Raw genomic sequence first — 72089 nt, 5'->3', positions numbered from 1 at the left:
CACTGTGATTTGTTCTGGTGACTGGTTTGTAATGATCTAAGCTAATCATATGACTGTTAGTTCTACTGTGTTAAGCACTTTTTGGTTAAGTATATGTGACCGAGTGAATAAAGATGGTGTACGGGGTGCGGCGTGTATTTAGTTCCCTTTCAAGGGAACTCCCGTTGCGTCGAAGAATGACGCTATGGGAACGCTTTGCGTGATGATGTCTTGAAGCACATGTAAAATCAGCCCAATGGCGTGGCGGAGCGTCAGAGGCGGGGTGACGTCACGTACCAGGAAACTATAAAGCCTGTTCGAAAACAGAGAGCGCCAGCTTCTGTGTCTTCAGTAGCGCTCTATGTGAAATCTGTCTCTGTCTATTTATTGTTGTCTTGTCACTTACCATTATGTCCAGCGAAAATTTCAGAATGTGTGTGCATCCCTGCCCTCGTTTTATTACGGGTAGGGACACTCATGTTCTGTGCATTGTTTGTTTGGGAGAGGAGCATGCCCAGTCAGCACTCGAGGGTGCTGGCTGTGAGCATTGCGAGGCGCTGTCCATGCGCTCGCTCCGATCCCGGCTGAGTTTCTTCCGGGAAGCTCGCGTTCCTCAGGGCTCGGGTCCCGCTGCTGCCGAGGCACAGCGGCGATCTCAGTCCTGGGGTTCGCAAATGGATCTATCAGCGGGGTCTGAGACGGGCTCTGCCCTATCTCAGCCCTTACCTGATAGATCCGGTTTCTGTCATCAGGGTTTGGAAGCACGCGCTGCGGTTTCTTCCGCCCCGATGATGGAACAAACACTGCAATTGTCCAGTTCTGAGGAACTGGATGTTGTTAGTGTTGAGGCTGAGTCTGAGGAAGCCCCACCTCAGTCTCATGCATTTGAAGAATTGCTGGATGTAGTGACAAAAGCTGTTGATAGACTATCTGTTGAGTGGCCATCTGATAAACAGGACGTTCGTTCTAAAAGCAAACTGGACGAACGTTTCCTGCCCTCACGTGCACAACCACAACGCCGAAATCTGCCGTTTTTTCCCGATCTCCACACCGAGGTGTCGAGATCGTGGGAGAAACCAGTGTCATATAGAGTTTTTAATACACAAACCATGAACTATTCTTCTATATCGGGGTATAAAGAATATGGTTATGGGGAGATGCCGAAGGTGGAAGAGACGCTCGCGAGCTATCTCTCTCCAGCGACGGCATCTTCTCTTAAAGCTCCGGCGTTGCCTAATAAGCCCCTCAGAGTTACATCTTCTCTGGTGGGCAAGGCTTATTCAGCTTCTGGTCAGGCTGCAGCGTGTCTTCACACGATGTCACTACTGCAGGCTTATCAGGCTGAATTATTATGTGATTTAGATGAAGGCGGGGGTATTGGTCCCGAGGTTGTTGCTGAACTACGCAGAGCCACAGATCTGTCTCTCAGGGCCACCAAGGAGACCGCTAAATCAACCGGGCGGTCTATGGCAGCCCTGGTGGCCACTGAGAGGCACCTGTGGCTCAACCTCAGTGATATTAAAGACAAAGAGAAGAATGTGCTTTTAGATTCTCCGGTTTCTACATATGGTCTCTTTGGCAACGCTGTTTCTGCTGCTTTAGATAGACTGCAATAAGCTTCTAAGCAGGCAGCTGCGTTGCAAAAGCTTCTCCCCCGCCGATCTTTTCACGAGGCTGCTGAGCGGGAGCAGCCTCACTCATCTAAAAAGAGCACTGAACATCGTGCAACTCAAAAGCAGAGTGTGTCCTCCCGTGCTCCCCCACGTAAATCTCGGGGACACGGAGGGCACGCTCAAACCCAGCAGCCTTCGAGGGGTAGGACGGATCTGTGGACCGTGATTACCGCCAAGAAGGCTGCTGGGAAGAAATCCTGACGTCCGAGGGCTCAGGATATATGAGGGTAGTCCCCCCCGAAGTGCAGCGGTCAACACCTCTCTTTACGGTGCCCGTCTCTCTTCGGTACCCTCAGGGGACCGTTCTGCCAACCCTGCCACCTCCGGTGTTTCAGGGCGCAGCGGTCTCCGGCGAGCACATATCTCAAGGACCACCCGGAAACGTAGTGGCCTCGGGATGCCCGCCCCCTCTGAGGAGGGTGTTAGAGCAGTCTGTTCAGTCGTTCCCTGCCGGTGCGCCGTTACAGGGCGACGAACTGACTACTCAACAACAACAAAATCCAGAAGTCAGTCTCGAGAGACTGATACCCCTAGCAGAATCTTTGGCAGCGTGGAAGCTACTGCCGAATGTTTCTCGTTGGGTCCTGCAGACCGTAGGGAAGGGATACCAAATACAGTTTGGTTCTCGCCCACCTCGGTTTATGGGGGTCCTACCCACAGTGGTGGGCCCCGAGCAGGTTCTGGTTATGGAACAAGAAGTGAACACTCTGTTGGAGAAAGGGGCCATAGAATATGTACCTCCCTCCAGCAGGGAAGCCGGGTTTTACAGCCGGTATTTCATAGTTCCAAAAAAGGACGGGGGATTGCGCCCCATTTTAGATCTTCGAGTGCTCAACGAGTCAGTTATGCAGCTCAAGTTCAAAATGTTAACATTGAGACAGATCGTGCCACAGATCAGGTCCGAGGACTGGTTTGTCACGATAGATCTCAAGGACGCATATTTCCATATTTCCATCCGTCCATGTCACTGGAAGTTCCTGAGGTTTGCTTTCGGGGGCAAAGCATACCAATATCGAGTTCTTCCATTCGGTCTAGCTTTATCACCCCGCACTTTCACGAAATGCGTGGATGCAGCTCTGGCGCCTCTGCGCCTCCAGGGTATTCGCATCATGAACTACATCGACGATTGGTTGATTTTAGCTCAGTCGCATCAGTTGGCGGTTCAACATCGAGATGTTGTTCTCGCCCACATGAAGGAGCTGGGGTTACGGCTGAACGCCAAGAAGAGTGTGCTTTCTCCACTACAGAGGACCACTTATCTAGGCGTGGTATGGGATTCAGTGTCGATGCAGGCGCGCCTGTCACCGTCACGTATAGAGTCCATCCTTGCAGCTGTGGAAAGTGTAAAGCTAGGCCAGCTACTCACTGTCAAACAGCTTCCAACGTGATACCTTTTGGACTGCTACACATGAGGCCCCTGCAGTGGTGGCTCAGGACCAGGGGGTTTTCCCCGAGGGGCAACCCATTTCGCACAATCAAGGTCACGCGGCGATGCCTACGTGCCTTGGTTATGTGGAAGAAACCCTGGTTCCTGTCCCAAGGCCCAGTGCTGGGAGCTCCTTGTCGTCGCAAACTGCTAACGACGGATGCTTCCCTCACGGGCTGGGGAGCGATCCTGGAGGGTCGCTCATCTCAAGGTCTGTGGGAAGACCATCATCATTCCTGGCATATCAATCGCCTAGAGATGTTAGCTGTCTTCCGGGCTCTGAGGAGCTTTATCACAGATCTCAGGGGGCACCATGTGCTAGTACATACGGACAACACTTCGGTAGTCGCCTATATCAACCATCAAGGGGGTTTGCGCTCACGCCCATTATGCAATCTGGCACGCCATATCCTCTTGTGGTCCCAGGGGAAGTTGCTGTCCCTCAGGGCAGCTTACATCCCCGGGGTCCAGAACATTGGAGCAGACACTCTGTCGAGACAGGGGCTGAGGCCCGGGGAATGGAGGCTCCACACCGAGGTGGTGGAGCTGATATGGAGGGAGTTTGGCCAAGCACAAGTGGATCTGTTTGCGTCTCGAGAGACGTCTCACTGTCCACTTTGGTTCTCCCTCACGCATCCAGCTCCTCTGGGACTGGATGCTATGGTGCAGACGTGGCCGAGGCTGCGTCTGTACGCTTTTCCCCCAGTCGCTCTGCTCCCGGGAGTTCTGGAGAGAGTTCGCAGGGACCGGGTTTGCCTGCTTCTTGTAGCCCCGCGCTGGCCGGGCAGAGTATGGTTTCCCGATTTAGTGTCGCTCCTCGACGGGCCTCCTCTGGAGCTACCCGTCAGGAGGGACCTTCTGTCCCAGGCGGAGGGCTTGATATTTCACCCTCGGCCAGAACTGTGGAACCTGTGGGCTTGGCCTCTGAGGGGGCCCAGCTCATAGAGTCAGGTCTCTCAACTGAGGTTGTGGAGACCATTCTACAGTCCAGAGCTCCCTCCACGAGGAAACTTTATGCCCTGAAGTGGAGAGTCTTCACTTCATGGTGTAGTGACCGTCGGCTGGACCCAGTTAACTGCCCAATTGGTACAGTGCTGGAGTTCCTGCAGGATCGGTTCACTGCAGGTCTGACCCCGTCCACTTTAAAGGTTTATGTGGCGGCCATAGGTGCTTACCACATTCCTTTGGGTGGAATGTCTGTGGGGAAAGACCCTCTGGTATCTCGTTTCCTTCGTGGCACCTGGAGGCTGAGGCCTGCAGTTCGCTCTAGGACGCCTCCATGGGATCTGTCCATTGCTCTGCAAGGCCTTTCCCTGGCCCCCTTTGAGCCTATAGAGGAGGTTCCTGAGAAGTTTCTCACTTTAAAAACTATATTCCTTCTAGCTATTTCCTCTCTTAAGAGGATAGGGGACCTCCAAGCGTTGTCGGTAGCCCCGTCATGCTTGGAGTTTGCTCCTGGTATGGTGAAAGCCTTTCTTCACCCTCGTCCAGGTTATATCCCCAAGGTCCCCACTAACGTGGCCAGACCTATCGTACTGCAGGCCTTCTGTCCTCCTCCCTTCCAGAATGCGGACCAGGAGACTAATAATTTGCTCTGCCCAGTCCGGGCATTAGATGCGTATGTCCACAGAGCTGCCCTGTGGCGTAAAAGTGACCAGTTATTTGTGTGCTTTGGGTCCCCTAACAAGGGATCCCCGGTATCTAAGCAAAGGATGAGCAAGTGGGTGGTTGAGGCCATTTCGCTTGCTTATGAGGCAGCCGGTCAGCCTTCTCCTATGGCTGTCCGGTCGCACTCGACTAGGAGTATGGCCCTTATTTCCGGAGTGTCCTTACAGGACGTTTGTGATGCGGCAGGCTGGTCCTCACCGCACACTTTCGTCAGGTTTTACTCTCTGGACCTGGACTCTGCTCCAGGGTCCCATGTTCTGTCTTCCTAGTGCTGCTCTTTTATGATTTCACACAGGACAGACACTTGTAGCTATGGTGGCGTTGGTATAGACGTTCCCATAGCGTCATTCTTCGACGCAACGGGAGTTCCCTTGAAAGGGAACGCCTCGGTTACGACTGTAACCTCGGTTCCCTGAAGAGGGAACGAGCGTTGCGTCACCCTGCCATATCTCCTTCATGCCTGTCAGCTGCTACTTCAGACTCTATTCGAAGCTGGCGCTCTCTGTTTTCGAACAGGCTTTATAGTTTCCTGGTACGTGACGTCACCCCGCCTCTGACGCTCCGCCACGCCATTGGGCTGATTTTACATGTGCTTCAAGACATCATCACGCAAAGCGTTCCCATAGCGTCATTCTTCGACGCAACGCTCGTTCCCTCTTCAGGGAACCGAGGTTACAGTCGTAACCGAGGCGTTTGCTCTATAAATAGCGCAAATGTTAGTAGACCAGCGTTACTTCCTGACGCTTTCTCTTCCGTCTCCTTCCGGTGTTGTGACCCCGAAGCGCCATAGCGAGGTGTGAGTTTGACATTTGCTGTAATGTATAGAGATGTTTAGTTTATTTATATTGTTGATTCTGTGTTGAACGCAGGGAGGAAATCCTCGATACACGAGTGTGAGCGCGTAGGTGATTAATGTGGCTAGTGTCGCGTGATGAATGTCGTGTGTAGCCTATAGCAACAAGCTGTATCACCCAGTCTGTATCATTCCACTCTGTATCATTCCACTCTTGGATTATGGCAGAGGTGTGTGTGTGTGTGTGTGTGTGTCTGTGTGTGTGTCAGATTGTTAGGATTGTTTCATTGATAAATGTTTATGTATAATTATTTGGTTATCTAACAATCGTTTATTTTGAACGTTTATGACGCTGTATGGGATTTGCGTCATAAGTAGTTTATTTGGGTTTGTATTTCAGATTTGAATATGGTTTGTTTATTTATGTTTTGTTTTTATTTGGCAGATCTTTCTTTGTGGAGTTCTATGTGGACCTCTGACGTCTAGGCCCTGCTGTTTTGCTTATGATTTATTTCTGTTATGCAAATCTTAAGTTCCCTTTCGTAAAGGGAACTCCCGCTGCATCGATACTCGATACTTTGGGGAATGCCTTCGGCATGAAGCGTCTGAAGTCAACTATGGAACTATTCCAATCTTGATTGGTGCAACGTCACCCGTGACGTCGCATGTGACGGTGATCCGGAAGCTACAAAAGGGTCACAGGAACCAGGAAATGTTAGCTTCTGGTCTTCAGCAAGCGCTCTATGTCATCTTGTCTGTTCTATTTGGTGTTGTTTGTCCCGTGAAAAGAGTATTATTTATGGCGAATAAAGAGAAGCTATTCAGGCAGTGTGCGTCCCCTTGCCCACGTTATTTAAGCGAGGGTGACACACACTCGCTTTGTGTAGTTTATCTGGGAGTGGAGCATGCACGGGCGGTGCTCGAGGGCGCTGTCTGTGCAAACTGTTTTCAATGAAAAAGCTCCGCTCCCGTTTGAGCTTGTTCGATCAATTAGATCAGGCTCGCGTTTCCAGTGCATTAGGTCCCACGTCTGTTGAGGCAGCGCGCCGCTTGTATGCATGGGATTCGCACGTGGGGCTGGCATATAATACTGAGACGGTTGCGACCCTTTCTCAGCGTTTATCAACCAGCCCCACTTGTCTCGCGCACGGTTCGGAAGCCCGCGCTGCGGCTTCTTCCGACCATGTTAAAGACACAGCGTTTGATTTATCTGGCTCCGAGGAGTTAGATATTATCTATCAACACTGAATCACGTGGATATGGGGATTCGCCACCCCATATTCCCGTTAGTGAGGAGTTGCTGGAGGTTGTAATCAGGGCAGTGGTTAAATTATATGTTAAATGGCCATATAATAAGCAGGAAGTGACTAAGAAAAAAAAAATGAATGAGCGCTTCCTGCAGACCCAGTCACAATCTTCGTGTCAGAGCCTTCCCTTTTTCACTGATCTCCATACTGAGGTATCGAGATCGTGGAAAAATCCATTTTCATCTCAATTATTTTCCCCGCATGTATATATTTACTCATCCATTAGGGAATCTAATGAAAATGGTTATGAGGTGATGGCTCGGGTTGAGGAATATTTTGCGAAATATTTTCTCCCCGACATTGCGTCACCCCTGATAGCTCAGACACTTCCCTCCAAATCTCGTACATCGAATTTGTTAGGGAAAGCATATATGGCGGTGGGTCGAGCCGGTGCATGCCCACACGATGGGGTTATTACAGGCATACCTGGCTGACCTCCTCAAGCAGGTGGATGATAACTGGGAGGTCTCACTCAATGGTATTACTGAATTTCGTAGAGTAAGCTGACTTATCTCTCCGTATTATTAAAGAGACGGCCCGTGCTATTGGCCGTTCTATGGCAGCACTAGTCGTCTCAGAGAGACATTTATGGCTTAATCGCTTGTGGATCGGGGAGAAAGGCAGGGCTTTCCTTCTCGATGCTCCCCTTTCACCTTCTGGCCTCTTTGGCGATGCGGCAAGAACCGTTGTCGAGAGGCTTCAGGAGGCAGAGCGACAATCAGCTATCCCCAGTTGTCAGTCCAGGTCTCATGGGGTTGCTGCCAGGGGGCAGCCTCATGGGACAGCCGCCAGCTCCTCATATTTTGAGAAGGTTTCCTCTCGTGCCCCCCCGTATAAGGTTTGGGGCCAGAAGAAACATACTCGCACAAAGCCCTCCATACCGAAGACAGGTCTGAGGACTGTCTCTCGGGCTAAGATGGCTTCAACTAAGAGGTCTTGTCGTAACACGCAGACCCTTATGGGCGTTCCCCCAGGAGAGCGAGTACAGGAGTCTCGCCCCCTTATGCAGCCCTTAGGAAATCGATGTTCGCTTCCCGCCGCCGATGGCGCTTCGGGACACATCGGCTTCCAGCGAACACAAATCGCAGTATCTGCCCGAAGACGTTGCGGCCCTGTCGAGTTCGCCGCCTCTCAGGAGGTCTGTAGAGAGCATATTTCGGTTAGTTCCTGCCAGTTAGCTGCTTCAGGTCACCGAAGCCATTTGGAAATTTATAGCCGAGGCCAGTCTCGAGGGACTGGTCCCCATAATGGCATATTTAGACACCCCGAGGGGTCTTCAAAATATAGCCTAGGGGGTCCTGCTTACAGTGGAGCACACATCACAGGAAGTTTCCGAGATCGGCTTTTGGGGGGAAAAGCACATCAGTTCTGGACTCTTCCAGTCGGCCTAGCCTTATCCCCTCGCACCTTCACTAAATGTATGGACACGGCCCTTGCTCCATTGAGACTTCAGGGGGTCCGTATCTTATAGATGACTGGCTCATTTTGGCTCAGTCGAAAAGAACTAGCAATTCAACATCGAGATGTGGTTTTGCGTCATCTGAGGTGCGTGGGGTTGAGACTCAATGTGAAGAAAAGTTCCTTAACTCCTCTTCAGAGGATTACGTTCCTGGGAGTAGAGTGGGACTCAGTCACGATGCGGGCACAATTGTCTCCTGCTCGTATAAATACTATCTTAAACACAATGAAGAGTATTAGGTTTGGCCAGGCTATCACTGTCAAACACTTTCAAAGAGCTTTGGGTCTTATGGCTGCAGCTTCCACGGTAGTACCCTTTGGTCTGCTCCATATGAGGGCCTTGCAGTGGTGGCTCAGGAACAAGGGATTTTCTCCTCTGGAAAACCCTTTTCGTACGATCAGAGTTACGCGCAGATGCCTTCGTTCTCTTGTCGTATGGAAGAAACCATGGTTCCTGTCTCAGTGCCCGGTTTTGGGAGCACCATGTGAGAGAAAAACTCTGACCACGGATGCGTCCCTCACGGGCTGGGGTGCGGTTATGGAGGGCCGTTACACCCGAGGTACTTGGAAAGACCATCATCTCACATTGCATATTAATCGCTTGGAGATGTTGGCCGTATTTTTTGCCCTGAGGCACGTCCTTGTAGACCTCAGAGGCCATCATGTTCTTGTTAGGACAGACAATATGTCGGTGGTCTCTTATATCAACCGCCAAGGAGGTTTGAGATCTCGCCCTCTTTGTAGACTGGCGCATCAAATTCTTCTTTGGTCCCAGGACAAATTTCTCTCTGTCAGATCTATTTATATTCCTGGGGTTGAAAATATGGGAGCAGACATCCTGTCGAGGCAGGGGCTGAGACCCGGGGAATGGCGGCTCCACCCTGAAGTGGTTGAGCTTATATGGAGAGAGTTTGGCCGGGCGGAGGTTGACCTGTTCGCTTCTCATGAGAACTCTCATTGCCCGCTCTGGTACTCTCTCTCACATCCAGCTCCTTTGGGCTTGGATGCCATGGTACAGATGTGGCTGAGGTCACATCTGTACGCTTTTCCCCCGATCGCTCTGCTCCCTGGGGTTCTAGAAAGGGTCAGGAGGTACGGAGTGAGACTACTCCTTGTAGCTCCGTACTGGCCGGCCCGAATTTGGTTTTCAGACCTTATTAGTCTCTTGGAGAGTCCTCCATGGAAAATTCCTATTAGGAGAGGTCTTCTGTCTCAGGCTGATGGCACATTATTTCATCCCCGACCAGAGTTATGGAGACTATGGGTCTGGCCCCTGAGGGGGTCCCACCCATAATTAGGTTGCCCTTTCCACCGAGGTGGTCAGGACATCCATACTAGAACCCCACTCTACTAGGAACTAAACAATTAAGTTAGGGAGGGCATTGAACCCAGTTTATTACTGCCCACTGGCTTCAGTACTGGTGTTCCATCCCGCTCTCTAACGGGATCTCCTGTTCATGCTTAGGGCCTCTGTGGCGGCCTCAGTGCCCTCCGCAAGCCTCTAAGGGTGTTCTCGAAAGGACGTTCCCACTGAAACTCCATGTTCCTGTAGATTGGAGGATGAATCCTTTTCATCCAGCCTATTGGCATCAGGCTGATGGGTTATCCCTGGCACCCATCATGTCCTGTGGGTGAGGTATACGAATATATATTTGAGATATATAAGTATATATAGGAGAATCTATTGAGTCTGCTTCCTGCTCGTCTTACTCCCTGGAAGAGTGGTGGTGCTGCCCCCTCTTACTTGCTAGTGTGGGAGCCACTCAACGTTATTTTTGCCCGGTACTGAGGTACCTGTAGGCAATGTTAAGATTCTTCGGGTATTCCATCCTCCATCGCATGTGTCGGATGGTCAAGGTCGTAGCCTTTGAGGTTCCTACATTAGGCCTGAGAGAAGTCAGTCCATCTAGTTATGCATCAAGGGTTAGGAGCTATTCCCTTTATTAAGAGTACAGTTGGTTATCTAAAACCACTCATATCTGAAGTACAAGGTGCGCTTTTGCCTTCACCTCTCATCTAATATTTTCTACTGTCTGGGGCTCCCATCCATGAGGTCAGTCGAGCCTCCGGCTCCAGACCTCCCTTTCTTGCACCAGATCTTATGACAAGCTAGTTTGGATCTGCCCTCTACTCATTCTATCATCCGTGAGTGTACCAGATGCTTTATACCAGGGCGTTTTTTCTCTCAGTGTGGCGGCGTGGGTATTCGTTCCCGAAAGTATCGAGTATCAATGCAGCGGGAGTTCCCTTTACGAAAGGGAACGTCTCGGGTTACGTATGTAACCCTCGTTCCCTGAGTAGGGAACGAGATGCTGCATCCCTCGGCCACACTTTTCGCGCCCCTGAGAACGACTTGCTTTGACCAATTAGAAGCTAACATTTCCTGGTTCCTGTGACCCTTTTGTAGCTTCCGGATCACCATCACATGCGACGTCACGGGTGACGTTGCACCAATCAAGATTGGAATAGTTCCATAGTTGACTTCAGACGCTTCATGCCGAAGGCATTCCCCAAAGTATTGAGTATCGATGCAGCGTCTCGTTCCCTACTCAGGGAACGAGGGTTACATACGTAAGCCGAGACGTTTGTGGTTATACTGAATTTTCTGTTTTGAACTGATTTCTTTCTTATGTTTGTAATTGATTTCACTATTTGAGTTTGGTTTAGACCAACCGCTGGGGTTTATGTGATGTGAAAGGAGAGGTTAATTCATATCTCCTGTGTTTTAGGAGCCAGCTTGTGTGGGAGTACTTTCCTCTGAGGTCATCTGGGCCTTTCCTCTCTTCAATGCATGTGGTGTGAGATTTCCTGCACTGCATGGGTATTGATTTGGGCGTGTAGAGTGGTTTGTATTATTCACTACACTTTTCTTTAGAAGTGGTTGGTTAATGATCTTGAGAACTGTGCATGTGTGGTGTGTGCTCTTAGGGCTGCGGGTCCGTGGCCCAGTGACTCTTTATTTTCTTCCCACAGGTTTGGTTACTCCTGTATTAAGATGGGTGGGTTGTGATTTTAATAATTGACCTAATGTCTATATTTATTAAATTGTGATCCCTCTTTTATAGTATTCAGCATTAAAGTTGATTGTTGATTCAGAGTTTCATGACTCCTGTCCAATAAAAGTTTTGATCTTGAAAGTCACGTCTTCGTTCTTCCATTGAGTACTGTCTATTCGAACTTGTGTTGCTGTTAAGTTATTTCCATGGGTATTCAACCCCGGTGGCATAGTCGGGATCAAGTGTGACCTCACGCCGCGGTTACATCTGGCGTAGTCGGCAGGGTCAATCTTTTGCTTGTGTAAAACGAGACGTGACTTCCAGGTGTAATAGTTTTTTTTTTTTCATTATATACCTAGCGGTTGGTGTTTTTTTTTCTTTTTCTTTTTTTTCTTGTGTGTTTCTGTTTTTTTTTTTGTTTTTTTTTTGCAAAACAGCAGTGGCCTATAAACACTCAACGGGAAGGTGTTTCGCCAGGTGATTGCTTCTAGTGAGGACGACGGAAGGAACTGTGCCTGGTGACCATGGATATGGAGCTGCAGGAGTTGCGGGACTTGGTTCAGCCGCTAAGAACTGATAATCAACTCCTTTTAGAGGCTCCGGCTGCTCCTATAAGAACTGAACCCACTAATGTTGTTCCCGATATTCCCAGGTCTTCATTTCAGTCTAATGGGTTTCATGACCGTTTGGTGTATGTGCCCAGGGAAAGGAAGTGCCCTGTTTTTAGAGGTACTGTGGGAATCGGAGTAGCCGAATGGGTAGATGAGGTCCGCGCAAGTGTGCGGGCTTGGGGTTTAACATCTGTTGATCAAGCTTACTTTATCTATGATCATTTGGAGGGGGAAGCCAAAAATGAAATCAAATATAGGTCTCGAGCAGAGAGGGAGGATCCAGAAAAGATTCTTTCTATCCTCCAAGAAATGTATGGATATCCGCAGTCTTATGTTGCATTGCAAGAGAAATTATTTTCCCGTAAACAACTTGAGGATGAATCATTACAGGAGTATTCTCATGCTCTGTTTAGGCTTATAAATGAAGTGTTGGAAAGTGCCCCCGATGCACTGCCTAACTCTGCTATATTGTTGAGAGATCAGTTTGTTGAACACGTTACTGACCCAGCCCTTCGAAGGGTACCATGCCTTTTGGATACTGGGTCAATGGTGTCCACAGTAGCAGAGAGTTTTTTTAAATCAAAATTTCAGAGTAAGGGGTAGGTACCCTGTCCACTTACCAGGGGGCGCCATTAAATTAGTGGCAGCTACCTGCTCTCAGCACCTTATTAACCAGTCTAAGACTGTTGTTTTTGAGCCATTTTCTAATGTTGTGCTTCCTGCTGGAGTGCTAGAAATCCCTGCTGTAGTACAGCTGTTTAAAGGTACAGCTTATGCTCCTGTGATTAATGTTGGCAGTATTGATGCTCGCGTTTCTTCGCGCTGCGCCTTAGGGACGTTAAAGCCAGCACAAATAGTTAGCTTACCTGCAGGAGTCAAGGAGGTTCCCTTTTCACTGGGGGCGGGGGAAGTTCAGGCAACAGTTAGTATGCAACAAGTGCAAGTTGGTAAAGTACAGCAGTTGATACAGTCAGTTGACTTGTCCGCCCTCTCTGAGTCAGAGCGGAGTAAAGTTATTTGTCTATTGACAAAGTATCAGTCAGTGTTTGCTACCCATGAGGGAGATTTAGGTTGTACTACCCTTATTAGTCATGAGATCCCCTTAGCTGATGAGGTACCTGTACGACAAAGGTATAGGCGCATTCCACCTGCTGAATATGATGCTGTGAAGGCACATATAAATCAACTTTTAGAAAGTCAGGTAATAAGGGAGAGTTGCAGCCCCTATGCATCCCCAATAGCTTTAGTGAAGAAAAAGGATGGTGCTTTGCGTTTATGTGTGGATTATTGCCAGCTTAATCGCAAAACTCGGATTTAATCGTATGCCCTTTGGGCTATGTAATGCACCAAGTACATTTCAGCGACTCATGGAGCGCATGTTTGGGTCTCAGCACTTCCAAACTCTGTTGCTTTACCTCGACGATGTTATTGTCTTTTCCTGCTCTATAGATCAACATTTGGACCGTTTGGACAAGGTTCTGAGTCGGCTTCATCAACAAGGTCTTAAGGTGAAGTTGGAGAAGTGCTGTTTTTTCAAGACTGAGGTGAAGTATCTGGGACATGTGATATCCAATCAAGGAGTTTCTACGGACCCTGAGAAGATCGCTGTTGTAGCCAATTGGCCCCGACCAACAGCACTGAGATCCTTTTTGGGGTTCGCTAGTTATTATAGACGATTTGTTAAAGGTTTCTCAGTGATTGCGGCTCCCTTGTATCATCTGATTGGAGAACTGGGCGGGAGTAAGGACAAAAAGGGTGCGCGGAGACCTGTGAGCAGTGCTTAGACTGAGGTTTGTGAGAGTTTTCAAGATATGAAAGCTTTAGCATAAGTTCTGCCGGGAAGACTCAATTACTACGTCACCTATTGCCTTCACTTCTATCCAATCATATTCTTATGCTCACTGTATAAAGCTCGGTACTTGCACATGTTTGAGTTCGCAGATACTGAAGCGACGATTACCCCCATCCTCCCCACCACCAACAGGATGGTCCTGTCCATACCTCCCGGGGGGGTCGGCTGCGCCCCTGCCTTCGTCATCAGGCAGGAATTGCAGATCCGATACCCTCGGATTATGCACTACGGACGGGGCCTACGCCAAATGACTTTGTATATTATCAGCTTGCTGAGCTGTCAATAAATGTACGATTTGTTGAAATAATTCTCTTGAGTCTTTCTGGTAGAACTGAAGGTGCGTCTGACTACTGCTCCTGTGTTGGCTTATGCTAATTTTTCACTGCCTTTTATTTTGGAAGTAGATGCCTACCAGAACGGGCTGGGAGCAGTGTTGTCGCAAGAGCAAGAAGGGAAAGTGAGGCCTCTGGCTTATGCAAATAGAACCCTGAGTCGGACTGAGAAGAGGATGCCAAACTATAGTTCTATGAAGCTTGAGTTTCTTGCGCTGAAATGGGCAATGGCGGGGAAATTTCGAGAATATTTGTTGGGCCATATGTGCATCGTTTGGACCGATAACAACCCTCTGAGTCATCTGAGCACCGCAAAACTTGGAGCAACAGAGTTACGGTGGACAGCAGAGTTGGAAGCGTTTGACTATACCATCCGGTATCGACCAGGACGGGCCAATGGAAATGCAGACTCCTTGTCAAGACAGCATTCTCCTGATGGGGGATCTCTGGTGGACCAGGTTCTTCCAGGAACATCGGTTCCAGTACGTTGGAGCAGGCTGTAGGTCAGACACCAGTCATTGCTTACCAGTCAGAAATATCTGTTTTACCAGCCTATGCCGTGAGCGATCTCTCTAATCTTCAAAAAGATGACCCTATGATTGGTGCCTTTTTTCAGTTTTGGCAAAACAAACGAAGGCCAGATCACATTGAACGACGAGCATTGAGCAAGTCTGTATTGGAATTGGTATGACAATGGGACAGTTTGGTGGAGAGGGAGGAGGTCTTGTATCATAAGACTTCTCGTCCCGATGGAGGAGAAGAGGTGCTACAATTAGTACTACCAGAATCACTACAGGAGGAGGTGTTACAGCAGTTACACCGTTGCAAGTGGTTTTTGATGGTGCGCAGGAGAGAATTCAAATGGCAGCACGGTTGAGGAAGGAGAGGCATGATCAGAAGGGTTACAGCTGCCACTTGAAAGAAGGACAGTTAGTTTATCGAAGAGACTTCAGTAATCGAGGTAGAAATAAAATACAAGATGTCTGGAGTCCGACAAAGTACACAGTAATTCAAGCACCCACGGAAGGAGGAGTTGTTTATTCTATAGCCCATCCAGATAAACGTACACTGGTAAAAAGGGTACATCGTACTATGTTGAAACCTGTGCCTGATGTTTTGCCTTTGTATCCTTCTCCATGTATGGGCTCTGAGTCTTTGCGATCCGAGAATATTGGAAGTGAAGAAGAAATGGAGGATGGACTATGGATTTGTGTCCCACTGCCAGAAGGGACTCCACCTGTTATCGGGCCAGTTCCAGCTGTGTCTCCCCTTGGCCATGCAGAGTCGGTGGTTGGTCCATTACAATCTGATGACGGGCAAGGGGCATCGGGTAGTGGAGTAAATTCTGTGCCAGTTCCAGCTGTGTCTCCCCCTGGCCGTGCAGAGGCGGTGGTGGGCTATTACATTCTGATGGCTGGCAAGAGGCATCGGGCAGTGGAGTAAATTTCCCACGCAGGTCTTCAAGAGAAACCGCAGGGACACATTCCAATCTTTATCACTTGCCTAGGGCCGTGGGGATTGGTGCAAATGGGGCTGCGACTTCTTCTTTACTTGGCCGTAGTGAGGGAGTGACAATTGTTTTTAGACCCTGGATTTAGGTTAAAGCCCATGTTGCAGGTTTTTAAAAAAAATTTTTTATTAATATAACCTTGTATGAAAATACCATATGAAAAGTAAATGCAGGATTAAAAATTGTTTTGCAAGACATAAGGGCACAAATTTAATAGAAAACGTGACCGTTTCCTTGACCGTGTTGAAAAAGCGCTTTTTTTCACCATCGCGTCATATGACGTCACATGAGGTAGTCGTTTGGCTCTGCGTTCGCGCTCAGTGCAGAGATAGGTTGGTAGTCAGTTGGAGCGGTCATGATTCAGTGTGTTTTCTGTGCTTATTGTATTTCAATTAATCATCGTCGTGGTAAATGATTGTGAATTATGGCCTGTCAGGACATGGAGTCCACAGGTTTCCGAATAAGAAAAAGGACGGTGCAATCTTCCGTGCCAGTGTGCGTTTTGTGCCGGGTAAGAGACGGGACTTCACTTCTGCTTCTGCTTTGAAAAACGCGGTAGTGTGTAGCGTTCACTATAGACCGAATGATTATAATCCCGGCGATATGTGCACACTGTCCCAGCTCCTTCATCGGGTCGCCCGGTGATGACGGTCCGCCATCAGCATGTGGTTCGGCCGCCAGCGGGAAACATGACGCTCACGGATCCGTCAGAGATCACTTATTGTACATCTGTTTTACAAAATGTGCCTTGTCTTAATTTAATTCATTAACATATCCTACATAAACTTGTAATGTAATGCATTTATGTGTTTGTTATTAGTCTGCAGCCGACACTATTATTATTATTATTATTAATATAAATATAATATTATATATTATGTTCTATAATTCATTTTCAATCTGTACAAACCGACTTTAATGTTTGTGTTGGCTGTTTCTACATATAAAGTTTTTATACAGTAAGACAGATGTGATTGTGATCATTTTTTTATTCATCGTCACCAAATGGGTAAATTCAAAGCCTTTATAAAGTCCCTCTTCCTCTGGAAACTGTCTCCTAATGGCTGACACGCACAACACATGCAGGTAAGGGTCTAAGTACTAGCTTTGCTATTGCCTGATACATGATGATAATAATCTGTACAGTATTGTGATCTGAGCATAGTGTTATACATATCATCGGCTAACGTGAATAGGCCTACATCTATAAGCTAACACTTCTCTCGCCCTGTTCTCCTCACACCACAACTCACCGTTGTTCTGTCTAACCCTGGCCTATCCTGCTCACTTATCAGGCTCATAATTATATGATATCATCATATATATCAATTATAAATGAATTATATATATATATCATATGAGTAAACATTTAGGCTACAATTCCCTTTCCGAGCTGTCATTGCGATCCATTGCTTTCCTATTCGCTAGTTGATTTACTTTGACCGCTCTACCTCATGTTACGTCACTTCAGGTTCGGCGGTTTAAGAGATTTTCAAATGCGGAAGTAAAAATTTCTCACAAAAACGACTCCAGAAGCCTAAATAGCGTTTTATAAGTATATGTTTATATTTAAATCTAGTTCCTACATTATTTTTCTATACATTGGCTTACTGGGTACTCTAACCTGCAACATGGGCTTTAAGTTATTTTGTTAGGGTTTTTTTTTTTTTTTTTTTTTTTTTTTTTTGCTTCTCTTCCTGCCTTTAATTTGCCGACGGGGCGTCGACACAGAAGGTGGGGATGGATTGTGACCGAGTGAATAAGGATGGTGTATGGGGTGGGGCGTGTATTTAGTTTGCTCTATAAATAGCGCAAAGGTTAGTAGACCAGCTTAACTTCCTGACATTTTCTCTTCCAGTGTTGTGACCCCGAAGCGCCATAGTGAGGTGTGAGTTTGGCATTTGCTGTAATGTATAGAGATGTTTAGTTTATTTATATTGTTGATTCTGTGTTGAACGCAGGGAGGAAATCCTCGATACACGAGTGTGAGCGCGTGGGTGATTAATGTGGCTAGTGTCGCGTGATGAATGCCGTGTGTAGCCTATAGCAACAAGCTGTATCACCCAGTCTGTATCATTCCACTCTGTATCATTCCACTCTTGGATTACGGCAGAGGTATGTGTGTGTGTGTGTGTGTGTGTGTGTCAGATTGTTAGGATTGTTTCATTGATAAATGTTTATGTGTATGTAACAAGGTATGTTGTTACGGGAAGAAGGAGGCGGGAACCGGCGAACATTCAACATTTTAATGATAAAAATAAACCAAATACAAAATGAAAGTAAAAGCCAGCAGCCCCTCACGGACGACTGCTGGCCACACAAAACAGAAATAAAACATCAACTAAAACACAGGCCTGTTCCTCTCTCGCTCTTCACTATCGTCGCTCCTCCTTTATGCTTCCGCTCCTCCGTGAGAGATGCGAGACTGGTGCGTCGCGCACGTGTCGCTCATTATCAATCACGCCACCAGCCTCGCGCCGTCCTCCCACGGCCCTCGACCTCGTCGTGCTCGCCACACGCAGGCCGGGGGGCACCCACGAGACTGCGCCTACTCCCCCTCCCCCCTCCCCGGGGGGGACCGATCACAGCGGCTGCGGTACCTGGGCTGGGAGTATGGATATACGAGGTGAGAGAAAAGGAAACGGAAGCATGAGGAGCGACAGAGACGAGAGAAGGGAGAGAGAAAAAAAAAAAAAAAAATTATTGGTCCGGTTCCCATAACGCGCTGCCATCTGGCCCTACACCAGCTGGGCGATCTTCTCCGCGGTGCCTGGCGGTGGCGCTGGATAGCCCTCGGTGGACGGCTCGACACTCCTCCGCCGCCTGGTGGACGGCGACGGCTCCTCAGTGTTCGGGCAGTCGGCAAGAGTCCCCCGTTCCCTGCTCCTCCCCGTCATGGCGGATGGCAGCAGGCTCCGGCCCACGGCAAACGGCGGCGACTCCTCCGCTCCATCACGGACAGCAGCCGCCCCTCCAGCACCCAGACGGCCAGCAGCGAGCTCGACCGTCCCCCCGGCAACTCCCTCCCGCGCACCGCCTCGAGCGTCCATGGAGACGGAAACTGCCCGCCACGATGGCACCGCGGATTCACCACAGCGGCGAGGGCTCTTTGACAGTGCGTTCCTCCTTCCTCCAGGGTTTCGGCACCAGTGTAACGAGGTATGTTGTTACGGGAAGAAGGAGGCGGGAACCGGCGAACATTCAACATTTTAATGATAAAAATAAACCAAATACAAAATGAAAGTAAAAGCCAGCAGCCCCTCACGGAGGACTGCTGGCCACACAAAACAGAAATAAAACATCAACTAAAACACAGGCCTGTTCCTCTCTTGCTCTTCACTATCGTCGCTCCTCCTTTATGCTTCCGCTCCTCCGTGTGAGATGCGAGACCGGTGCGTCGCGCACGTGTCGCTCATTATCAATCACGCCACCGGCCTCGCGCCGTCCTCCCACGGCCCTCGACCTCGTCGTGCTCGCCACAGTATAATTATTTGGTTATCTAACAATCGTTTATTTTGAACGTTTATAACGCTGTATGGGATTTGCGTCATAAGTACACTGTAAAAAAAAAAAAACATCCCCAAGTCAAAATTTTCTAGTGACTGGTCACATCTAAATTTTTCAATTAGTCTGACGTATTATTTCTCATTGAGCCAATGTTAACAGACTATTGCAACAAGAATTGCACTTGGGCCAATTAAAAAATTTAGATGTGACCAGTCACTAGAAAATTTTGACTTGGAGAGGTTAGAACTTTTTTACAGTGTAGTTTATTTGGGTTTGTATTTCAGATTTGAATATGGTTTGTTTATTTATGTTTTGTTTTTATTTGGCAGATCTTTCTTTGTGGAGTTCTATGTGGACCTCTGACGTCTAGGCCCTGCTGTTTTGCATATGATTTATTTCTGATATGCAAATCTTAAGTTTATGGTTATACTGATTTTTCTGTTTTGAATTGATTTCTTTCTTATGTTTGTAATTGATTTAACTATTTGAGTTTGGTTTAGACCAACCGCTGGGGTTTATGTGATGTGAAAGGAGAAGTTAATTCATATCCCCTGTGTTTTAGGAGCCAGCTTGTGTGGGAGTACTTTCCTCTGGGGTCATCTGGGCCTTTCCTCTCTTCAATGCATGTGGTGTGAGATTTCCTGCACTGCATGGGTATTGATTTGGGCGTGTAGAGTGGTTTGTATTATTCACTACACTTTTCTTTAGAAGTGGTTGGTTAATGATCTTGACAACCGTGCCCTTGTGGTGTGTGCTCTTAGGGCTGCGGGTCCATGGCCCAGTGACTCTTTCTTTTCTTCCCACAGGTTTGGTTACTCCTGTATTAAGATGGGTGGGTTTTGATTTTAATAATTGACCTAATGTCTATATTTATTAAATTGTGATCCCTCTTTTATAGTATTCAGCATTAAAGTTGATTGTTGATTCAGAGTTTCATGACTACTGTCCAATAAAAGTTTTGATTTTGAAAGTCACGTCTTCGTTCTTCCATTGAGTACTGTCTATTCGAACTTGTGTTGCTGTTAAGTTATTTCCACGGGTATTCAACCCCGGTGGCGTAGTCGGGATCAAGTGTGACCTCACGCCGCGGTTACATATGGCCTTTGACCTGAGCATCCTTAGTCTGCATTTCTCTGTACATTTAATGTTGAAAATACCCATTACATAAAATATTTCTATCACACTATCTATTGGTATTTGCTAGAATCCATGATACCATGTATCTGAACAAGATGTCCAGGACCTTCAGCAAAAAATAGGCCCACAACATTAAAGATCCAGCAGTATATTTAACGGTGGGCATGGGGTATTTTATATCCTGCTAAAAAGCTTTTTTAGTTTCATCTGATCATAGAACCAGGTCCCTTTTAAAGTTCCAGAAGATCATGAGGATTCATCATCACATCACGCACCTGCAGCGCTTCCGTGAACGGCGATAAATAGAATAAAATCACATATATTTCTATTTATGGAAAGTAATGCATTAAGTTACTTTTGCATTACTTTTTTTCTCACCTGGGCTGCTTGCTTGTTTTTTGGGTTTTTTTTATAAATAAAAGTTCTGTCTTTGTCAAATGTGTACATTGTGTTCCAAATTATTATGCAAGTGACATATCAGTAAGGTTTCAGTAAAATAAAACTTTTAGATTTTAGTTTATCGAAGAAAGTGTTTTTGTTTTATTCCTCATCCCTTTTGGAAATCACTATCAATCTCAGACAGGTTTGTTAAGCAGTTTGACAGGTCTTAGGTTAATGTAAAACCTACTGAAAGAGATTAGTCCACCTTATTAAGCAAGTTCCAGTTATTATGCAATACGAGGAAGAAGAAAGATCTTTCTGAAGATAAAAAGCATGAAATGGTGCAATGTCTTGCAAAAGTCATGACGATAATAAATATTTTGATAAAAAAAACCGAATGGAGATTATTGAACTTTCAAAATATTTGTGAGGGATTTAAAGCAGAAGAACTCGGTCAGTTAAAGGCTCATTAAGGGAAGTTTCTGTCAAACAAAATAATTGTGTTAAAGCTGTAGGTATTTGAAGCTGCTGGTGTCTCTGGAGTCTAAATAACCTCACCATGCAGGCTGGCAGTTGTGCATAAAGTTTCATTTCAGCCACTCCCAACCAAAGCTCACAAAGAGAAATGTTAACAGTGGGTTTATAAATCCGTAAAGACTAATTTTTAAATAGTTTTATTCACTGACAAATGGCATACTACAATGGATTGTCTAAATGAATGGATTCACCAAAGGGAAACGTTTACAGTGGTTGTAGAAGTATGTTTTTCAAACAGTTTTATTGCTGTGATGTTTTTTGCAGAATGAATTTTGCAGAGTGCGCTGTCCTGTATGAAAGTTCTTTTATTTCAGAAGACACTATCTTTCTTTTTATACAATAGCAGAAAATGGTCAGTTATAAACTCCACATATCTTGCAGAAGCCATTTTGACACCCTCAGAGACCCTAAAGGGACCTTCCATCTCACTTGCCAATATTCCAGCCCAAAATCATCACCCGCCAGCTCCTTGCTGACATCGCAGTCTTGTTGGAACGGGGTGACAATTCACCAGCCGTCCAGAGATCCATCCATCTAGACCAGAGATGCCCAAACTAGGGCCCGCGGGCCAAAGTTGGCCCGTGGTAACCTTTGATTTGGCTCACCATACCGTCCGAGGAGAGAGGGGGAGGGAGAGAGGTGGAGGGAGGGGGAGGGAGAGAGGAGAGGGGGAGAGGGGTGATACCTTCGACACAGATCGTCATTTCTAATTTGACATAACATTTTTGTTTGTTTTATTGTTGAACTACAACAGAGTAAACTGAAATTAAATGTTTAAATTAAATGTAAATTAATTCGATTTTTTCCTGTAAATGCGCAATTCAAGGTGCAGCACCGCGTGCTTTGCGACACTTGACGTCAATTAACGTCAACAAATTAAACGCAATAATGGAGAAATCAAGGCAGTGGCACACAGACAAGAGACATTTTTAAAAAGTTTGGCAAGAAGAGTTTTTATTCACTGAAGTCAAATCAAAGGCGGTATGTCTAGTTTGCAAACAGTCAGTTGCTGTTTTAAAAGAGTACAATATCCGTCGTCATTACCAAACAAAACATTCTGCAGCTTTCTCAAAGTACAGCAGCGAGTACAATCGTTTATTTTGAACGTTTATAACGCTGTATGGGATTTGCGTCATAAGTACACTGTAAAAAAAAAAAAAACATCCCCAAGTCAAAATTTTCTAGTGACTGGTCACATCTAAATTTTTCAATTAGTCTGACGTATTATTTCTCATTGAGCCAATGTTAACAGACTATTGCAACAAGAATTGCACTTGGGCCAATTAAAAAATTTAGATGTGACCAGTCACTAGAAAATTTTGACTTGGAGAGGTTAGAACTTTTTTACAGTGTAGTTTATTTGGGTTTGTATTTCAGATTTGAATATGGTTTGTTTATTTATGTTTTGTTTTTATTTGGCAGATCTTTCTTTGTGGAGTTCTATGTGGACCTCTGACGTCTAGGCCCTGCTGTTTTGCATATGATTTATTTCTGATATGCAAATCTTAAGTTTATGGTTATACTGATTTTTCTGTTTTGAATTGATTTCTTTCTTATGTTTGTAATTGATTTAACTATTTGAGTTTGGTTTAGACCAACCGCTGGGGTTTATGTGATGTGAAAGGAGAGGTTAATTCATATCTCCTGTGTTTTAGGAGCCAGCTTGTGTGGGAGTACTTTCCTCTGAGGTCATCTGGGCCTTTCCTCTCTTCAATGCATGTGGTGTGAGATTTCCTGCACTGCATGGGTATTGATTTGGGCGTGTAGAGTGGTTTGTATTATTCACTACACTTTTCTTTAGAAGTGGTTGGTTAATGATCTTGACAACCGTGCCCGTGTGGTGTGTGCTCTTAGGGCTGCGGGTCCATGGCCCAGTGACTCTTTCTTTTCTTCCCACAGGTTTGGTTACTCCTGTATTAAGATGGGTGGGTTTTGATTTTAATAATTGACCTAATGTCTATATTTATTAAATTGTGATCCCTCTTTTATAGTATTCAGCATTAAAGTTGATTGTTGATTCAGAGTTTCATGACTACTGTCCAATAAAAGTTTTGATTTTGAAAGTCACGTCTTCGTTCTTCCATTGAGTACTGTCTATTCGAACTTGTGTTGCTGTTAAGTTATTTCCACGGGTATTCAACCCCGGTGGCGTAGTCGGGATCAAGTGTGACCTCACGCCGCGGTTACATATATATGGCCTTTGACCTGAGCATCCTTAGTCTGCATTTCTCTGTACATTTAATGTTGAAAATACCCATTACATAAAATATTTCTATCACACTATCTATTGGTATTTGCTAGAATCCATGATACCATGTATCTGAACAAGATGTCCAGGACCTTCAGCAAAAAATAGGCCCACAACATTAAAGATCCAGCAGTATATTTAACGGTGGGCATGGGGTATTTTATATCCTGCTAAAAAGCTTTTTTAGTTTCATCTGATCATAGAACCAGGTCCCTTTTAAAGTTCCAGAAGATCATGAGGATTCATCATCACATCACGCACCTGCAGCGCTTCCGTGAACGGCGATAAATAGAATAAAATCACATATATTTCTATTTATGGAAAGTAATGCATTAAGTTACTTTTGCATTACTTTTTTTCTCACCTGGGCTGCTTGCTTGTTTTTTGGGTTTTTTTTATAAATAAAAGTTCTGTCTTTGTCAAATGTGTACATTGTGTTCCAAATTATTATGCAAGTGACATATCAGTAAGGTTTCAGTAAAATAAAACTTTTAGATTTTAGTTTATCGAAGAAAGTGTTTTTGTTTTATTCCTCATCCCTTTTGGAAATCACTATCAATCTCAGACAGGTTTGTTAAGCAGTTTGACAGGTCTTAGGTTAATGTAAAACCTACTGAAAGAGATTAGTCCACCTTATTAAGCAAGTTCCAGTTATTATGCAATACGAGGAAGAAGAAAGATCTTTCTGAAGATAAAAAGCATGAAATGGTGCAATGTCTTGCAAAAGTCATGACGATAATAAATATTTTGATAAAAAAAACCGAATGGAGATTATTGAACTTTCAAAATATTTGTGAGGGATTTAAAGCAGAAGAACTCGGTCAGTTAAAGGCTCATTAAGGGAAGTTTCTGTCAAACAAAATAATTGTGTTAAAGCTGTAGGTATTTGAAGCTGCTGGTGTCTCTGGAGTCTAAATAACCTCACCATGCAGGCTGGCAGTTGTGCATAAAGTTTCATTTCAGCCACTCCCAACCAAAGCTCACAAAGAGAAATGTTAACAGTGGGTTTATAAATCCGTAAAGACTAATTTTTAAATAGTTTTATTCACTGACAAATGGCATACTACAATGGATTGTCTAAATGAATGGATTCACCAAAGGGAAACGTTTACAGTGGTTGTAGAAGTATGTTTTTCAAACAGTTTTATTGCTGTGATGTTTTTTGCAGAATGAATTTTGCAGAGTGCGCTGTCCTGTATGAAAGTTCTTTTATTTCAGAAGACACTATCTTTCTTTTTATACAATAGCAGAAAATGGTCAGTTATAAACTCCACATATCTTGCAGAAGCCATTTTGACACCCTCAGAGACCCTAAAGGGACCTTCCATCTCACTTGCCAATATTCCAGCCCAAAATCATCACCCGCCAGCTCCTTGCTGACATCGCAGTCTTGTTGGAACGGGGTGACAATTCACCAGCCGTCCAGAGATCCATCCATCTAGACCAGAGATGCCCAAACTAGGGCCCGCGGGCCAAAGTTGGCCCGTGGTAACCTTTGATTTGGCTCACCATACCGTCCGAGGAGAGAGGGGGAGGGAGAGGGAGGGAGAGAGGAGAGGGGGAGAGGGGTGATACCTTCGACACAGATCGTCATTTCTAATTTGACATAACATTTTTGTTTGTTTTATTGTTGAACTACAACAGAGTAAACTGAAATTAAATGTTTAAATTAAATGTAAATTAATTCGATTTTTTCCTGTAAATGCGCAATTCAAGGTGCAGCACCGCGTGCTTTGCGACACTTGACGTCAATTAACGTCAACAAATTAAACGCAATAATGGAGAAATCAAGGCAGTGGCACACAGACAAGAGACATTTTTAAAAAGTTTGGCAAGAAGAGTTTTTATTCACTGAAGTCAAATCAAAGGCGGTATGTCTAGTTTGCAAACAGTCAGTTGCTGTTTTAAAAGAGTACAATATCCGTCGTCATTACCAAACAAAACATTCTGCAGCTTTCTCAAAGTACAGCAGCGAGGCGCGAAAAAAGAAGGCTAACGAGCTGCTTGCTGAACTTCGATCTGAACAGAGCGCGCTGCTACGTCATTCATCAGCACAAGAAAGCGCCACACGGGCCAGTTATCAGATTTCCGCTCTACCGATTTTTGCGTGGAGTAAATGAAACTTTTGATGTGACACAAGAGCTGGCTGGCATTGAGACCCTTTCTGGTACTACTAGAAGAGAAGATCTCTTTTTTGCTGTTGAGAGAGTGTTGGAAAAAAATGAATTAAAGTGGGAGAAGATGGCCGGCATTAGGCTACAACTGACGGAGCGCCGGCAATGGTAAGGATGAAATCTGGCCTTGCTACATTTGTGTCTCAGAAAGTCAGTGAATGTGGAGGAAAAGTTGTTAATGTTATGGTTTAGAAGGAGAGAACCCAAACGCAGACAGTGTGCAGATATTAACACGGTTTTATTAAGACAAAAATGGGAAAACAAAACCCACGATGGGGTAAAACAAGGCTGGTGGGCAAAAACAAAGACAAACTACACTGGACTGAGACTAGACAGCTGACTAGACAAATAACTAACAGCAACAAGATCAGGACTTTACTAGGCAGAGTTCTTCACAAATACTCACAGGAAGGTTTTCATTCAGGTAAAGTACAGGTATCACGGAATACTCACACAATGAATAACAATGAACCAGCACAGGACAGCAAACACAAGGGGATTAAATAGGGAACTAATGATAGCACAACAGGTGACACAGGTGAAGTAATAATGAAGACTCAACAAGGGTAACAAGGGGGCGGGGTTACGTGACGAGACAACGCAAGCACATGGCCAAACAAATGGCCATGTGCTGCACATGAAACATGGGCCTGTCATGATTCTGCCGCAAGACAAGAGAAAATCAAAGACAAGGCAGAATCATGACAGAACCCCTCCCCTAAGGAGCGGCTTCCAGACGCTCCCTAAGGGAACACTAAACACGTGACATGACAGACTGAGACAAGGACACAAACCAACAAAACATGACAAACAACAACAACGGCAAACATGAATAAACAATGACAGGATTGGGGTGGAAAATCAAAAACAACAAACAAGGCAGGGGAGGTGGAGACAACACAGAGTTCATGGGGGGCAGTCCAGGGTGGATGGGAGGACTGGGGGGAAACACAAAGTCCTTAGGGGGCAGTCCAGGGTGGATGGGCGGACTAGGGGTCTTGGGTGGACAGGACGAGGGCTGACAGCGAGGGGTCCGGGCAGACATGGATGGGGACACACGAGGGGATGACTTGGGGGAAACAGTCCGAGGCTGGGAACTCACAGGGGTGCTATCTGACAGAGGAACAGAAACAGAAAGCAGCGGGACAGGAATCTTGACGGGGGACACAGGAGGCGACACAACAGGAGATACTGCGGGTGACGATGGAACAGAAACGAAAACAGAGCTCCCCGAAGACGGCTCAGAATTAACGCTCCCCATCACAGAATCGGGGAGATTGTCGTCAGCAGCCAACTGGGGTACGGTGCTCACGGCAGCTGACTGGGGTACGGCGCTCACGGCAGCCGACTGGGGTACGGCGCTCACGGCAGCCGACTGGGGTACGGCGCTCACGGCAGCCGACTGGGGTACGGCGCTCACGGCAGCCGACTGGGGTACGGCGCTCACGGCAGCCGACTGGGGTACGGCGCTCACGGTGCACTTAGAATCAGTGGACTCAGGACAAGACTTGACTGACTTGACGGGGACTTCAAGAATCTGGACAAGACGTTTAAGGTATTCAGACATTGTCTCGGCAGCGACGAGGACAGGCATCTTCTGATGAGCAGAAACCGACCGCAAGACAGCTTCAGCAGCTGAATCGGCCGCTGCTCTCTCTGCAGCACTCACGACTGCGGGCTCTGGAACAGCGCTTGCAGGAGCGGGCTCTGGAACAGCGCTTGCAGGAGCGGGCTCTGGAACAGCGCTTGCAGGAGCGGGCTCTGGAACAGCGCTTGCAGGAGCGGGCTCTGGAACAGCGCTTGCAGGAGCGGGCTCTGGAACAGCGCTTGCAGGAGCGGGCTCTGGAACAGCGCTTGCAGGAGCGGGCTCTGGAACAGCGCTTGCAGGAGCGGGCTCTGGAACAGCGCTTGCAGGAGCGGGCTCTGGAACAGCGCTTGCAGGAGCGGGCTCTGGAACAGCGCTTGCAGGAGCGGGCTCTGGAACAGCGCTTGCAGGAGCGGGCTCTGGAACAGCGCTTGCAGGAGCGGGCTCTGGAACAGCGCTTGCAGGAGCGGGCTCTGGAACAGCGCTTGCAGGAGCGGGCTCTGGAACAGCGCTTGCAGGAGCGGGCTCTGGAACAGCGCTTGCAGGAGCGGGCTCTGGAACAGCGCTTGCAGGAGCGGGCTCTGGAACAGCGCTTGCAGGAGCGGGCTCTGGAACAGCGCTTGCAGGAGCGGGCTCTGGAACAGCGCTTGCAGGAGCGGGCTCTGGAACAGCGCTTGCAGGAGCGGGCTCTGGAACAGCGCTTGCAGGAGCGGGCTCTGGAACAGCGCTTGCAGGAGCGGGCTCTGGAACAGCGCTTGCAGGAGCGGGCTCTGGAACAGCGCTTGCAGGAGCGGGCTCTGGAACAGCGCTTGCAGGAGCGGGCTCTGGAACAGCGCTTGCAGGAGCGGCCTCTGGAACAGCGCTTGCAGGAGCGGCCTCTGGAACAGCGCTTGCAGGAGCGGGCTCTGGAACAGCGCTTGCAGGAGCGGGCTCTGGAACAGCGCTTGCAGGAGCGGGCTCTGGAACAGCGCTTGCAGGAGCGGGCTCTGGAACAGCGCCTGGGACAGCTAGAGATGAAGAGCGAGAGGCTCCCTTTCTCCTCTTCTTTCTCCTTGAACGCGAAGCCGAATCTGTAGCTGGGCTAGCGACCAGTTGGAGATGTTCAGCTGGAACCGTAACAGGAGCAGGGATGGCGTTCTCTGGCATCGCTGACTCGGTCGAGGAAGACTCAGACGGGGAATCCCAGGAAACTCGTCTCCCTCGTTTACCATGGAGAACAATGGGAACAGAAGAGGCCTCAGGAGAAGTGGAACCAGCCTTATCACCAAGGGCAACAACGGCCAGGACGCGACCCTCTGGGATCACAGGAAGCTTGGCAGAAGGTGGAGAGGACAACCACCATTGTTCCCGGAGCTCCGACTGCCACTTGAGAAGAGACACACTGTCTGCTGGGTTCAATGTGGTCTGGTTCATTCTGTTATGGTTTAGAAGGAGAGAACCCAAACGCAGACAGTGTGCAGATATTAACACGGTTTTATTAAGACAAAAATGGGAAAACAAAACCCACGATGGGGTAAAACAAGGCTGGTGGGCAAAAACAAAGACAAACTACACTGGACTGAGACTAGACAGCTGACTAGACAAATAACTAACAGCAACAAGATCAGGACTTTACTAGGCAGAGTTCTTCACAAATACTCACAGGAAGGTTTTCATTCAGGTAAAGTACAGGTATCACGGAATACTCACACAATGAATAACAATGAACCAGCACAGGACAGCAAACACAAGGGGATTAAATAGGGAACTAATGATAGCACAACAGGTGACACAGGTGAAGTAATAATGAAGACTCAACAAGGGTAACAAGGGGGCGGGGTTACGTGACGAGACAACGCAAGCACATGGCCAAACAAATGACCATGTGCTGCACATGAAACATGGGCCTGTCATGATTCTGCCGCAAGACAAGAGAAAATCAAAGACAAGAAGGCAGAATCATGACAGTTAAGTACCACTGCATTTTACATCAAGAACAACTATGTGCTAAATCTGTCGGGCTTGTGGATGTGATGCGTGACGTCGTCAAAATTGTCAACAATATACGCTCCAAGGCGCTTTCTCACCGACAGTTCAAGACACTGATGGATGAGATGGATGCGCAATATGGTGATGTGTTGTACTACCAGGAGGTCAGATGGCTCAGCCGTGGAAAAGTTCTCAGGAGATTTTTTGATCTGCGTGATGAGATCAGAGTTTTTCAGGAAAGCAAGGATGGTAATATTCAAGTGCCCACTGATAAGAAATGGCTCTCTGACCTGGCTTTCCTTGTGGATGTAACAGAGATGCTCAATATTTTGAATGTTCAGCTCCAGGGAAAGGACCAGATTATCATCCAGCTTTTTGATCACGTCAGAGCTTTCAAACAAAAACTACTGCTGCTCAGAAGACATCTCTCAGCAGGTAACAGTAACATTTACAGTTATAATATTCAGGATATTTTGTGCAATTATAATTATATTATTAATTATATTTAGAATTATATGTGGAGTTTACATTTATATTCAGTCATGTCAGCATTTGTATTTTTGTTGTACATCAAACTGATAAAATTTGCTTACAATTTGCTAGTTTCTTAAATTGTCATGAAATAATAATTTCCTTCTTTTTTCAGTTTTTTATTCTATTTTTTCTCCCTCTGTTTTACATGCCTGTCCCAGTCTCACACATAGACTGTAAAAAAAGATGGACGACGCCCCGACGCCCCAGAGTCCTGATATGGCGCTGACATATTGGAACTTGAGTCTGCGCAGTAGCGATCTCGGGACCAGACCTGCGCAGTAGTGAGCAGGAAGTAAAGCCGCGAAATCAGCGCTCCGCCCTCACTCTCGCAGAATGCACTCAGGGAGAGTGGATTCTGCACACTTTTTTAAAAATTGATTGCAGTACGACAAGAGACTTGTTAAAATAAAGTAAATACAATCTCCTCAGTCCTCCGAAGATCCCGAAAAAATGTCCGTTGGTGCTTCAGTGACTACTTCGCTCGAGAACCTGTCAATCACAGCTGTCAATCATGACGTTACACCACCGCATCACGTAACTAACTAAAAACCAACTTATTTTTGAAACAGACACTTGAACTTACACCAGCGTGATAAAAACGACAGCAAATGAAAGAAACCACCTTTGGAAAAAAGATATTTGAAGTGTTATTTAATTGTTTAATTGGTCTCACGTCCCGTTGAATAACACGGGGAGGCGGGGCTTATGACCTATACTAGGACCAGTCACCGGGGGGCGATCGAGACGTTTTGGCTTCACTTTTCAGGGCTTGTGCGGCTTGGTCTCACACTGTTTTTTCTGTTTCTCATCCCACATGCAGGAAATTTTGCCCATTTTCCCTGTCTTGGAGAGGTAGGCATGGTGAAAGAGAAGGTCCATGAGTATGATGCTGTTCTCAGCAAACTTATCCAGGAGTTTGACAGTCGCTTTGAGGACTTCAGACACAACACTGCTGACTTTGAGTTGTTTGCTCAACCCTTCACCATCAGTGTGGATGCAGTCAGAGATGATCTTCAGATGGAACTAATTGAGCTTCAGTGTGATTCAGAACTGAAACACAAGTTCACATCCCTTCCCTTGACAGACTTTTACAAATGTGTCCCAGCAAACAGGTACCCAAAGATGTGTAAGCAGGCACAAGTGATGCTGTCTCTGTTTGGCAGTACCTACCTCTGCGAGCAGACCTTCAGTCTGATGAACTTGAACAAGAGTAAACTCAGAAGCAAAATAACTGACTCTCACCTACATAATATCTTGTCTTTGTCTGTAAGTCAGCTACAGCCCAATCTTGAAAAACTTCTGAAAAATAAGGACCAGCTTCATATCTCTCATTAGGTCACTGACATTGCAACCACATGGTTTTATTATTGCTTGTGTATTTGGCATTGAACTGTATTGTACATTGAACACTTGGGGATTGTTGGTTTTATTGTAATAAGTTCATTAAAATGCAAAACTTTACAAATAAAACTGCATTAGTTAATCAGATTAAAGTTGTTTTATATTTATTTTAAATATTATGAAATAAATAAACCCATAGCAACTTTAATGTAATACAGTTTGATTTATGATGCAAAATTTACTTTTGGCCCACGGCCCTCAATCAAGTTTGATTTTTGGCCCTTCATAGGAAAAAGTTTGGGCACCCCTGATCTAGACCATGAGGTGCCCAAAATGTTTACAATGAAGGGCCAAAAATCAAACTTGATTGAGGTCTGTGGGCCAAAAGTACAGTTACATTATATTAAACTGTTATTTAATTTAAAGTCTTTAAACTTGTGTCACAGTTTAGTCCAAGTAATGATGAAGATGAGTCCAAAAAAGTTCCAATGAACACAAGATTTATTAATAAAACAAACTCAGGTAATCCAAATGCAAGAAGGCAACATAACAGCACAACAGTATCACACAACAATAACAGACCATGAACTGAAGAAACTGAAGGGATTAAAAACACAGGGTGATGAACTCAGTGACGGACAGGTGAGAACTAATTAATCAATAACCATAGCAACATCTAAAGAACAGGAAAATGGGACAAAGGAAAACAGCTAACCAAGGAAATACAAACAAATAGTTAACAAGAACGAAAACAAACAGGCAGATCATGACAGACCCCAGGAAGGTGCGACCTTGTGCCATAACAGTTCAACTTCGGATGCTGGCTGGATAGACCAGGGTGGAGAAGATGGTTGGAGGAGCCAAGGAGGAGCTCAGTGGAAGAACCCCTGGAAGACTGGATAGTGGAAGGATTCATGGAGGGACGGATGGGGGAAGGGCCCATGGAGGAGTGGATGGTGGAAGAATTCATGGATGAGCGAATGGCCGATGAGAGTTTAGAGCGACCCAGGAGATGGCCAGGAAGGAGGTAACCTATGGCGTAAGTGATAGAGGGAGGAGCCAAGGTGGACACTTGAGCCCAACCGACAGCAGTGACACTGAGAGATGTGGAGACCCAGGCGAATTCCGAAGGACCGAGAAACTGAGAGAGAAGGATAGATGGACTAGGACAGTGGATCTCAACCTTTCTGACTTCAAGCCTGAAAGTCCATGGCAAGGGTGGAGTGACAACAGACTGGGGCAGATCTGGTGGGATGAGGGAGCCTGGTGGAGCTAGAAGGATGATGATTCCTGGTGAAGCTGAGCGGGCGAGGAGCCAGGGCGGAGCCCGACTGGTTGACGGGCTGAGGTGGAACCAAGGGCTCTGAGGGACAAGGTGGAGCCAGGGACTCTTCATGCCAGGGTAGAGCTGGGGACCGCCAGCCCCAGGGCGCATCAGGGCTACATGGTGGGGCTGATAGTGGAGAGGAAGGGCTGCAGGGATGGATCCACCGGAGGCGGAGCCGACAGTATGGCTTGCTTCGGTAGAGCATGTAGGAGATGAAGGACAGGAATGGTGGTGACAAAGACCATTGCACAAACATTGTGCTGTATGGAACCAGAGGCGATGAAGAAAACACTGTGCAGGACAGAACTTCCAGCGATGACGAGGAAAACACTGTGATGAACGGGAATTCTAATGGGAGAAGAGGTTCATGGGTGTGAAGCGTGACCTCTGTCTTACAGTCGATCAGCCATTCCTCCTCTTCCAGCTCCACTAAAACTTTAACTGGCACAGATGTGACAGCCGGCTCACACACCTGGTTAGATGTCTTGCATAGGTTGCAGCTGTCGTGGCAGATTCAAAGTCTTTGGTTCGGGTCTCAAAGAAATCTCTCAGAGTTGAAGTTTCAGGTCTCAGAAGAATTAACTTTATTGGACAAGCAACAAAGTGAGATGCCAGCTGTTCATCTGACTTACAATGGCCAGCCTTCAGGTCTTATGCCTTTTTCTTATCGCTAGGTACCCAATGGGAATCCGCATAGTTGTCTTTTTCTTTTTGCTCCTCCTTGAGATATCGCCACCATTAAAAATATCTTCCCCGAGGCCTTCTTTCTATTGGTGGAGAATCTAACCATACCATTTAAAAAAACAAAAACATCTTATATAACATGTTTTTCAGTACAATTTCACGCCACAGCGGCTGTCTTCCAGTGCCCTGCACAAGTCTGAGCTCCCTGTCGTGAACTAGCACGGACGAAGGGCTAGGCTTAACGCAAGGAATACCAAGGTACACTGGGGAGCATATCACACATGGAAATATGCAACACAATGCCTGCCCGCAGGGAGGTCTTACAGAATAAACATATGATCCTCAAACGGGATACATATGGAACACTGAGGTATCCAGCCCGCAGGGTGGAATGTTTCAACCCCAGGGGTGGCAAGGTGGTCTTGCCAAGGGAAGACCCCCGAAGATGTCCGATCAGAGTCGTGCTTTCTTTCCTGCAAGATGTGTTGGAGCGAAGGCTGTCTCCCACCACCCTCAAAGTGTGTGTTGCCGCTATCGCTGCACATGACGATGCAGTTGAAGGTAAGTCGTTGGGAAAGCATGACCTGATCGTCAGGTTCCAGAGGGGAGCGAGGAGACTGAATCTGCCTCCCCCACCCCTCTATACCCTCTTGGGACCTGTCTCTGGTGCTCAGCGCACTGCAGAGACCTCCCTTTGAACCACTGCAGTCAGCTGTGTTAACCCCCTGGGGTCGGCGATCACGCCGGCCTGACCAGTTTGCTTTTTTTCTTATTAGTGCAAAAGAGACTCAAAATACTCTGTTGATTTTGATCTTACATTTAAGTGTTAAAATGCGAAAATGAACTGTAACTCAGCGAATACTTGTTACACAGACACGAGAGATATGTCTTTATATAGCTTGAATTATCTTCTGTTAGATGAAGTAATTTATGTAAAAAACAAATATTCTCAGTTTATGTAATCCGTTTGAAACCAAGGAGAGGTACAGTTCTACCAAAAAGACTCAGGAGAGAATTATTGAATGCAATAGATTTATTTGTGAAAGATTACAGACGGAATAAAATTGATGCTCGACAAGCTCCGTCTCGGTTCTTTGGCGTGGGCTCTGTCCTCCGTCTGGGTCGGTGAGTTAGCCGGTAGGTCCTGCCTGATGGTCTGGACAGGGGCGGAGCCTAAACCCCCTGACGGTTGGACAGGAGCCTATACCTGGTGGTGGTGGGGAGGATGGGGGAAAACTTTTCTACGACACCTACAGCAACGAAAGGGGGAGGTAAGGTCAGTCTTTTATATCTGATGTTGAACTGTGATTGGTGGTGCGAAATTACATATTAGTGACGTGGCAATAGAGTCTTTCTGGTAGAACTTACGCTGACGCTTCCATTTTTTCAATATCTCTAATGAGCTGAGGGTGCTTTTCACATGGTAAATAGTTTAGCTGATCTATATGCATCACACACGCCCCCGATCAATGCCACAAAAACACGAAGTTCCTTCATCACTGATATTTCATCACGTTTTGAGGATGGCATGCTACTCCGGTAAAGAGGCCCTTCAGATGATTCTGGATAGTGAGGAAGAATTCACCTTTTCCTCAGAGGAAGATTGCAACTCAGACGACGAACGGCTGTATTTTGAAGAGCGAATTGATACTGCCGAGGATACACGTTCGGAGTAAGTTGTAAGTTGTTATATAATTCTTTTTCTGATAATATAGAACTCATATGAATTTTCAGACTATATTTTGCTTAGTTTTGGCTAGCTTTTGACATCTTACAGGAAAGGTTGCCTTACAGTATCATTCGTGTATATGCTCAAGTGTAAACTTTTTCAATATGATATTGCTCTCTAAACATTTGTCATAAAATACTGCCTTATACACAGATGTTTGTGAATACAGGCTTAAATGTTTGAAATGCTCTAAATGCGTGCGGTCTCTATGGCCCATCAACAGATACTCGCGGTGATGCGGTCTATGGCCCATCAATATATATTTCTCCGTCCTATGGCCCATCAACAGATACTGTATATGCATACATTGTGCATCCATACCCATTAATTGCCCATCAGTTTACTTTGGATAATGTATGCTAACAGGTTTTTTTTTTTTTTTTTTTTTTTTTGAATGTGGCTGCATCAAGCTCGCCTTCATCAGCACCTCGCAGAGGGGCACGCAGGTGTCGTTCAGTTCTCATTGCGATCGAGAATCATACTGAGTAAGTGCACAGACGTAAAATTTTACAGATGAAATGTAGCCTAATTGAATTTACATCGTCATAATATACAAGTACCTATTCTTGTGTGAAATTACAAAAATCGTTGTCTTTTTTTTATCCATGGCCATTAGTGATTGATAATGATAATACAGTTTCTTTAATTGTGTTATCAGCATGCTCACGTTTTTTTTTTTTTTTGTTTTTTTTTAAACAGATGTGACAATGAACATGTCCAAGCATCTGTCCCGAAGAGAGCCAAGGCGCACAAGCAGGCAGGCAACAGGCAGTCCACTCTGTCATGGAAAACAGAGACTGATGTTGACATGGTTCCACAGACTGTGCGATTCCTGCCTGCACTGGAAACTGGACCGCAACTGAGCTCTGTAGACTCACATTCGCCCATGAGTCTTTTCAAACAATTTTTTTCATAAAATGCTGTGTCAACTCTGTGCCACAACACCAATGCTCAGGCTGCCAAGGCAACTGCAAAGGGCTGCAAATATAAATGGACAGATGTCAGCATCAGTGAGATGTACCGCTACATTGGGCTGCTGTTTTACATGGCCAAGGTGAAGCTCCATCAGGGACTACTGGCGGCAAAGCAGTGTTTTCTCCGTACCTTTTCCAGCTACAGTTATGTCTACGGACAGATACTGCACCATTTCATGGAATGTGCACATGAGTCACACAGAAACAGATAAGGATAATGTAAGAAAGAGGGGCACAGCTGAACATGACTGTCTTTTCAGGGTCAAACCTCTCATGGACACTATTCATCATGCTTGTAAAGCCATTTATCATCCTAAAAAAAATTTATATCTTTTGTAACAGTATACACTACCTTTCTTTCTTTTTTTTAAATGATGACTTGTATTGTTATGAAAGATTTCTAATTTGAATAAATGCTGTTCTTTTTAACTTTTTAATTATCAGTGAATCCTGAAAAAAGTATCACAGGTTATAAAAAAATATTAAGGATCATGTGACACTGAAGACTGGAGTAATGATGCGGAAAATACAGCTTTGATCAAAGAAATTAATTATATTTTAAAGTATATTAAAATAGAAAATCATTATTTTAAATTGTAACAATATTTCACAATATTACTGTTGTTTCTGTATTTTTGATCAAATAAATGCAGGCTTCTTTCAAAATATTAAAAATAGTAATGTGTTCAAACTTTTGACCGGTACTATATGTTTATGTAGCACTGTAGTCTTGTGAGGCACAACATTTAGTTCCTTCACATAGAGGAATTACAATAAAACAGACTGAAAAACAAAACCTTTGAGTCTCCTCTCATTCTTTGTTCAGGCTGCCTCACAGCACCTTGATGGGGCATTAGCCATTGGGGGAGTGTCTTTTGTCTCCCTTGGTGTGAATCACATTAATATTCATGGGCATCAAAACTCCCACACTTACAGCAGTACTGACACAAAAACTGACTTACAAAATTTAAATTGTTATATTGTTGTTTGTGAAAGAGTGGTCAGAAAGATTTTCACATCATTTTAAAAATTCTAGCCTACAAGAATGGTAACTCAAAAGTCTTGTGGACAACTATTCAGTATTATATGGCCTTATTTTGGTGACAATTTCCCCCCCCAAAAAATAATAACCACGCATAATATTTTTTTTCTCTATAAAATGCAAACATGTAGGCCTACATCCATTTTGCTCACATATTATTGTAGCAGAGTTTGTGCTGAATACAGCAAAATGACATGCTGGCCAATGGTATGTTGTAAGTAGCTGAAATAAGCACAAATGTCAGGGCATGTCAAAACATCTCAAGGACCCCAAAAACACCTCAGACCCCAGAGGGTTAAAGATCCTGTCACTAAAGACAGTGTTCCTGACTGCTTTAGCTTCAATCAAGAGGGTAGGGGACCTGCAAGCATTTTCGGTTGACGTATCGTGCATAGAATTCGTGCTGGCAAACTCTCGCGTTGTCCTGAGACCCCGGCTCGGATACGTGCCCAAGGTTCCTACTACTCCCTTCAGGGACCAGGTAGTGAACCAGCAAGCGCTGCTTTCGGAGGAGGCAGACCTAGCCTTGCGGTTATACATGGACAGAACGCAAAGCTTTAGGACCTCAGAGCAGCTCTTCGTCTGTTACGGAGGCCAGCAGAAGGAAAAGGCTGTCTCCAAGCAGAGGATGGCCCACTGGATAGTTGATGCCATCGCCTTGGCTTACGAAGCCCAAGGCGTGCCTTGCCCGTTTGGGTTGCGAGCACACTCAACTAGACGTGTGGCGCTGACTCAAGGGTGCCTCGCTGACAGATATGTAGAGCTGCAGGCTGGGCGACACCTAACACGTTCGCTAGATTCTATAGCCTCCGTGTAGAACCGGTATCTTCCCGTATACTCGCCCCCAGTGGCCAGTATCGCGAAGGACCCGTTCTTAGTGTCGGCTTGCAACGCCACTCCCGCCCCCATGGGCCGTGCGTATATCCAATATCCAATCCAATTATACAAGATAGTCCTACAAGATAGTCCTTGTCCTCACACTCCGTCATGGCGATATGGCGAGACAGCTTTTCACCCGATGGGAAATCTCGTCAAATTTTAGTGTCACGAGATCTCGTGGCACGGGATCTCGTCACACCCCTTCTGAATACTAAAATAAATATAGCTAAAGTTAGCATAGCCTACACTAGTAACGTTACTGTAATTTACACAAGACTGAAAACTCCATGAATTATTAGCTAACTTTATTCTGTCCCTTCAGTTAGACTGAACAAATAAATGTCACATTAGGCAAGGAAGTTGTAGGTTGTGTTTGAATAATTACACATCTTATTTAGCTGAGGTAAATTAAATGCAATTCTCTCGTATCCTTGCTCGATGCCTTTTAAACTATTTAAAAGGCTGATTCACGCTTCAGGGCAGTGAGTGACGAGTACATATGTCGTCCAGTGGTTGTCCAGACACCCTAGGCACAACCTTAAGCAATGGCCCTGAACGGTGGTTTAATGTCAACATTGTAGTTATTGGCAACCTTTTGGTCATTTTGTTAGAAGGTTGGGTACATTGTGCCAACGTTCTGTGTTTGCTGGGCTGTATGACTAATTATCGATGTATATATTTTCTACCGGTGTTCAAAATACTTTGTGTTTTATATTGTGTAGGTCTCCGGCTAACTGACTAACTCACATCATTACTGTGAAATACTTATGCTAATCAGCTGTGGGCCCACTATTACCTAAATCTGTATCTATTAATGCAGATCGTCAGTGGTTCTTACAATTTTGAGTAAAGATAAAGGATGGAGTAAGATTTGTTTCACCAACGTTTATGTTACATCAGTCATTAACGTTAGAGCTCGGCTAACCTATGCACCACTATTGATATAGTTCACGCATGTGCACCGCAATAAATCAGAAATAACACATTGATTTGTTTATGGACTCACACTTGTTAATGCTGATGGTTAATTACAGTTGAAACATCTCATTATGTACCTCAAACTGAGCAGTGTATCACTGAGAAACGTCCTGCTCAAGTTGTCCTTGCGACGGAGGTTTGGATTGAATAACTAGTTCTTCCAATGTTTCATCATTGGACTCGCGCTCAGATTGATATGGTAATCAATCAGTCATCATTCGTTACTGTCTTCAGTTTAGTGTGTACAATCGCTGAGCTGTAGGAGGCCTCCAGATGGAGTAACCCCAGAGTGCAGTCTGGACGACTGGGGCGGGGCGACACATTAAGGCGGGGCTACACATGTCACTCCGCCCACCCCCAATTTCATTGGTTTATAATACAGGCATAAGGCATAAGCATGCGCATTCCTTTATGTACGAGTTTATGAATGATCTACTACGCCGTTTGGCTGTACTACAGCAGTATTAAGTGATAACCATGCCGATTTCAATAATCAATTAGATAATGTTTTGATTAACTTAATACGAGTTAAACAGTTAATACTACTTAATAAGTTAGATGAAGTTACTGTTCAACAAACAATGCCTTCAGGCAGACCGCCGTGTAATGTAGCCTACGTGCTGCTAAATCTGGGGAACGAATTCTTCATTCGTGGCCACAATATATAGGCTATAAGGCCTATATTTACCTAGGTCTATATCAAGTGTCAAAATTATTCGTATAGTGCTCAATTCATATCGTTTTAAAGCAGCATTACCAAAAGTCATTTAGGCCTATATTGCACAGTTCAGGGCTGGGAGATATAAAGAAATATGTTGCTGATATAAATAATACAATGTTTGAGATTTAGCTATATTATATTTATCAATTTACCCATCAGATAAGTCTAAGTGAGCAATGAGCATGACTGTATTAAATTACTAGCATTGCAAGGAGAGGAAGCCTGTTAGGCTGATAGTAGACAATATTTTCCGAATGTCATGCAGGGCTCCGTAATTTTACATCATTCATTTATGCTTCTTCATTTTTCCATTAGGATCGGTGAATAAAAACAAACTCTGGATTTTACACAAAATGATAATTCATTGTATTTCAGTAAGACACAGTTCCGAATGTGTGTTTTATTTTATTTTAAATCTCGCGTGGCAAATAAGACAATAATAGGCTACCAAATAATACAAGCCCTGGCCATTGTTTTTTTTGTGTGTTTTTTTGCATACAATGGGAATTAAAAACCCTGCAGTGCTGAAAAGTGGGGGAAAAAATTATACTAAAACATATTATGTCGATCTATAGCAAATATTATTATTTATGTGCTCAAGAGCATATTTAAGTAATAAATATTCATATCACTTATCTGCTGGGTATTTTAATTAATTTTTGAAGTAGGTTACTCTTATATTGCACAGATTTACAGCAGTGATTTTTTTTAATAGTTAGGCTACAGCTATATGCGAGTGTTAATATATTTGTTTATCCCGTGTTTATCCCTGATGTCACAGTCACAGATAGTCGTAGCAGGCCTACATGTTCAGACGAGTCGTCTGAAAATCATTCAAAGATGTGGTGATGTGCAACGTATATTATGAGAAAATGAAACAGTTGTTTTACCTTTGATGCATGTAAACCTGTTGTAGGAGACCTCCAAAACAAAATTAGGAGACTTTAAAATAGCATAATGTGCACTTTAATTTGCGAATGATCAGAAGTCATACAAACATTACACAAAAACAGCTTTTTGTTAATGCATATTTATTGTTTTGGCATACAACAACAAAATAATGCCCAGACAGTAAATTATGCATTTATAAAACAGATGTTTATGAATAATTGCACTTACAACATATATACTAAATGATGTGCTTGCTGCAAAATTACTAAGGAATGGCTCTCGATCGATTCCTCCTGTGGTCCGTCTTAAAAGAAAGTCCTGTAAAAAGAGTGACAGAAAATATAAAATAAGATTAGTCTGATAGATATTTAAAAGAGGGTTTCCTTTCGAGGGGAACATCGGCGCCATGTCATGGTGTTGACGCAATGGGAACGCCTTCAGAGCGTGCAGGTGTATGAGTCACGTGTAGTACAGGCCAAAACATTGGCCTAGGACAAAGTCAGGTGAGGCAACTCAGTGCGTAATCAATTCTATAAATAACACCAGCGCAAGAGCGTCACCAGCTACTTGTCTTCAGAAGCTGCTTGTCAGTCACTGTGTGTGCAAAACTGTTTGTCTGTCTTTAGAACAGGAGATGTGTTTCACTGTGCCCCCGTTACATTCTCGGGGACGACGGACACAAGCTGTGTATTCTTTGTTTGGGAGCAGAGATCGATAAACTCTCAGAGGAGCTGATTATGTGCAATGCAAGCATTTTAATTTTAATTTGAGAAAGCTCAGCTCCTGTCTCGCCCTCTTTGATGATCAGGGGAATTTTATTTATACACCTCATGGGTGGGGTCCCGTGGCTGGCATCGAGCATCGAGTCAACTTCACTCATGGGGTTCTCAGATGAAGTTCTTAGATGAGCCTGAGTGAGGCACCACCCTTTCTCTCACTCTATCGACGGACTCCGAGGGTCCCGTTCTGGATATGGAAGCTCGCTCTGCAATTGCAATTTTATTCTCTCTCTAGGTCATGGAAAGCCCCATGTTCCTTGTGTGTTTATAACCCAGACACGTTGGAGTCATTGCCAAGGGTAGAAGAGACGCTCGCGGTCTATCTCTCTACCGCTTCGGCTTCATCAATAAAGAGGCCACCCTTGCCCACGAGACCCTGCAGGATCACATCTTCTTTGTGGATTATGAGGCAGCAGATCAGGCTGGTCGAACACTGCACACCACGGTGCCGTTACCAAGGCCTATCAGGCTGACCTGCTCAAAGAACTCGACACTGGCAAGAGCCTTGGCCCTGAAGCAGTGAAAGAACTCCACAGGGCACAGATTTGTCTCTGCACGCCACTAAGCAGACGGCCCGTGCTATCGGCTGTTCAATGGCTGCTGTGGTTGCTATGGAGAGACATCTGTGGCTCAACCTTTCAGCGATCAAAGAAAAAGAAAAATCTTTTCTTTACCCGTAGGGTACTTTGAACTAGGGATGGAACGATTACCAGTTTCACGATAAACCACGATAAAATGTCCTGATGGTTAGTATTATAGTTTAAAATGTAATCATTAAAACCGTGTTTGATTAGCAATTTTAGCAATTTTGAAAACTCACTGTAAATCTGGTCTAGTCTCACGCAGCCGCAGCATGCAAGTTTTTTTTTTTGACATGGCGGAAATCAGTGAGAGTACTAAGGAGATTCATTCCCCAAAAATCCTCCCTGCCACGGCTGCAGCTTCTCAGTGACGTCCGATATTGTACGTACTTTTCTTTGTTATTGGTAAGACATAAAAACATTGTAAAGCACCATAAAGTTTTCGTGCACTAAATTCCAAGACTTCTGAAGCCATTCGATAGCAGCTCAGTCATTCTCCATTCAGCAATCAAACAGCGCGCCACGTTCGGTTAGCACAGTAAAATGAGGAAACTCATTCCAAGATCAATGTTCCCATTATTATACTTTATTTGTAGATAAAGGTCTATGGTTTTGCATAAAAGTACTTTATCTTGCTGGAGTTTATTTCTGTTTCTGAATCATGTTATCTTTCTACCGGTTGTCTGTTAGATCACAACAATGTGAGAGCACATAGTAGAGAGCACTATGAATTGTTCTTCACGCGCATAGTAACTGAAATTTAAAACTGTTAAAAGTAAAGGCTCAGTAAATTGTTGCATATGAAACACTACGTTTCAATATCTCTTCCCCTTGTGCTTCGAACTTTTCAATGCAAAGCGCTGCGACTCCTTGTCGCTTCAAGCGCATCATTCTGTGCACATTGCCGCATTGCATAAGTGCTTTGTGCCGCTCTGTATTGGAGCCTTTCATATTAGGCCTATAATACTCTTGGACAATTAAATATTATTAATAGCTTTTCTTATTCTGTCCTATCTACCATATGTTGTTGACTCATTAAAAAGTTGCGCTATAGATTTTAAAGAAATGTCTTTTCATTGTATAGTGTGATGTCTCAGCCTAGGCTGTGCGTGTACGTGTGTGTGGTTGGTGTGTATGTTTTTAAGTGCCGTCTGGAGGGGGCGTGGCCGACACACCTGTCACTTGTTGGATGCAGAATGAAATGTGTCTGAGACTGCTCGTGAAGTGGGCTGTTTTGGGCGTTTGTCTCCGGCATGGAGTTTGATGGTCTGCGCTATGCTGAGTGTCCTGCCCGACCCTGATACATCTCTATTTATGTTGCTTCTCTTGGTTTTCTCTTGCGTTAAAATAAATGTTTTGCTGAGAATTGACGTGTGCGTGTACGTGTGTGTGGTTGGTGTGTATGTTTTTAAGTGCCATCTGGAGGGGGTGTGGCCGACACACCTGTCACTTGTTGGATGCAGAATGAAATGTGTCTGAGACTGCTCGTGAAGTGGGCTGTTTTGGGCGTTTGTCTCCGGCATGGAGTTTGATGGTCTGCGCTATGCTGAGTGTCCTGCCCGACCCTGATACATCTCTATATTTATGTTGCTTCTCTTGGTTTTCTCTTGCGTTAAAATAAATGTTTTGCTGAGAATTGACGTGTCTGGTCTCCTTTTTGTTGCAGCCTGAGAGCCGGCTGTAACATATAGTATATATAAATACATTTACTTGTTTTTCATCAATGTATTAAAAATACAAAGAGCAATGTGGAACATTTTACCTCTTATTTGTTCCCCACAATTTTTTTCCCACTACAATAATAACTAAGAATAACTTTTGCTACTGAATTATCCACTAACTTCATTTATAATAGTATTTTTGCTATGTATTATGAATATAGCCTTCTCTTACGGTGGCAGTTTAAATCTTTGCAAATAAATATCTTCTGAAATTTGTTTTGACAGAGATGGTTGGTTGTTTTAATTTTTTCATTTTGCTCAGAAAGTGGCCCGAGATTTTTTAACATTTTATAAAACTGAGATGTTTATAAATCCATGTTGTACAGTGTAAAAAAACAATCGTCCAGACAAGATGATCATTACAACAATATTGAAGGCAAGTTGCATTTTAATGAAACGAGAGCGTGTCCGCAGTGATACAAGAGATGTGCTCTGTTTTATAATGCGTCTCTATTGACGGCGGTCATAAAATTTAATGTTTATGCTTAAAAAAAAGCTGCATATTTTATTTTCAAATATAAGACTTGTTGAAATGTTTTCAGTGTGCGTTTCAGTTCTTTTTGAACATTTTCATCTAATTTTAACGAAACCGTGATAATATCGATAACCGTGATCATCTTGGTCACTATAATCGTGATATGAAATTTTCATACCGTTCCATCCCTACTTTTAACAATAGAAAATGGTTACAGGATCCAGTTCAAGTATCATCCTCTGTGTTTCTTACAACAGTGAAGCCAGAACAAGGTCAGTTTCTTGCATAGGAGTTAGAGTCCCTTCTGGCCAAAGGGGCCATAGATCGTGTTCCCCTACCAGAAAGGGACTCTGGTTTTACAATGGATACTTCCTCGTTCTCTAAGAAAGAAGCGGGGTTGCGTCCCATTTTAGATCTTCATCTCTTGAACCGTACTGTGCGGATCTACAGATTCAAGATATTAATGTTAAAGCTCATTGTGTCTCAAATCCAATCTAAGAACTGGTACGTCACGATAGATCTAAAAGATGCATATTTTCACATAGATATTTTACCCACTCATAGGAAGTTGGTATTTTGACATTGAGATGTCATTCTTGCTCATAATGAGAATTTAGGTTTGAGACTAAATCTAAAGAAGAGCAATCTGTCACAATGCCAGAGAACTATGTTTCTCAGGGGTGGTGTGGGATTCTACCATGAAGCAGGCACAATTGTCCTGGCTCGGGTGAAATCTATTCACACCATGGTACGCAGTCTGAGGTTAGGCCAAGAGCTTTCCTTCCGTCAATGCTAGGTTCTGACAGGTCTTATGGCTGCAGATGCTAACGAAATTTCATTGGACTTGCTGCACATGAGACCCCTCCAGTGGTGGTCCAAAAGCATCCCTTATTAAAACCCATGTTTATGGTAAGGTTCATGCGCCGAGCGCTACATGCCCTTTCTTTTTGGAGGAGTAGGAGCATGTTACCATCGCAAGATAATTATGATGGGCGCCTCTATTACAGGCTGGGGAGAGGTCATGGAAGGACGTGGTATTGGGGAGGGTCAGTCCCTCATCTGTCTTGGCACATCAACTGCTTAAAGATTATGGCTGTGTTCTTAGCACTAAAACACTTTCTCCAAGACCTGTGGGGCTATCATGTGTTGGTGCGGATGGACAAAACATTGGTAGTCTCCTACATAAATCACCAGGCCATAGTGCGTTCGCACCCTGTTCATGCTGGTACAGCAGATCCTGCTCTGGGCGTATGGCAAACTGCTCTCCTTAAGGGCAGTTTACATCTTGGGACATTTCAAATTGGGAGCAGACATCCTGTTAAGGCAGGGGCTGAGACCTTGGGATTGGCAACTCCACCCTCAAGTAGTGGAGTTCATATGGCAGAAGTTCAGCCAGGCGGAAGTAGACTTGTTTACCCCAGAGGAGTCAACCCACTATCTCCTGTGGTTTTCTCCCCATCCTCCAGCTCCTCTGGGACTGAGGTACAGACGTGGCTGAGGCTGCGTCTGTATGCCTTTTTTTCCAATCCCTCTACACCAGGGAATCCTGGCAAGGGTCCGTCAGGAGGGGCTCCACTTAATATTGGTAGCCCCGTCCTGGCCGGCCTGAGCCAGGTTTGCGGACCTTGTGTCTCTCCTGGAAGGCTCTCCTTGGGAGATTCCAACCAGGAGGGACCTTCTGTCCCAGGCTCGGGGGACAATCTTTGTCAATCTGATCAATCATCTCGTGGTGCCAGATGGCTGAGGCCAATCTGCAGACTGTGGGTTCTGTCATGGGATCTTTCTGTGGTACTTGAAGGGTTGTCTAATGCTCCCTTCGAATGCCTGGAGTCAGCCTCTGTGAAGCTTCTTACTCTTAAGTTGGCCTTTCTTATTGCTATTACCTCTCTGAAGAGGATAGGAGACCTGCAGGCTTTGTAAGTGACTCCTCTTGTCTGTACTTTGCTTCTGGACTGGTCAAGGGGATTTTGCACCCTATGCCGTATTACATCCCTAAGGTGCCCTTTTCACCTTTTCATGTTGTTCTTCAGCCCTTCTCTCCTCCACCATCTGAGGTTCCGCTGCTTCCAAACAGACGTTACTCTCTGTCATTCGCTGGAAATGTTGTGATGGACTTCCATCAGCAGATAAGTGCTACTTGGTAGGGAGTGGTATGAGAGTGCTGTGGCACTCCACTCTCTCAGTAAGCCCCTCTGAATCACAGTGGAGGTAATTGTCAGACGGTTTTGTGTCGACTAGTTCCCTAGTAGACCCGATTTTGGTTAGCTATGTTCCTTGGTAGAGCAGGCAGTTCAGAGAACGGTGTTCTCTCCTGAGGCCTCTCTTGGTCCGGAATGCATAATACTTGCTCCCTCTGGAACTAATGGCAAAGGGTCCGGGTGGCAGTCCTCTAGTCTGCCCTGCCTTATTGGTGGCAGATGAAGTGAGCCTGCAATCTTCCTAGTCAGTTCTACCCCTGGGTCATATAGATCAGGTAATATGGGTGGTATTGAGCTGCGGACATTGCTTTAGGCTGATAGTTCTTGGTTACTAGGTGTGCTGTATGGCAGTCTTTAGTGACAGCTTAGCTCGCTGGTGATTTCACAACATTTGGGGAGTATGTCATGGTGGGTATTATATTACCATAGCGTCAACTCCATGACACAGTGTCTCGTTCCCCTTTTAAGGGAACCAGGGTTACCTACCTAACCTAACGTTTTATATCTCACATCCACACGAGGGGTGAAGAAAAAAGGTTGCACTCTTAGCAAGGAAAAGGAATTTTACAACAAAGACTATATATGCTATATATGAAAGTGACATATAAAAATGACAAAGAATGTCACTGTATTGACTCACAGAATGTGCAAAAAGACATGGTGGAAAAAAAAAGTCAAAAGGCACAATTACTATCTGCTGCAACCAGCGGGCCATTACTGGTAGTGCAAATATAAATGCATTAACGAATCAACGAATGGGAACGAATGCCGAGTAGAGCGGTAATAAGGAAGTCAATTGAATGATGACTAACACCGGTCTTTAATTCTAGTGTTTGGCGGAGAGACGGATCTAAGCGTGCACCTGGGACGGGGAGAGAGAGACTTATGCTGCACGGACAATTTTTAAGTATTTTTGATGTTGTTCGGCTGCCCGGCGTCACTGAACCAGGCCATCCAGCTGGCTGAAGATCATCTGGTTGCATGCCCCGGGGTCGGGAAGCCCCTAATTAACCTCTCTCTCTCCAACCCCTCTCCCTCTCTTCCTTCTCTCTCTCATCCTGTCACCGTTCCCAGGTCGCGCCCCTACCGCATGGTTCTACCGCATGAAGGATGCCAACGTGAGGTCCACAGGCCGGGGGCACAGATGGCTGTAGCCAACTTCCTCTCTAAAAGTGGGGGGCAGGGGATATTTTGGAGTGTTTATTTTAATGTGCGAGGCAGTGTTCCCGACTCAAGTGATTTTCTTTCTTTTGTTTCTTTATTTGTGATAAAAATAAAGACTTGGTTTGCTGGCCACTCAGACTTCTATGTAATTTCTATCTTTGAATGATTTACAGCCTTCAAGTACAAATATTATACCCATCCATATATTTTTGACTCCCTAGTTTGCTTCTAGTGAACCAATGGCAGTATATTTTCATAATTCCACATGTAGTAGAGCTGTAGACATTTATAGTAACATGCAGTAGCAAAAGGACAGATCAAAGTTGCAATAATCAATGCATGAGTCATGACATGTAACAGTCCCTTTGAACAACATCAATCAGAACGACTGCACAGCCTTGTGAATAACAGTTCACAACAATTGATATTGCATTATTGAATAATTATCACAACAAATCCCCAAATGAAAACATCTGGTTGAGTTTCCAGATTGACAAAGAAAAGAGATTGTCACATGTACATGATGCACACTGCAGAATGGGATGGGGGATGGGGGGGCTATTACCACTGGGCTATTGACCGATCAGGTTGGGGGATGGGGGGTCCTCATCTGAAGGACGTAGCCCTGTCTGTACACAGGGGCACTGCCTTGGAAAACCTTTTTCTTTGCAGTAGGTCTGACTGATGCTGCTTTAGGGCTGAAGACATACAGCAGATGACAGCTTCACCACTGAGAGCCATTTACCCAACTGATTGCTTTTTTCATTGGACATAATTGAAATAGACCACATAAAGCATAATACTATAATTGAGTGAATTGAATTTAGAAAGCACTGGAGCTGTCATTGTATAATGAGGAAGAATGCAACTATACGTACACTTCATCTTCATATTCCTTCGGTGGAGACACCGCAATGACCAGGTCAATCCAGTCCTGCACACAAATGCACAGAAAAATGCCAAGCACATGCACATGAACAAAAGGATGGAAGTCAGATAAATCCTAGCACATAATAAAAGACATTTTATACACAATAAAAGAGATTTTTCCTCCTACACGTTTCATTTGCATTAATGAAATGAGTTAACTGTGAATAACATTAGCCTACTTAAATCCCTACTGTCTTGATGTTTGACAGGCACATTGGCACAATTTTATTGATACATTCTGCTTCACTTCTGCTCCAACCCTTCATCTATATTAAATTATGTTGCTGAAAAAAATCATTACAGCAACAGACCATGTGCACTTTCTTGTGATTTGTGTCTACTAAATCTATGTAATTCTGCAAAATTGGTACAAAATTGTAATGAGGGCCGTACCCCTCCACTGTTCCAGGCCTGAGCCATTGAGGTCTGTCCTTCAGCTAGAGTCACATCCGTGAGGATCTTTCCATTCACAGCCATGATCTCATCACCAGACACAACCCCACCTGAGAAAAGATGAACAAAACCATAGAGAATTAACAGTAATATATTGAAAACACTAAGCAGGTAATTTTGAAACAAAACTAAATGTTTTATTAAGTCAATATAATCAATATCACAAATGACTGAGAAATAAACTAGACTTTTGCATGATCATCATTCGTTTTCAGAGTGCGGTTGCTAAGGTGTTTGTTAAAAGCCTGAAGTCAAAAGAACCAACCCTCAAACCTTTATGATATCTTGGAAACGTGTTATGTTTGTATGACTTACCATGTTTATCTGCTGCACCTCCCTCGTAGATAGATGACACCACAATCTTTCCCAATGGGGAGTCGATTCCTCCCTCTATGGCCAGATCAAGCTTTCCTTCCTGAAGAATGTGAATAGAATAAAAAAAATATCCCAATTCTTAGTTTACATTTTACAGAATTTGCTCACATTTCTTTCTTTTTTTTTTCTTAATTACCTTCTTAATTCTCAAAAGTCGCACATCTCTGCCAGCTAGCTGCTCAGCCGTGAACTGTTAAATCATACACAGTTAGAGCTAAGATGGTAAAAGTAATATTCCATAGAGAAACGCTCAGGGAGTGTGGCATATCTGTGTTATAAAATATAAAAATGGCAAAAGGGTGCAGAAAGAACTGTTAATGTAAAGGGTTACAGTACCATGGAATATGGATCAAAATCATCCACGTATTTCTGAAATCCCTGCAAAAAAAACAAATAGGAAAAACTGACAGTATAGTATAGTCTGAAAAAATGTGAGGTTCGTTCTAAGGACATCATTTAAGCAAAAACAAATTAGTGCTCATTGATTTCCAAGAAAAGACAAATGAACACTATATATCTGGATAGTTGTCACCGCTAATCCAATCATTGGCAGGTTGTGTTTAGTCTTCCAGATCAGTGCCTTAGTAGTTTGGCATGACCACTAAATCAATCTATAAAAAGCATCTGATCTTAAAAAGTGAACTCTGTATTTCTTCATTTAAAGTCATTTAAACACAAAAACTAATAGCATATTTTGAATATATTTAAAATAGTGTACAATCATATGAGATAAACATATCATTAGTCTAAAAATCTGTTTAATTCTACATGGTTGCTCCATGGTGGCCGCTATTTTGAGATCACATGACCAGCTTAATGATACTTGCTTTATTTTTTTAACATTTTGCTGGAGATTTTCGCTATCAGAGTGAATTAATCATGGCTGAATGTGTATTCATATGATGAAATTGGTAACCGAAAATACTTGCTTATGCGCAATGATACATCCACACCTATAGGTGTCAGTATAAATTCCAAGACAATTATCATATCAGCCGGCATGTGCACATTTAAACAAATATCTGTTGCTTACCTTGCTTATTGTGTTCATATTTGTTAATGCATGAACAGGTTTGATTTGACTAACTTTCTTTTTAAATACAAAACTAAACAATAAAAAAAGTCAATAAATCAAACATGATATAACATAATAGATGAAACAGTATAACACACTACATAATATACTACAGTACCGTACTGCATGGTGCACATATTAATACTGAGAAAGTATGCATTTGTTTTGTTGGATCAATTGGTAGCTATCTAGTTGGATAGTGTCAATAGACAATCATCTGCAAAGATAGTTACAATAAAGGCTCTCTGACAACCACAACACACTTAAAACTGAACCAACAAAATGGAAACACACAGAGATGCCATCTGTTGCATATTCAGTCTAATATTATATAAACTTCACTTTTGTTCTGCCATTTGTGCAGTGCAAATGAGATCCACTCAGAGGCTGCTTTCACAGCAAACAAGATGGAGGTATGATTGCATGGAAATATATGGGTGTGACTAAAGTAGAATTCTGAGAAATTTAAGTTAATTCAGCAGTCCAGTGTCATGGAAAGGTGAAAATGTAATGTCTTAACTGAAAAAAGTGTAATATTGCAATCATACTTCTGATGTCCTTGAGTATTTTAAGATATATTCATAACATGCACGTTTAAACTCAAGAAATGCAGTAGACAGAATAAAATCTACACTTCCACAAACAAACCAAAAATCAGACCTTAAAGGGGTCATATAATGTATCTTCATATAATTTAATCCACCAAAAGGTACTTTTTTTTATTATTATTAAAAAAAAATTCTGCTGTGCCTTTAAGACTTCTATGTAGACACCCATTTACAAATAAACAACAGCACTTTGGTTCAATCACACACATTTTGTTTTTTATGATATCCCTTGTGATATGACCCCTTTAATTATTGTCAAGGAAACAAAACTAGTTTTAAATCAGCTTAAATGGACACATTGTACCAATATCCTCAGGGAAATATTGTTAGAAATGTAGTATATACTTCACATGCAGATGTATACACTCAGACAGCAGAGACTTCACTCAAGGGCCAGAGTGTTAGAGAGAGAGAGAGAGAGAGAGAGAGAGAGAGAGAGAGAGAGAGAGAGAGAGAGAGAGAGAGGGGGGGGGGGGGGGGTAACGCAAAGTAATGATGACAGTTACTTGTTTTTTGCTGGATTTAAAGGACATGTTGTACGTGACCATCCGTTTGAGCATCTCTGGGGGCTGAAACAAACATAATTGTGACTGACTCTTACAAACACCTCAAAATAACACTTGCACCATTTCATTACGTGCCATATAAGGTTCACCTCAGCATGGCAAATAGACCTATTAACTAGTATCTATGAATTCAGGCTTCTTACGACACTGACTGCGTGACTGAACTGATAATCCATTATATACAGAACAGCAGTGATGGTGATGCTACAAGGTACTGGATCATTTGAGAGAAATGACACCTGATTCTTTAGATACGAGGGAACAAGATAGACAATCAGGCTTATGCATTATAGCAAACACCTTTAACAATAATAAAGAAAGACTGAATACTACCTCAAGACAGCAAGGTATTGTCCTCTCTTGACCTTCTTGCTACCCTCCTAAAATAACCACAGAATTGGCAAGCACCCATTCACTTAAATTAAGGAGGCACAAGAAGTGATTAACTTCCTTTGTGATCTGATAAAACAGGACTGAGAGTCTGATGGATGACAGGGACAGCATGTCTAGGTTTGTCATGTTGATCAATCAAAGACATTTTAATTCTGATAATCTATCTCATTGTGCACGCAAATGGAAGAAGCATCTCTCTTTTAACCTCTCCCCTTCTGTCCTTCTCTTTCTGCCTTCTGAATCAGTGCAATCAGTAAAAGCTGCATCTACCTGGTCCTCCTCGAGTTTGAAAAACTCAAATTATAATCAGAGTCAAACAGCAATTGGCGCAACAATCAAACCAATGAGTCAAAGTCGTAAATATATATTAGCTTATTTATGCATCACCAGCACCATCATCCTCCTCCTTCTCCTCCTCCTCATCATCATCGCACGTACACACACGGGTTCTCCCTGTCTTACCATAGTCTCAGAGCGGAGCGTGGGTCTGTGTGAGGTCTGACTTGGCAGCATGACAGGTTTGGACATGACAGGGTTCATCTGTCTCCGCTGGTTTGGAGGGCTGGGGGCTATTTGCTATGCAGATGTTAGCAGTAAGGGACACAAACTTAAGGTCAGGGCGTGATATACCTTCAAGAGTTATGCAATCCTAATCACACAACACAAAATATTGTAGGAACATTTCATTAAGGACATAATAGACTTTGTCTTTTTAGTAATAATTATGTTTTTGTGAAATGGCTTTTTAAATGTTATTACTTCACAAATAAAAAAGAGGTGTGCATATTTATAATACAGTGCAAAGAGTTACGGTTTCAAAAAATGCCCCTTATATAGGATTTGTGGCAACTATATTTGTTTCGAAATGGTGTTGTTATATTAAGAGCAGGAAAACAGAGTAATCTATTGAAACATCTAACCACAGAGAACTCTTGGAAAACGATTTCCGCTGAAAAAGAGATGCCGGTTTGAATTAAGCTTGCATTACATTTCTTAGACAAGGGTGGCAAGTCTGATTTGTGCTAAAAATGGAGCGGAAGGTCCAGAGCAGTATGTATCATCTACAAACTAAGGACTCACCAGTGGATTATTAGAGGTGGATATCCTGCTAGCATGAGATGTGTTTCTCATCACCTGGACCACAAGGACAAGGTTTTCAACAGTCCAACAAAAATAGAAATCACAGGTACTGCAAAGTCGTCAAACCAAACGACATGCTTTTCACCCCAAATGATGATATGTATCCTAACAAACATCTTCAATAAGAAATTAAAAGTGGGTATTCACATCTGCAAAACAACAAACTCAAGGCATGCAAGTATGTATGACATAATTGGTGGGTAAAAAAAAAAAGTAAAAAATTTTGGGGTGACCCATAAGCATGGCACCTATAAGCATGTACAGCTTGCTGCCAGTTCCACACACACACAAAAAAAACAAGCATCTTAATTTCCAAACCAATTGGAAAAGCAAACAGAATTACCACTGCTGTCACAGGTTTCATTGCACAGGATTTACTTCTCTATGGGTTTTCGCTCAGTGTTGCAGATGCAACATTGGCGCCACTTCAGTGAAGATATCAATACTATGTATCATGAAATCAATTTGGAATCAAATTGGAATGAATTGCGATGCGACTAAAAGTTCCCACTCCTATATGACATACATAATCAACTCTCACACTGCTAAAAATGTTAACTATGCTAACCGTCAAGTTGCGGTCAAACTTCGGGCTGGGTGGGCGTGAGAGATCACTGGGGATGCTGGAGTAGAAGCCCCCTCTCTGCCGGTAACCATTGTCCCCAAACCTACTCCCTTGTTCGGATAAGCTTGGGGAGCGAGGATAGTTGGATGACCCTGCATGGTACTTGTCCTCCATGTGCACGGGTGGAGGGGGTGGCGGAGGAGGAGGCGGTGGTGGTGGAGGAGGAGGTGGTGGGGGAGGGGGAGGTGGCTGAGATGAGGACAGACCCCTGGAAGAGAATAGTGGGGAAGAAGGGGGTTGCCGGCTTTGACCTATTGAGGAAGAGGGTACCCAAGTGGCTGGTGGGGAAGGTGGGCGTTGAGGGGATGGTCTGGAACTTGGCTGCATTTGGTGCTGTGTTCTTGGAGATGGAGGGCGATAGTTGGATGTCTGGTAAAGTCGGGGTGAGGGTGGAGGGCGTGGTAAGGGAGGTGGAGCTTGGTTGGATGTTGGTGGAGTTGGGGCTAGTCTTTTCAAAGGCTGCCTTAGACTTTGGTCCACATCATCTAAGTTTATGTCATCAAGGTCAGTAGTGGCCAATGTCAAGCCTCCAGGGAACCTCCGTCTGGTGGGACCAGTCGATGCAGGAGAACGGGTTGGAGACATCTAGAGGTACACTTTAATTGCTTAGAACTCTGAACTAACAAACTATGGACTAGAAGACCAACACACATTAGGATACTTGAGTGAAACTTGATAGACTTTACCTCTGGTGACTCATTTTCAACTGAGGAGATTTGCTCTAGTCTGGTTTGACAGAGCCTTTCCACCCAATGCTGCACCTTTTCCGACTCTTCCAGATCTTCCCTCTCAGTTTCTGACACCTAGTTGAATTAGTAAAGCCACACCCAAAGATGGAAACTTTGATATACTAATGAGAATGTGGTGGACTGCCATTGGTAAGGGTACAATAGTGCAGTTACCTGCTAAATTTAATTTAGTCTTTGTTCAAATGGGTACATTTGACCAATCAATGAGAGTCAGAGGGCCAAAGGCCAAGGAGACAGAATCATTTACACACATTAAACTGGGAGTACAATTTAAGTCAGCAAACCCTACAGTAACCTCACTAGAACAAGTCTGATACCTCTTGCAGAAGTCTGCTGATTTTCATCTGCTTCTCTCGCTCAAGAACTTCTTCCTTCTCCTTGGCAAGTTTCAGCTCAAACTCCATCTCTTTCTTATTCTTTTTCTCGGCTGGAAGAGTGTCAGTCTTGGACATCTTCTTCTTCTTTTTGGACTCTTTTCCTTTCTAAATATCCAAAGTGATTTGAGAACACCTGGTGGACTTTTCACCAATGTCAACCAAACTATCATGCAAACCATAACTTCAGACACATCTCCAAGATGAACAACATATTCCATAGTTCTAGGACACCAAAACAGCACAACAATCTTGCAGCACACAATGTACCTTTTTGAGTGTAGGCAACTTTCCTTCATAACGGTAAAACCAACCGAACGCTAAGATAGCAAGAATGATATATTAGTTTCATGAAAAACTCTGCAGATTCATTCATCCAAAAGCTACCAAAAGATCCAACCAAACAAGATGAGTATAGTCTACATGCAGTTGAAGAGTCTTAAAAAAGGGGAAGTTTGTCAAAGAATGCTGTCTATAGTGCCATATGAATACTTCACTTACTTCTTCGCTCTCTTCTTCATAGGACTCAGAAGCTGATGGAACCAGGAAGTGACAGACACGGCACAACAGAAAGGCAAATAGACAGAAAGACAAAGAGCACACAAAGAGAGATGATGCATCCAACATAAATGCACATCCGTTCATGCAGAGGAGAAAGGAGTAATGGTGCATTACGTGTACCATTTTAGACATGGTAACATACTTGTTTACTATTAAGAGAATAGTTTAGTTTTACAGAGGGCATTCAAAGTTCATGCACCGGAGAAGTGCTGTCAACTTACTGGAAGTTTTGGGTTTGGGTGAAGGTGTGAGGCGGGTGGGTGGTTGGGGCGAGGGAGAAGGGGAGGGGGAATGAGATTTGGATTTTTCCTTGGAGCCCCAATCTTCTTCCCACTCTTTGTGGTGCTTACTTTCCGATGCTTCAATTCTGACACACACGACACATACATTATCTATTCGGACAAGCCTGCTAAATAATTTCTGAGTTGATATATATTTGTTTTGAACATCAACACAAATGTCAAGAAGTTGGCCCCTTTTGCAGTAAACATTACATTTTGTGTGTCATATTTATTTATTTTTCGTATTCCTCATATATATAATTTGAACACATTTTACTGGACAAAAAAACATTGGTTGTGAAAATTAGAAGTGACTTAGGACATACGGAACAGAATGTACTTCCATCTCTCACAACATTGCTTTCATCAACATCGATTTGCTCTACTCTGACATCTGAGGTCTGTTTTCTTTGAAGATATTTTTGCTTGGCAACATTATTCAAGTATTACCTCTCCATCTCTTTGCGATGGCGTTGTTCTTCCTCTGCAGTCTTCTGTGATATCTCCATCTTTCTCCTGCAAAATATTGCACATATAGAACAATAAAATTGATAACTCATGCAGATTTCATGCAGGAATTTTAATTAAATGTCTTTAAAAGTGTCAATTGCTTTAAAATTGCTTTATTAATGGCAATTAATAAAGAAGTATCTAAGTACAAGTGAATATTCATTTTTATTTTAACCACAAGAGTACCTAAAATGTTTATAATAAAGATACAGTTAAATAATAACTGCATAAATGTATTAAAAAGTAGAATTTAACTGAAGTTAAAGAAGTTAACATTTGTGTTTTGTCTGTTGTTGCGCGAATGTTTTGTATGTTCTTCGATATTCTTGTACATTGTAATGTCTAGAATCCTAATTGTTTTACAAGAGAATGTGAGGTAATATCAAGGTTTACACATATTAGTCTGTGATTTGAAGCAAAATTTCCCCAAAAGTTCTGAAAATCTTTTTTGACCAATTCTTAATTCTGCTGACACTTATGCTGGTAGAATCAGGGTATTTGGCATGCTGTATGTGGCCTATATAAGTAAACTTATGTCACTAATTTATGTTATCTTGAGTTATATCTTGAAGGAGCCAACCAAATGTTCTTTTACAGGCGTTTGCATGTAAAAGAATACAGTGTGAATAGGTAGTGTAGTGTAGTGTTCAGTTGTGTGTTTTTTTACTGACTGGCGCTCTTTCTCCTGCTGTTCTTTGACGATTTTGTTGGTCTCTAATGCCACCCTCTTCTGATGCATTAGCTCCTGTCTTTCCAGCTCACGTCGAGCTTCAGCCGCCAGCCGCTCCTCATCCGTCATAAACAGCTCCCTTCCCTGAAACATACAGTAGACAAATCAGCACTTTTGCAAAAATATACGCACAAATACAATCCATTATATACTGTACAGGTCGCATAATTCACATACATATACCAACTAAAATACCAGTTAAATAAAAAAGACAAATGCACCAATAAATAACCTAGAGGTTAACAGCATAATACAAACAACATCTCCACAATGTGTAACCCTTGTCCACCGCTGTCAATTACAACAGCTTTATACTAGGCAAATGGCTTTCTTTTCCACAGAGCTGAGAGAGATAGAAGCCTTGCAACGAGTATTCGAGATGTTCTGATGGCAGAAATGCATTAGTGGGCTTTCAGTGAACTTACAGCTCCAGTGAGGACAGTAATAGTTAGACTCCTGCTGCTCTTTAACACTCGCACTGCCTGAAAACACACACATTAGCCAACATGGTTACCAGTTTAAATACACAGAGAGGTTCTTAATTAATTAAAAGCTCCTACTTACCTCTTGATGACTCAGGTTGGTGAATTCCACCCCATTGACCTCCACAATCTGGTCGCCAATCTACAAGCCACACAAACACACACACGTGTGTTACTGCAGTTGAATCAAACAGCAATGCTCTATTAATTCAGTTTAATCTAGGAATTAAATGAAATGACCTGTAAGCCCACTTCAGCAGAGAGTGAACCCGGCTTCACATTGCTCACATAGATGCCTGGTTTCTGTGTTGGTCCACTCGATATGCTTCAACAGAGAGTATTTCTTTGTCACAAGGTGTTGCATTAAATTAATGTTTTTTTCAGTGTAATTCAACTGTGCACTTTAGTGTATATGGGTGGTAGTTTCTTCCGTACCTGATTCCCATGCCTTTGGTGCCCACCAAACTAAGGAATACTTTTTTTTCCTTGATCTCTTTCCCTCCAATTGAAGTCAAGCCAGCAATACTGGTCTTCTTCTCCTGGGAGGGAAGAGTCAGAAAATGTGGCTAAGTTAAATTAGCTTCAACTGGTTTAACCCAGCAGTAAAGCCTGGTCAATAAAATAATATTCAGATTATTTTTTTTTTTTTTTATAATAATAATTCTATATATATACATTATTATTTTTTTATAATTATTATTTTTTATAAAAGAAACAGTATATAGATTTTCTAAGGCAAAAAACATATAGTATGATATCGGAGAATATAAAGCTTATGCTTGAGGATGAAAAAACTAATCTGAGCAAAAATATGTTCTCTTTCTGATACTTACATGGCCAATTTATAGACAGTTGTCACTCTATATTTCCCAATAATATGTCTAAGCAAGATTATATTAAGTTTTATGTCTATAGCTGTTTAGTTTTTACTGTGGGGGCAAAACATATAATGAAATGCAACACAATGATGATTGAGAGACGAACAAATAAACGATCCTCAAAGGCATAATATTTGATACTCACAATTTACATGATTTTTCTAAAAATGTATGTATGGCTAATCAGATAAACCTAAGTTGCCTCAGTCCAGTAAGTGTTCATCTTGAAATACTACAGAAAATATAAACGTTATGCTTATGTTTACTATGTAAATGCAAAATTTTACCACAAAAAGACACGTTTACCATGAACTGAAGGGGAATCATTTTTAGCATTACTAAAAGGCCCTTTACTTGCTAAAAAATCTAAACTATCAATCAGAGGACAGAAGGCATGTGTAAGATTATGAATAACAGGTTTTCAGAAAACTTTTGATTTAGAGGCTTTGGAAATTTGCGTATCAAATATGATACAGCTTTATAGTGTTAAAATATGGAGAAGGAAAATCTTACCCCTGACTCAGACACAAACTGATCCACAAACTGCCACTTCAGAGGGTCATCAGTGGAGCTGATTAGGACAATAATATTATAACAATATTATTATGAAAACAAAAAATAAAGACAAATGAAAGTGTTAGCAAAAGTTCCTCTAATTAAAGTGATTGATCACACCAAATTACCTCTTGAGAGGAATCATTCCCACATCTGTAAATAGAGTGTCACAATGGGAATAATCAAAAACACGTCAATAAATAATATATTTAGCTAGTGGCAATCCCAATAATGAACTCTTCTGAAGGAAGACACTGTTTCCTAATGAATTGCTCAACTGTTACATCAATCACCATTCAACTGTGAGTGAATCACTGTAACTGACAGCTAAATCAAGATGCCATAAATGTGTATATAGAAATGAAAAATCTTACGGCGGACTTTCAGAGAGACAGTCTTCTTGGTCTTGATAAGGTTAATAACCTCCTCGTGAATGCAGGAGGAGATGGAGTAGCCATTGATGCGCACAATCTCATCGCCAACCTGAAGAAGACACAGCAAACCACATTAATAGTACTTTAAAAATGCTAATATAACACTTTTAATTATACCAGAATAGTTTTATATTTCAAGTCTCTGTCATAACAAAGGTGGCACTTTGCACTATAAACACACGGTCTGCATTTGAATGCCATTTATCTACAGGACAAACATTGATCATGGAGATTACAGTAGAGGACAATAACTGTGTTTGGGAACAGAAGACAGGAAGACTTTAAGAAGGCTTATTGCTCCCTCTAGTGGAGAGAAGGTGCACTGATCATGACGGTTTGCCATGTAAAATACACACATCTATTTGAAAGTTTAACATTTTTTGTTGTCAGAAGGCAAAAGAGTGTCTGCTTAGGGTCCAAATATGTTCAACATGCTCATATATATAAAAGTATGCTGTATAAAAGTTATAAAAGCAGCCGCATAGCCAGGCATCCTTGAATATTGTCTGGATTTTCGTACCTGCAGGCCGACATTTCCTGCTTGTCCATCTTTGACTATCTGTGATATGAAGAGCCCAGAGCCGAACTCCAGCCCCCCTCGAACACTCAAACCCAGACCCTCAGGGTGTGTGCGGTCCAGACGCACTTCCTTCAACTTCCTGCTCATAACAGAAGTGGACAAAAGAGTGGCATCTAAAATCAGTAAAAGTGATATTTAGTGAAATGTATTATGTCCCACAAATTACAATAATATTTTAATTATAAAGGAAAAATTTGTCAAGACAAATTTGAATGACTTAAAGCATTGCCTGAAAAATTGAAAATACAATATAAAAATCCCCCCAAATTAAAACAAATACCAAATACCAAAATGACTTATAATATATTAGCAAAATGACCAATATAATATATAAAATATTTTATATTAAGTAATAATAATAATATATGAGGGTAATATATATATATATATACAGTGAGGAAAATAAGTATTTGAACACCCTGCTATTTTGCAAGTTCTCCCACTTGGAAATCATGGAGGGGTCTGAAATTGTCATCGTAGGTGCATGTCCACTGTGAGAGACATAATCTAAAAAAAAAAATCCAGAAATCACAATGTATGATTTTTTAACTATTTATTTGTATGATACAGCTGCAAATAAGTATTTGAACACCTGAGAAAATCAATGTTAATATTTGGTACAGTAGCCTTTGTTTGCAATTACAGAGGTCAAACGTTTCCTGTAGTTTTTCACCAGGTTTGCACACACTGCAGGAGGGATTTTGGCCCACTCCTCCACACAGATCTTCTCTAGATCAGTCAGTCAGGTTTCTGGGCTGTCGCTGAGAAACACGGAGTTTGAGCTCCCTCCAAAGATTCTCTATTGGGTTTAGGTCTGGAGACTGGCTAGGCCACGCCAGAACCTTGATATGCTTCTTACAGAGCCACTCCTTGGTTATCCTGGCTGTGTGCTTCGGGTCATTGTCATGTTGGAAGACCCAGCCTCGACCCATCTTCAATGCTCTAACTGAGGGAAGGAGGTTGTTCCCCAAAATCTCGCAATACATGGCCCCGGTCATCCTCTCCTTAATATAGTGCAGTCGCCCTGTCCCATGTGCAGAAAAACACCCCCAAAGCATGATGCTACCACCCCCATGCTTCACAGTAGGGATGGTGTTCTTGGGATGGTACTCATCATTCTTCTTCCTCCAAACACGTTTAGTGGAATTATGACCAAAAAGTTCTATTTTGGTCTCATCTGACCACATGACTTTCTCCCATGACTCCTCTGGATCATCCAAATGGTCATTGGCAAACTTAAGACGGGCCTTGACATGTGCTGGTTTAAGCAGGGGAACCTTCCGTGCCATGCATGATTTCAAACCATGACGTCTTAGTGTATTACCAACAGTAACCTTGGAAACGGTGGTCCCAGCTCTTTTCAGGTCATTGACCAGCTCCTCCCGTGTAGTTCTGGGCTGATTTCTCACCTTTCTTAGGATCATTGAGACCCCACGAGGTGAGATCTTGCATGGAGCCCCAGTCCGAGGGAGATTGACAGTCATGTTTAGCTTCTTCCATTTTCTAATGATTGCTCCAACAGTGGACCTTTTTTCACCAAGCTGCTTGGCAATTTCCCCGTAGCCCTTTCCAGCCTTGTGGAGGTGTACAATTTTGTCTCTAGTGTCTTTGGACAGCTCTTTGGTCTTGGCCATGTTAGTAGTTGGATTCTTACTGATTGTATGGGGTGGACAGGTGTCTTTATGCAGCTAACGACCTCAAACAGGTGCATCTAATTTCGGATAATAAATGGAGTGGAGGTGGACATTTTAAAGGCAGACTAACAGGTCTTTGAGGGTCAGAATTCTAGCTGATAGACAGGTGTTCAAATACTTATTTGCAGCTGTATCATACAAATAAATAGTTAAAAAATCATATATTGTGATTTCTGGATTTTGTTTTTTTTAGATTATGTCTCTCACAGTGGACATGCACCTACGATGATAATTTCAGACCCCTCCATGATTTACAAGTGGGAGAACTTGCAAAATAGCAGGGTGTTCAAATACTTATTTTCCTCACTGTATATGTGTGTGTGTGTGTGTGCGTGTGTGCGTGCATGCGTACATGTTTTTAAGTATAAAATATAATATAATATAATATAATACTTTTATTCTTTTTTCTCTGAGAAAGGCACAGCAAGAGGAAACAGAATCCAGTTCATTGTGGTCCTATTAGTGCTGTGCACGGTTGAATAAGCTTCTTCTCTCTGTGCTCATAACCACGTCTGACCGAGCATGAGGGAAAACAATGATTCTCTTTGGAGACGAGAGCAGCGGCTGTCATTCTACCTCCTCTGATTTCCAATGCACTCATTCTCTCTGTCTTTATTGCCTTCTCTGTTATTCATGCAGAGAAAGATGGCCATACTGCACAGAAACATCACACCCTATCGGCCCTTTTTTAACACGTCATTATCCTCTATATTCCTCGTTTCCTCTCTCACCTGGATCTCTTGGGCGTGAGCTGGTCGTATTGCACCTGGTGCTTCAGAGGAATCAGGGGTCTGATGGCATCGAACAGAGGAAGGCGTTTGGGCTCATTTATCACCAGTTTCAGGTCACCGACCAGGACAGGCAGTTCCATGGATCTAAAGGGCAGAGCAGAGACATTTAAACAGGACCTGATTGAGAACATGCAAACAGGAAAGCTAATTCAGAAAAGCACAAACAGTTTGTGCACAAGATATGGATTATATATCTTGATACTTGATCTTAAATCATTATTCAATCTTTTGTGTCAAGTCAAATGAGAGGTCAAACATAAAGCGTAAAGCACTTGTTCATAAGGTTAGGTATAATGACTGTTGTCATACATGTTGTCATTTTTTATTTTTAAATGTAATTTAAACTCTTTTACCACCATTACTGTATAGCAAAATACAGCCTCATTCCCATTACTCTATCATTCAAGAAAATATATAAATGTAGTTTAACATATACAATTGAAACTATTTATACATCATGATAGCATTTATTATTCTGCCTTTGAAACATTGTTAATTTAAATGTTGAAAAAATCTTTGTAAAATTATATGTTTTCCTTTTATATCCTAGCATAGAAACCTATATTAAACCCATTCTGATTTGTTGCTTGTTGAAGAAAATGACACTTTATACCCACACAAAATCAGCTTATGAATTTAGAGGCAGCTGCTGTATGAATCATTGATATTTCACTCCTGACTCAGATATCAGAGACAAAGGGGCGTCAGAGAATGGCTGCCCTTGAAAGCAGGGAGAACAGTGGAAATGATCTGATCCAAGTTACTTTTCCATCAGATTAAGTCTTTTATTTCTGTCCAGCGGAGCAATGACGTGTTGATTTACACACTATATCACAAATACAGACCTTAGGGAATGTATTCAGCATTTCCTATTATTGCACACAGATAAACAGACACCGAATACGTTTGTCCTTTTGAATGTGCTGATTGCCAGCACTGCTGATGGAAAATTACATTATTTATCAGTAACGAAAACTTTCCAGACACAATGCTGCAGCAGAGATATTATGTAATGAGGAATTATGTAATATCTATAAACTGAAGTAAAAGAAAAACAAATGTTCACGTTTTCTGTGCAAAATTTCACTATGTTGTCAATGCAGTGGTTGCTAGATGGATTGTTCAAATCCCTAATCTTAAATCTGAGCAACAGTAATAACTAGGATTGAACCTGCAACCCTTATGTCAGCACCCAGGGTCCTTTAATATTACGCATCCAAAAAATGTGTAACAAAAATACTTACTGATGATACATGCGGAGAACATCATAAAGATAGTCCTTCTCTGCTTCATTATCAACTAGCAACTCCACCTGCACAACACGAACACACAAACCTCTGATCAGATCATCATTAGTAATCAGAAAATCAATCGCATGCACATCTTTTACCTGGTGGTGGCTAATCTGCTGTAGAAAAGTTTTGAGGAAGCGTTTTGGCCAGTCAATGATGTAACACATCTCTCTCTCACTGAGTGAGAGACTGAGACGGAAGGTCAGCGAGGAAGAGAGGTCGTGGGAGAGAAAGAGAAAGAGGAGGTGGACGAACTATTGTGCGTCTGTAAGTTAGGCCTCTCTCAGATTGGTTGGGTCTCATGTTGTTTATGCTTGAATGGTTTTTTCTGTACTGTGTGAGTATCATTAGTTCAGATCTGCTCCACTGGACCTGTTAATGTTCCTGGGCTCAGATAAAGAGGTTTATCATGCTAGCAGTGTCACCTTACATTAGTGTGCTGCCGCGTTATTGTTATCATAGGAATGCTAATGAAGTTCATCTAATGTGAGACCAGCATGTTAAATGGAAAAGCCAAACTTCTTCATTTTTTTGAAGAGAATGAATGAAGAGAATTAAGGTTATTTGAAAGAATGAATGAATGAATGAACTAAATAAATAAAAAGAGTGAACAAATGAACAAACAATCAAACAAACACAGAAATAAATACATACAATAAGTGAATGAATGAATGAATGAAAAAAATGAACAAACAAATAAATAAATAAACAAATAAGTGGGTTATATAAATGAATGAATGGATGAATGAATGAATAAAAGGAGTGAAAAAATTATATGTAAAAGAATGAATGAAAGAATGACTAAAGGAGTGAAGAAATGAACAAACAAATAAATAAATAAATTAGTGGGTTATATAAATGAATGAATGAATGGATGGATGAATGAATGAATGAATGAATGAATGAATGAATGAATGAATGAATGAATGAATGAATGAAAGGAGTGAAATTATATGTAAAAGAATGAATGAAAGAATGACTAAAGGAGTGAAGAAATGAACAAACAAATAAATAAATAAATTAGTGGGTTATATAAATGAATGAATGAATGAATGAATGAATGAATGGATGAATGGATGAATGAATTAATGAATTAATGAATTAATGAATGATCATATGAAAGAATGACTAAATGAATGAATAAAAGGAGTGAAAAAATGAACAAACAAACAAATAAATAAACAAATAAGCGGGTTATGTAAAAGAATGAATGAAAGAATGAATGAATGATCATATGAAAGAATGACTAAATGAATGAATAAAAGGAGTGAAGAAATTAACAAACAAATAAATAAACAAATAAGCGGGTTATGTAAAAGAATGAATGAAAGAATGAATGAATGAAAGAATGAATGAATGAATGAATGAATGAATGATCATATGAAAGAATGACTAAATGAATGAATAAAAGGAGTGAAAAAATGAACAAAAACAAATAAATAAATAAGCGGGTTATGTAAAATAATAAATGAATGAATGAATGAATGAATGAATGACTAAAGGAGTGAAGAAATAAACAAATAAATAAACAAATAAGTGGGTTAAATAAATGAATTAATGAATGATCATATGAAAGAATGACTTAATGAACGAATAAAATGAGTGAAAAAATGAACAAACAAACAAACAAACAAATAAACAAATAGGCTGTTTATATAAATGAATGAATGAATGAATGAATGAATGGTTATATGAAAGCATGAATAAAATGAAAGAATGAAAAAATGAATGAATAAAATAAATAAATAAAAGGAGTGATTAAATTAACAAACATAAATAAATAAATAAATAAATAGAAACAAACAATAAAATGAGTTAGTGAAATAACTAACTAAATAAATAAAATGGTTGAATGAAATGAATGAATGAATGAATGAAAAATATATGGGTGGATGAATAGATAAATAACAAGAACAATACAATTTACATATTCAAATAAGTTAAAAAAGTTAAACATGAGTGCAGATAAACAGTTATGATGTTTTTATTTGAACTTAGCATTAATAAATATTACCTATTAGTATATGGTTGTTTTAATTATTAAAAGATATAGCATATTACTCATAATAAATGAATACGTAGGGAACATTGACATTGAACATGAACATTGTGGAGAAATAAAAAAGCATTTCCACATTGTTCCAAAATCAATACCAATATCAGGCCACATGTGATAAAACAGTGGCGTTGTGTTCATCGGTTATTGAAGGAGTCATAAACATTGTGACCAGCCCAGATGACAGTCCACCTTTGGACTTTAACATCATAAAACGCAGATGGAATTTGAAGGGAGCAATATAACAGATTGTCATAGAGGAGAAACCAAAATTAAATGTAAAGCTTTTGTGCAGCGTTCCCACCCTGTCTACAGGCAATAAGACAGGCTGAATAATAAATGCAGCAATCATTTCTGCCTGATCACACATTCCTAACACTTCCTGAAAAACTGTCCATTGTGTGCCTCATCCACCGCACAACAGATGCTACACTTCTACACTTACACACACTTCACAGGGGAAGCCTTTGTATGGTGTCTAAAAAAATAAGCATGAGCATGTAAATAGGTAGCCTATCAGAATAGGTAAATCATAGCAAATTAAAATATTAAAAATGATTAACTTTACATTTAGGAGGCAAAAGCTAAATAATACCTGTTGTATTATACATAACACCTATCACCTGCTCAGCCAATCAGAACGCGTACATCGGTTGACGTCACTGTGCAGCCTACCTTTCTACCTGTAAATTACGCCTCATCTGCACCTTTGGTTACGCAAAGCAATAAAATTGGACGAAATAAGCCATTACGTCGAAATTATTAAACAAGTAACATGTTTTACATGTTTACTGTAATAAATAAAAACGTCTAAAACATCACAGAGCAGAAAAACTGGCGTAGGATGCTAGGTGTGGACATCTTTTAGGTCTTGGGTTTGGACAATTTTACCGATCAAATAACGACGGATCTTATGGATACAATACTATGTTCCTTGTCCGAAGCTAGGCGAATATTAATTTGACATACTTTACAAATATTTTATAGCGTAAAAATGAAGTAGCTTATGTGTGCTTCTCCGCCATTGGGCACAGTGGGCAGCGACTGCTAAAAAACTAGACCACTAATAACTCATGCTAATAAAAACAGTCAACACATATTTAAAGTTAAACAGTAACGGTTTAAAAGCTCACCTTATGCCTAAATTCTCTCGCCACTTTTCTCTCCATGCTGAGCAGCGGGTGTTTTGCTGGTGTTGCTGGTTGTGCTGGCGTCTCTACCGTCAGTCAGTGAGTCAGTGAGCGGAGGACTGTCTCCGTGGAGGATCAGGCGCCGGTCAGAGGTCGATCTCTGCTGTAATATTGCTGTTAGCTTTATTATTACACATCGAACGGGGATTCAAAGGCATTTTTTTTTCCAGAAAAAGGACGTTATTATCTAAAGGAATCTATCTATCTATCTATCTATCTATCTATCTATCTATCTATCTATCTATCTATCTATCTATCTATCTATCTGTCTATCTATCTATTTATATGTATGTATGTCTGTCTATCTATCTATCTCTATCTATTTGTCTCTCTCTCTGTTTATAATTATCTATCTATCTATCTATCTATCTATCTATCTATCTATCTATCTATCTATCTATCTATCTATCTATCTATCTGTCTGTCTGTCTGTCTATTTATATGTATGTATGTCTGTCTATCTATCTCTATCTATTTGTCTGTCTCTCTGTTTATAATAATCTATCTATCTATCTATCTATCTATCTATCTATCTATCTATCTATCTATCTATCTATCTATCTATCTATCTATCTGTTTATAATCTATCTATCTATCTATCTATCTATCTATCTATCTATCTATCTATCTATCTATCTATCTATCTATCTATCTATCTGTCTGTCTGTCTGTCTGTGTATAATCTATCTATCTATCTATCTATCTATCTATCTATCTATCTATCTGTTTACAGTTTTTCTCAGTCGCTTTGGTGCATTTCTCACATCACTATTTACATTTGCACAACAGTTAATGCAGTTCTCAAAACAATTAGTACAAACTGCAAAACCTAGTTGATAACCTGCAAAAGCGTGTCACTTGCTCAAAATGGATAGCTCATTCCTCAAAAGCAAGTATTCATGTCAATGAAAGTGTCAGTGTCATCAAGATGAACAGTCCTGACACCATTGTTTATGAACAAGATAGTCAAATGGCTTTGTCATGTTTCATTATGACAGTTTACTCTGTAAATGTTTTCCAATGCAAAAAAGTCAGATCTTGGCGACACTACCTGAACATGCTCAAGACAGCACTATATACTATTTGCACAGCCATTTGAAAAATACAGTAAAGTTACACATTACTGTATTTAGTGAAGTAACTGAGTACAAGACACTGAATATGTATGTTTCACATTTTTACTGCATATGCTCTTTGCAATTCTAATTTGTTCACAGCATTGTGCAAAAGAAAAAATACACCCTTATTTACAACAAACATAAACTCCCTTTGGGTAGAGCTGTGCACAACTGTACACAATACTGCAGTACATATTGGAACTGAACATACAACATACATAGTACTGTAATCATTCATGCACATCCAGACGTTCCTCATCAGTGAAAGCTGAGATTCACCTGAGAGAAACTGTTCAATTTAGGAGACATTTTCAGGAAAAAAAAAAGATAAAAAAAAAAATGTGTCAAATCGATCTCTGCTGTAATATTGCTGTTAGCTTTATTATTACACATCGAACGGGGATTCAAAGGCATTTTTTTTTCAGAAAAAGGACGTTATTATCTAAAGGAATCTATCTATCTATCTATCTATCTATCTATCTATCTATCTATCTATCTATCTATCTATCTATCTATCTATCTATCTATCTATCTATCTATCTGTCTGTCTGTCTGTCTGTCTGTGTATAATCTATCTGTCTGTCTTTCTATCTCTGTCTGTCCATCCATCCTTCTAATATAACATCATATTGTTATGGGTCATGTGACTTATAGGCTGTAGTTTTCATTTTTGTGACTATATAGTGCCTTTAAATGAAAATAATTGAACCCCTTATCCCTTTTTGCAATGTACCATGCATAGACAATTATGGGTAGACATAACAGGACAGCAACTGCTTACAGTTCCTATCAACTCCTACCAGTACCGTTTTTATCACACAGTATGTTTATCTACCGTAATTCACAATATTTTACCCTGTGTGTGTTCTACATCACCGCTCTTTGGGGGAGCTTTGTAATTATCATTATTTATCACCATGACAAAACATTAGGCCTAAGACCACACACGTTCACAGGATAATGTGCGTGCTTGTATGTGTCCTGAGGTCAGTGCTGGCATATTCTCGTGCGTGTGTGTGTGTGTGTGTGTGTGTGTGTGTGTGTGTGTGTGGGAGACAGTGTATGTGGGTGTGTACATGTGTCCAGTGCTCATTTTCAGGGGAAGACGCCAGGTTGGCCCCTGCTGGTTCAGCTGTTGGCAGTGTGGTGCTCTTGGGGGGTTCGAGCCCCTGCACTGACCCAAAGGCTTACAGAGAGGGATTACAGCCTGTAATACTATCTCATCAACCCACCATCAAAACACACGGACGGACAAAACTTTAGAGGGCCAGAACAGAATAAAGATTCGGACATAAATGAATTCAAAAACACTGTTTAAGCATTTCATTTAAAAATACCTTTAGAGTTGAATATGAGATGATAAAAGACTATGATGCTAAAACACTCTTCCACTCTCAAGTTATACAGGCAGGCCTGTGTCAACTGGTTATTAAATATGTAACTTTTCCTCTTTTACTTCAAAGGGTACCCTAAAAACAGCATTTAACAATTCGAAGGTTTCATATTTATATTGACACCTTTCATATTTAACATAATATTTTAAGCAAGAAATTCCAGTTGCATAGCATTTATTTAAGATTTGTACATTTTCACATGTGCGTTGTATTGCATTTCACTGTAATGTGTTTCATTCTCACTAGTGATGATTTTCATTATTGAACGGGGTTCTGTTTAAAAATATTAACCTCTAGACTAACTTTACATTCAATTAAATCGTGACAAAACAAAACAAAAACAATCCTTTACTTGGCAATAAGATCAAAACATGCTTTACATCGAGAATATTCATACAAGTGGTAATATGAACACTGATCTCTAGGTGGCAGTATGAGAAAGCAAGTCTTGATATTCCACCAGTCCACTCACTCTTCCTGTAAATCATGACGGTTATGCATCATCATAATGATCATAATGCAGTGACTAGACGGTGTCATCTGCATAACCCTGTTTTATATCAAGCTTTACTAATCAATTCAAGGGATATTTCACCACGCAAAAATGTGCCAGTTTTAACTCACCCTCATGTCGTTCCCAACCCATAGCCTACGTTTAAAAGTAAATAAATGTCTTTATTTCCACCGAAAAGAAGTTTGAAACATGTGGGTGAGTAATGATGGCAATGAATTTAATGTATATTATTATTATTTGTATTTTTTTTCTTTTCTTGTATCGAGAACCATCACAGTTTTGAAAGTATATTTTTCCACACGCCTCTGCTATGCTTGCGATCGGCCTCCAGCCAGCCCTTGTGCTTCAGGCTCACAGGAATAGCCACATTGTGAAGGTGTTGAAAAGGAACAGGCAAATGTGTTAGTCTAGCACTTACGCTAAATGCTCTGGCACCTACCAAAATGTGTGTGGTTCAAGGTGTGTGACTGCAACAACTGAATGCGTGATTGAACAGAATATAGCTACTTGTGTAAAAACTACAATTCTAGTCTTTCCGAAGAAAATGGAAGTGGTGCAAAAGTCACTGCCACCATGGTCGTGGTGTGAGTGGTTGCCAGGGTGTTGCTATGATGTTGTTAGCGTGTAGTTACTCTATTGTTTTTTTGTTTGTTTTTTAATCCCATTTTATCATCTGCCAGGCCGAAATCGAAAGTTTTTTCTATTCTCATGCTAAAGTAGGTTTACCCCCAGTAATTCAAAATAGATCATATATATATATATATATATATATATATATATATATACTCTCTATGATATAGAGTATATAAATACTCTATACTCTATATAATATATATATATATATATATATATATATATATATACTCTATAGTATAATAGTCTATATAATATATATATATATATATATATATATATGTATATATATATATATATATATATATTATATAGAGTATTATACTATATATATACTCTCTATGATATATAGAGATTATACAAATACTCTCACTAATACTTTACTGGAACGAGAACAATCTTGCCATTTGTAAAATATTATTATAAAACAATAATTATAAATATTATATTAAAAATAATGTTTGTGTATATGGGCCATTCTAGAAAATTGATCAGAGTAGGAAACATATTGAAAAAAAGTTTTTGTCTTTTTCCACAATTTTTTTATGTATACAAATTGTATAACAGCCATGGCACACATTTCTAGTAATTGTGCAGTTAATTCTCATATTCAGAAAGTTTTGGAATATTTTTTCCTCTCCCCAAATGTGTCACTGCTAATAAATAATGTATTGACAAGGGTTATATTGACCTATTAAGATGTTGTTTACATCTACCTTGTAAATATATTTTGTGCTATTTTATTAAAAAGTTTAAAATCAATAATTACAATTTTAACAATATTTCAATTGTAATTTTTGAGATTTGTATTTTGAATCCAATCTTTCTTTGTAAAAGGCATAAAGTTTATCATACTGATTTCAAAGTTAAGGATTCATTAGTTTGAATATACATTGAACCAAACACTATTATAATATCTTAGTTGATTATTAAATATACGTAATTTTTGACAAAACATCCCATGTTCCGGTCGTGACATTTTCGGTAGTGACAGCTAATGTTTTGGTAGAGGCCACATCACATTACAGAATTTACAGACATTACAGAATTTTAACTCGCATACTAAAACACTACTAAAACATACTAAAATTTACTAATGATTTGTATTACTGTGCTAAAATTTGTTTGTTTCCCCCAAATAAAGGATTATGTTTTCCTTTTTGTCACTACCAAAACAATGATGTCACAATCGAAATGTTTAGCTAGCACAGTTCTGAACAGTTGTACACACATAAAAACTAAATTTTATGGAATAACACCCAAAAAAAGTTTGCTTAATTGCAGAAAAAAAGGTGTTTGGTAGTGACATTCCTTAAACTTACACACAGATTTTCAGATTTTGAAGACATTTCCCACAAAATGATGGCACCTTTCTACAATGAAAGAGAGGTTATGAGAGAGAGTGACACAGGAATATTTCCTGATCAGAAATGTAGTGGTGTAGTTAAAAAAAAACAAAAAAAAAACACTGTTTCGGTAGTGACATGAAAACGCGGGACACATTTTTTAACATAATGTTTTAAGTTTTAAAAAGAAAATATTAAATAACTGTTTTTTTTTTTTTTACTTCACTTAAAAAAAAACAACAAAAAAAACCCGATGTTTTTTCAAAACAAGCATGGAAAAATTGCAAAAATTATTTCAATATCATTTTCATAAGTTGACATTTAGGGGTTAGGGTTCGGGACAGCACCTCCCAATTGAAAGTACACAATAAATTATGATTATATATATATTAAGCTTACTGATATTTTAAATATTATTGTGGGTTTCAATAGATAATAGAAGGATCTCAGTAAACATCTAAGATTTGAATACTGAAATGATTTTTAAATGTATTTTTTGGTTGTGGGTCAGCAGTTTGCACCAATTAAAAAAAAAATATATATATATATATATATATATATATATTATTTTTTATTTTTTTTCTCAGGGTCCTCCATCAAAC

General features: G+C 42.1%; 3 protein-coding genes across 4 annotated transcripts; all 3 read right to left on the bottom strand.

The window, feature by feature from the left end:
- Positions 1-40302: 40302 nt before the first annotated feature.
- LOC311283460 (harmonin-like) lies at positions 40303-66551 on the bottom strand. 2 transcript variants are annotated; one of them, XM_084397874.1, is made up of 21 exons: positions 66426-66551; positions 63189-63256; positions 61885-62028; positions 59400-59538; positions 58820-58928; positions 58574-58598; positions 58404-58461; positions 57448-57551; positions 57253-57337; positions 57095-57154; positions 56956-57012; positions 56472-56614; positions 55741-55806; positions 55231-55376; positions 54950-54981; positions 49255-49296; positions 49055-49108; positions 48859-48958; positions 48484-48593; positions 48039-48094; positions 40303-40560 (listed from the first exon to the last, which is right to left on the bottom strand). In XM_084397874.1, exons 1-21 carry the CDS (start codon positions 66459-66461, stop codon positions 40548-40550), a joined length of 1647 nt encoding a protein of 548 aa, XP_084254000.1. In that variant the 5' UTR covers positions 66462-66551; the 3' UTR covers positions 40303-40547. The 2 variants fall into 2 exon arrangements, with proteins under 2 accessions (XP_084254000.1, XP_084253999.1); XM_084397873.1 differs by lacking the exon at positions 66426-66551 and adding an exon at positions 63335-63420.
- Positions 53061-53910, bottom strand: LOC311282756 (uncharacterized protein; the record flags this gene model as incomplete). Its single annotated transcript, XM_084396771.1, has 1 exon — positions 53061-53910. The coding sequence occupies one exon, from the start codon at positions 53908-53910 to the stop codon at positions 53161-53163; it is 750 nt and encodes a 249-aa protein (XP_084252897.1). The 3' UTR covers positions 53061-53160.
- LOC311282755 (harmonin-like) lies at positions 53945-54820 on the bottom strand (the record flags this gene model as incomplete). Its single annotated transcript, XM_084396770.1, has 5 exons — positions 53945-53959; positions 54012-54128; positions 54392-54556; positions 54719-54768; positions 54808-54820. The coding sequence occupies 5 exons, from the start codon at positions 54818-54820 to the stop codon at positions 53945-53947; spliced, it is 360 nt and encodes a 119-aa protein (XP_084252896.1).
- Positions 66552-72089: the final 5538 nt, after the last annotated feature.

Source organism: Rutilus rutilus (assembly GCF_951802725.1).
Source record: "Rutilus rutilus genome assembly, chromosome: 23".
NCBI lineage: Eukaryota > Metazoa > Chordata > Actinopteri > Cypriniformes > Leuciscidae > Rutilus > Rutilus rutilus.
Note: the sequence above shows the minus strand (reverse complement) of the source record. Positions and strands in the feature narration are given on the sequence as shown.

Bases quoted from the DNA above. Each gene is read 5' to 3' on its own strand.
- LOC311283460 (XM_084397873.1), bottom strand. From the start codon at position 63,403: ATGTGTTACATCATTGACTGGCCAAAACGCTTCCTCAAAACTTTTCTA. The intron at 58,599-58,819 runs GTAAGATTTTTC...CTCTATTTACAG, and splicing joins TGTCTCTCTGAAAGTCCGCC to ATGTGGGAATGATTCCTCTC. The intron at 57,552-58,403 runs GTAAGATTTTCC...CTTCCCTCCCAG, and splicing joins AGTTTGTGTCTGAGTCAGGG to GAGAAGAAGACCAGTATTGC.